General features: G+C 37.8%; 1 protein-coding gene across 3 annotated transcripts; it reads left to right on the top strand.

Annotated features, from left to right (window-relative positions):
• The first annotated feature begins 18537 nt into the window (after positions 1-18537).
• GDAP1 (ganglioside induced differentiation associated protein 1) lies at positions 18538-34763 on the top strand. 3 transcript variants are annotated; one of them, XM_032251039.1, is made up of 6 exons: positions 18538-18831; positions 19533-19725; positions 28030-28203; positions 29475-29569; positions 30498-30612; positions 31856-32463. In XM_032251039.1, exons 1-6 carry the CDS (start codon positions 18715-18717, stop codon positions 32236-32238), a joined length of 1077 nt encoding a protein of 358 aa, XP_032106930.1. In that variant the 5' UTR covers positions 18538-18714; the 3' UTR covers positions 32239-32463. The 3 variants fall into 3 exon arrangements, with proteins under 3 accessions (XP_032106930.1, XP_032106940.1, XP_032106946.1); XM_032251049.1 differs by having other exon boundaries at positions 18554-18831; positions 19533-19580; positions 31856-34763; XM_032251055.1 differs by lacking the exon at positions 18538-18831 and adding an exon at positions 18864-18985 and having other exon boundaries at positions 19533-19580; positions 31856-34763.
• The last annotated feature ends 37326 nt before the right edge of the window (positions 34764-72089 follow it).

The raw sequence follows: 72089 nt of genomic DNA, 5'->3' as shown, positions 1-72089 counted from the left end.
ACTGTCTGCCTGTCTGTGACAGAAGTGGACATTTAGAAGCCTCCAGCTGTATACTGGTGTGTCAGTCCTGCTATATTAGTTGGTCTGAAAATTAAGCTATTTCTAGAAAGAAGTATGCACCATCATTTCCTTCGATGTCACAGCTTTTGCTAAATCATGCCTTGTTTCCACACCTCAGATCCATACTAAATGTTCCTTTAGGGCTGATAACTCCATCAAAGCAAAGGCAATATTTGATGAACATTTTCCAAAGATGCTTGTGTAGGTTCTACTCACCTCTAGCAAAATGTCAGAGTGGCCCCATCTCATACATTCTGAGAACTTTCCTAGCAATCCTAATGTACTTATCTGATGAAGAATCATTATCACAGGGCAATTTTCAAAACTCTGCTGCTGACAGTCACCAAGGAGAATTTATTAAATACAGATGCTCTTTGACGCACTATGGGATTACATCCTGATAAACCCATTATAAGTTGAAAATATTGTAAGTCAAAAGTATACTTAATACACCTAACCTACTGAATATTATAGCAGAGCCTTGCTTACTTAAAAGGGCTCAGAACACTTACATTAACCTAAACGTGGAAAAAATCATTTAACACAAAGCCTATTTTATAATAAAGTATTGAATATCTCATGTGATTTATTGAATACTGCACTGAAAGTGAAAACCAGAATGACTGTATTGGTACTTGAAGTGTGGTTTCCATTGAATGCATAGTGCTTTCACACCATCGTAAAGTCAAAAAAATTCTAAGTTAGGGGCTGTTTATATACATGTGCCCAGGTCTCCCCCTGGATGGATTCTGATTCCATCGGCTTGGCATCGAGGTTCAGAAAGCTGTGTTTTCAAGAAATACGTTGAGTGCTCTTCAGGGAAACATTGCTATAGGGTAATCCTCTCCTGTGGACTACCTTAGATTCTTTAAGGTAGTCAAATGAGTTCAGAGTTGCCTGATGCTAGTGATCCCAACATGACTTTATCTTTTTTTGCATGAATTCTCTCAAAGTGCTTTCATGGTTATAAACACTATCCTTCTCCTTGTCATTTTAAAAGCAAAATTCAAAGGTACTATGTAAGAGCATGTCTTCTAAGGATAAGTGTACAATGGACAGTTGATGTTTACAAAACAAAACCAGCCATTATGAGGTGGCCTTGAAACCAAGACCTTAACAACACTCTGATAACTGTAGGCCATACCAGTGGGTGGACTTGTAAGTTCTCTTCTCTTGCCCAGTATCGAAAGACTGAGCTCAGGAGGTACTGTGTCGAGAGACCACTGGTCTTGGGAAGTCTGATTCTTACATCCACCTTGGAGAAACAGTTGGGCTCTGCACCTGGGTTAAGTAAGCCCCAAAGAGCTCTGCTTTTAGGTGGAGACACAGCAAAGTACTCCCTTCTCCAGCCCTTGTGGTTTCCAGCTACTTTAGAATGGCTGGAACCCTTGATCCAGCTGCTGAGTTTCACATGGCCCTGGACTACTTGGATATTGTGGCAACTGGGCATGTTGCCCTGTCCCTGCTTCTGAGTATCAGCATCTGGATTGGCTGGTTTTTCTGTCCATCACTCCTGGGGGTGAAGAGCAATGTTGAGACAGGAGGAGTGTAGGATTGAGCGTACAGGAAGAGAATATGTCCAAGTGATCCTGGAAGTACCTCTTTCAGATATTTTTCAAGATGCTCTTTATTGTTGGATGAAAAAAAAAACACAAATCTTCCTTTTCTACTACTATAAGCATGTGACTGCTGAATCATATGTATTTCAAGAGCTATTCTGTCCAAGTAGAGGTGGAATTTTGCTTAAAAATACTCCTTTTGAGGTCATTTTCATACTGACTATGGTGTATATTTTGTCTCTGATTAATATCTGAGGAGGCCATCTGCAAGTGCCATTTTAGTTTGATTCTCCCTCTCAAAGGCCACAGATTAATTTCCCTCAAAATGTATTGTTCTTTTAGATTGTTCCATGTTAACATAATCCATTAATTGAAATATTTAAAAATGTTAGAAAAGGTCTTTCTCCCTCTTTATAGTTATTTCAGTGATGTGAATATAAACTTCAAGGTTTCCTTTTGTTCATTTACTCAGTACATATGTAGCAAGTACCTTCTAAATGGAGTATTTTGTAATGGGTATAAGGTCATTAATACCCTGCCCTCAGGGAATTTACAGTCCACTGAAAGGATAGATATTAAATCAATGTATCATTGCCAATTGTTGTGCTACAGAAGAAAAAGTAATGCTATAAAAAAGAATAGCAAGGGATACTTTCAGTTAGATTGCAAGATCAGAGAAGGCCTCCCCATCCATCATATCCATCCATCCATCCATCCATCCAACCATATAGGTACAATCTATTTATCCATCCACCCACCCGACCATCATCCATTTATCCACTATCCACCCACCCATTCATCCACACATCCATCTATCCATCCACCTACCTACCCACTCATCCATCTATCACTCATCCATCCATCTACCATCCACCCACCCATTCATCCATCCATCATCCATTCACCATCCACCCACCCACTCACCCATTCATCCACCCACCATCTGTCCACTCATCCATCCATCCATCCATTCATCTACCAGCTGTTCATTCACCTATTTATCTACCTACCCATTCATCCTTCATCCATCATCCATCCATCCACCATCCACTCATCATCTATCCATCCACCATCCACCCATCTACACACCCATCCATCTGTCTGGTCACCATCCACCTATCCATCCATCGATTCACCCATCCATTCTTCCAATAGATATTGCTCACATACTTCTCTAAGAAAGTGACATTTAAGCCAAGCTCTGGAGGACGAGTAGGAGACAGCTAGAAAAGTAAGTAGATTAGCTGGAGAAAAAGAAATAATTATGAAAAGAGTGTGGCGCAATGGGTGTGGCACATTGAAGGGACTGAGAAGGCTCATTGAGCAAAAGAAAGGATCTTGGTGAGAGATGATGGTGGGGAGGAAGACAGGGACAAGGGCCTGTTTGTGATCTTACTCTAAGAGTTCAGTAAGAAGCAATGACTGTTTAATCACCCCTTCTATAGCTGAGGTGGAGCCGAGAAAGCAAAAGAGGCAGAAGCGTAGTATTAGAAAATACGAAAAGGGTGTTAAATTCTAGCTCCTCCTATTGGTTCTGATGTATATCTTGAAGCAAGATGTGACCCCTCTGCTATAGAACAGTGTTTATTTTTAAATGTGAGAAATCCATGAATAACTTTTGAAGGAAAACAAAAATGTGTTCAGACCTTTCTCCCGTGGTGCATTAAATTTTATTATTTTTATTTAAATTTATAATCATTGTATATGTGTATTTCAATACATAAAACATAAGGTATACCTCTGTATGCTTATAGTTTATTTACAACATAAAGCCAACATAATTGGAAACAAATAATATTCAAGTTAACGACCTGAATTTAATGTGACAGATGATGTTTTGCATTTTAAAATGTTACGGTACTACCCACGGAGCCACGACTCCTAATTTCAGCCCATGCATCCTGCTAGATGCCATTCAGGACTCTGTGATCTGTTAGGAAGGCTTTCTTTGTACAACGTGCTGGCATACCATTTGGCTTTTCCTTGGTGGAGATGCATCAATTATGTATTAGGTCTGCTTTTCTTCTTATTAGTCAGAAACAATTAAAGTAGAAGGACTTAATGTCAAAGTCAGCCTAAACATAAGCATAAAAATCAGCCTCTGAAACCAAGTAACAGCCTACGGAGATGAAAAATCTGGAGAGAATCAGCAGACCCCTTAGGATACATGGGTGAACTCCCATGGGTATGTAGACTTCTGTTTGAAAAGCAATCCTTAGAGTAGATTATTCCTAGAGAAAAAAAAGGGAAACTATTTCTTCTCACATAGATCCAGAGGACAGGATAAATTATACCTTTTAACATCCTAAAAAGGGATCATTAGACCCCAAGGTTTGGTGTGATCAAGATGAAGTGATCATTAAGATCTGAGACTAAGGAGACACCAACCTGGGCGAGATTACATGTCCCTGCAATTCCTGCTTATGGTATCCGGGACAGACAGGATTAGAAAAAGATGACTTAGAGGTCTTTGCCTCCTTGGCCATGTGGCTGAAAAAGGCTTAGAGAACTAGGCTCCAAAGTCAAGTTCACAAACTGATCCATTGGGTTGTGGGAAGAAAATATAAGTGCTCTGGAAAACCTGAGCCTTGTTCTCAGGCATATAAAGAACAGCTTGCAAGGAAGTTTGAGCAGAGGCCCTGTAAAACTGAGAGCTTTAAACATTTTGTATAACTTGCCAGGTGCAAACAGCAGCCAATAAAAGAAATGCACATTTTGTGACACGGCAGAAACTGGTATAGTCTCCCATTTGTAAGCTGATCAGGTTAATATATTTGAAATATCAGCTTAAGCTAGTTTTCACTGTTACAGTTTTCACAAGTCTTCTCATTGTTCAACAGTGGTCATTACTTCAGGAGCAGAGGAAGTCAAATTACAAAGGGTGTAAACTTGAAACTTCCAACTTGAAAACAGATTTTAACTTTAGGAGAAATGATAAGCAAGAGCTCAAGGCTAATAGTTGTAAGATTCAGGTTTTGCTGAGAGGAGAAAAAAATGATTTATGGCGTTCCCAAAAATTATCAGTTGGAGAACAGAATACAGGATTTTGACTGTGAAACATAGATGAGAGAGGATGTAGTACATGATATCAGAGCATTTTGAAGAGGCCTGCGAGAGGGAGTGGGGATAGACATTTCCAGATTTGAGTATCTGAGGGCACAAGTGTCTCAAATGACACTTCCTCCCAGATGTCTTAGGAGAAGGGGTGGCAGCAACCTCAACAAATATTCAGAACCAACTCAGGATAGCCACTGTAGGATAGAGGGGATGGTTTTGGGTATTTAGGCAGAGGCTGAGATAGCCCCGTAGTGGATCCTGTAGTGCTGCACAGACCCACTTCTGGTATCCAGCATTCAATCCCTCAGTTGATGTGAGTGTTGGCAGCTGATGCCTGTGACTGAGTCCTTCTCCAAGAATTGCCTTTAGCCAAAGAGGGCCTCCCAGTGAGAGGTCATGTGAACCCTCTGGGGGCAGCCCACATCCAATAACTGGTATACTGTCAGGGAGATAAAGGTCTGGCTCCCTTGCCTCAATTGGAACAACTCACAAAGGCTGTCCCAGCTCCAGTTCCTGGTACAGTCCCTGTGGCAGCTCTAACTTCTCTCTGCTCAGCCTAGCTCCCCTCACTTTTATGGACGTTATATGAAGAACTCTTGCCAATAAACCTTCTGTAAGCAAATCTCAAAGCCTGTTTCCTATGAAGCTGTGGTTACAACAAGCCTCTGTGGGTCCTCTGGGTCATGAGGTGAAGTCTGAAAGAAACTGGAGATGAGGTCTCCTGGCCTAACCTGTGTAAGAGTTGCAAGCTCATGGGCTGCTGATGGGCTGGTGTGGTGTAGTGAGAGGTGAGGCTTTGGGTGTGCATCACAAAGGCATGAGCTGGTTGGAAGACACGGCTGTATTTTCAGAGGATCAGCTAGAGCCAAGATTGAGTCAGCCTTAGGGAGGAAGAGTGGCCAGCCACACACAGTGCTGGGAGACTTGACCACGAGTGACCCCAGATATGAATCTTTCAGCAGATGCAGCAAGGCTAGAGGTCAAGTTCCGAAGATCTCAGTGGAAAAGACGCGTCAGGGGAGGCCAGTGAGGACCAGAGGATGGTTCTTAAACCAGATGCCCCTCCCTTGAGGCAAGAGGATACCAAGCCACCTGAAAACTGGATCCTTTCTCGACCCTTTCTCCGCCACCAGAGGGACAGAGAAGGGTGACTGAACATTCACCTCCCAAAAGATTATATTATACTAGAGGTAGCTGAGTTTCCCTGAAAGGGACAAAATGAAGAGTTTTTCTACCATCAGCAGAAATGGGCCTTTAGGGTTATTAATTTTGGTCCTAGAGAAAATTTGTACACATCTGTGATGTAATTGTGCAGAAATATGCAGCTGAAGAGAGGGAAGAAAGTAAAAAACGTCAGTGCAGAAAAGCCATATATGTGATGTATAGTTATTGTAAGATTATATATATATATATTTACATGTATATCACTTTATTGACACTAAGAACCAGTTCCTGTTCTAAGGCTTTTATTTAAATAACTATAGTTTATGGGCTTCTCAGGTGAATATTAGCCAAGCTGTCAGCTGATAGTGCGCTTTAAATAATACCCTGAATGTTGAAAAGGTATTTCCCCGGCACACAGCCAGAAACATTGGAATCTGGAGCGCAACTCCTGTGTATTGTCATTTTAAGACTGAACAGACAGGTTGAACATGAACTACAACAGATCCGAAGGAAACTTGCTAGGGGGAGGTTAAACTTCCCTGCACTAAAATGCAAACAATGCTCTTGTTCTCAGCCTTTTAATTTTTCTAATTGCTTTTACAGAGATTTCTTTCATTTAATTCTCACAACAAACCTAGAAGGTGGCTACTCTTATGACCTTAATTTTACAGAGGAAATGGAGTCTTCAAGCAGTTTCTTACCTGGGCTGTGGCCGAGTAGGCTATACCCACAGCCCATGCTCATCACCTCGGCAACCCGCTGCCTCCGCGGTACTCTTCTGCTTCTGTGGACATTTCAAACCAAATTTGCAGAAGAGCGCAAGGAATCTGAACAGTCATTTTAGCAAAGCTAAAATGTCACATGCTATGATGAACTAGGTGCATACAAACATGGAGGGTTTATAAGCTATGGTAGAAGATTTTACCAATTGGTAATGAGTATGGATTAGTGGTTAAGCCAGAATTACTCTCCCTTGTTTTTCTTTCTTTCCTTTTTACAACCTCGAAAGGCAGGAAGAATCTCTCTCATTTGGTGCATCATGTAATGCATGCTGTAATTAGTTATTTATGTATCTAAGTCCTTCATTTAGAAAACCTGTATATAGTTACTTCCCAGGAGCCGTCACCTGTGCCCTACATCATTTTATCCTTAATTGGAGTTTCAGTGGCTTGTCATTTAGTTCCTTTCATGTCACAAAAGAGTAGTGCTTTAGGAAGAGTGGAGAGGCTGAGCTCACACACAGGCAAGTGGAAAATCTTCAAGTGTTCTGACAACACTTGGACACTCCCAACACTCAGCAGTGAAAAAGCCAACATTTGCCAAATTTCTAAACTGTGCTTATCAGTCAGGTTGTTTGCTTTATCCATCTTTTCTTTCCATAGCAAGGTTACCACGAATAGCTCTTTATGGTACTAGTGGGATGCTGACAGTACACGTTTAAAATGTAGGACAACAGATTTTGAAGCTTTTGATGACATACAGCAGATAGATTTGGAAATGCCTAAGAACTTCTCATTTTAACTTTCCTCTTGATAGAATCTATTTGTATCACAAGTTTTAGTCTTGTAGACTTGGAGGGAGTGGTGAAAGATGAACGGGCAGGGCTCAGCCACAAGGGGAGAAAAACGTCATCCACCCCCCAGAATAGCAACAGCAATAAATATGGTCATGTCGCTCTTCTGCTGAGGCTGAAACGACAGGCGGGGATCACATTAACGGCACCCAGCAGGCCCACTGGCTACAAGGGGTGGCTCAGGGCTTTGGATGGAACGTGTACAAAGTTGGTGCTGATTTCAGAGCTATGACTTAGCACAGAAAGAAACAGGGCACAGGGTCTAGATCCCAACTCAGAGCTAGAGGGTGGTTGGCACTCTCTTGGCCACAGGGGAGGACATTCTAAATCAGCTTTCAGGACAGCTGGCTCAGGGCTCTTGAGAACGGAGCTGAGAACTTCCCTGCATGTCTGCCTGAGAACTTGCTGTTACCTGCAGCTGCCACAGCCATCGAGGCACAAGCATAATCAGGAAGGTAAAAAAAGAGGGCTTTCATTGGTCATCAGTTATTTAAAGAGGGCCCATCAGATTTCAGCGACTTCTTTGCACAGAATCAGCACTTTGGCTCTGGGAAGTCTAACAGGAAGGAACATCTCCCTTCCTACAAAAATCATTAAGGCTCTTCTTTCAGACAGAGCCACTAGGTTCCAGCCATTTCAGTGGCTCCAGATGCCTCATCTTCATCTGTCTATTTTCATATATATTCCAATTTCGTATACTGTATGGCTGTATCTCTGGGGAGTTGTGGTTTTACCATCTTGTTATTGCCACTTGAAACTGGCAGGATGAGGCTTATGCATTTTCATAACTTGCATACAGCAGGAGTCTCTTAGGCCTAATAGTTTTCAAGCTAACATATGTAGCTGATTCTTCCCATGTTCTTTGGAAACCAAGGCATTGCCTGAATTTGACTGGTTTTCCTTTTTCTGCTAAATTTCCCTGCTCTAAAATGATGCAGTTTCTTATAAAGCCACGCTTTTCCTCTCTGCCATCTTTGCGGTTCACTGACTTCTCTGGCCTGTCCCCACAGGGAGTCCCTGGAAGCAGGTTCACTTTGGCCGCATCACCCCTTTCTCTCATGGCACTTTAGTGGGTACAGACTCAACTCCATGTGTTCATTTGTTTCAGTTACATGCTGAGGATTTAAATTCACCTTTTCTCTATGGATTGCGATATTGCTTTTATTTGAAAAGCATAGTGAAGTAGAAACACATTTTAAATTCGCAAGAAAGCACTTAACTTTAGGAAATATAACTAATTAAAAGCTGGAATTTCAAACCTAAGCATTAAGTATCCTCTATGCAGCGTGCTTTTCTAAGATTGTGTCTAACGTATCCTACAGGCTTTTATAGTTGCAAACATTGATAAATAGACCTCTTTATTGTTCTTAATAAGAACAATTTTGGTGTCTCTGTAAAATTCAGCACTGTGTTCTATTGTCACTGTTATCTTATGCTTCTTTAGGATCTTATTAAGACCAACAAGATAAATGAAGTACGTTTTTATAGTTCTGTAATTGTGCTCATGTTTGTGCTCTCACTGTCCCTGGTAACGGGTGGTTAAAAAAAATCATGCCAGTGTGTTGAAGCTGGTGCCAAAGGAACATAAATGATTATTGCTGCTCAGGGTCTGCTGCTGCCCAGAACTTTAACTGCCCTATTTAGACAGTCACAAAGCAAAATCTTACTTAGAGAAACTTTTGCAACTGTAGCATTTTCTTTCTTTAAAGCTTATGTCTGAGTTTTTATGCCATGTTTCTCATGTAGCCAGAGACAATGCAGACATAAATTAATTTTTCTGTGCATTATTTAGTGACGAAAAAAACGCAAAAGCAAGGACATTAGAAAAATAAATTTCAATGCCTTCTTACATATTCTAATTTGAATGACAAAGCTATGTTCTAAATGGTCTTAAATCCCTGGAAAGATTCCTTTAAATATGAAAAGAGAATGATAAAATCAGTTGTCCAGGAAGACTACTTGAATCATTTATTGGGAAACAGCAAGAAAAAGGCACTTCCCAGTGAGAGGATAGTTAAAATGTACAGAAACACATTTTAAATTCACAAGAAAGCACTTAACTTTAGGAAATATAACTAATTAAAAGCTGCAATTTCAAACCTAAGCATTAAGTATCCTCTATGCAGCGTGCTTTTCTAAGATTGTGTCTGACGTATCCTACAGGCTTTTATAGTTGCAAGCATTGATAAATAGACCTCTTTATTTTTCTTAATAAGACAAATGTTTGTGATATTAGTTTTATTCAAATGTTAGATGACAGTGAGAAGTGCCTCTTTTTTTCTCCTAGAAGTTTTTAGTTTCATATTATAAGTGATGTTTGCAGAATATTAATGTAACCATTGAGATGTTCTTTTAATGATCTTCAACAGGCATAGCATGAAATCAAGAAATAAATCTGTGTGGAAATATGAGTAGTATCTAATTATTTTTATTCTTTGTTATTTATTTCTTTATAAACTTTAATTTCCAGCTAGTAGTGATTATCTCACGTGTATTTTTGAAGTATAAGCATCTAAAATTCATTGTAAACCATTAGAGAGTTGCCAAAAATGAAGTTAACAAAGTACAGCCAATCTAGCAGGATAGCTCCTCTCTCTAGAGAACATATTAATAGCTGACATTTACCCAGAGTATTAAAAAAACAGTTTTTTAAACCATTCTATCATTATTATTTATTATACTTCTTATGTACCATGTGCTAAAATTGTGTTAAATAATTAACATGTTAAAAAATCACAATCCTCAAAATATCCCAATAAAAGTGGTATAATGACTTTACCTGGATTATAGATGAGGAAGCCATGCCCATGATCACATAGCTGGTAAGCAGTGAAGCCAGGATTGAAATCCGGTTCTGGCTTTAGAATTTGAGCTCTTAATTACAACTGCATGTTCTTGATTGAAGGGTAATGCTAAGTGACAGTGGAGAAGGTACACAGTGAAGTCATTGCACTCATGTGGTGGGAAGATTCCATGACCCAACCAGTATGTCCAAAAACCAAGAAACTGAACTGAAGTCAGGCTGTGAGGCCAGCAGGTAAAGAGAGGGCCCTAGAGTTGGTCCTGCATACCGGCTGAGGTGAGTGTTAGGCCTCACCAAGGCTGTGGGACGTGGTTAGAGCACATAAGCACTGGGTTTTAGTTCCAGCTATACTGATTATCAGTGAGGAGTGAGCTTGACACTTCAGCGCTAATTTCTTATTTCTACCGGAAGGGTTGTTGGAAAAATAAAATGAGTACTGTTTACAAAGGCACATTGTAAACTTTTAGAAGGAAATTAGGTATTGTTAGAGCAACGTTGGGACAAATTTGTAATAAATGTCGGTTTACTTTCAGCGAGATGTTCTCTCTACCCTGTTTCTCCCAGTTTTTTCTATGAACTCAAAACAATCTTCGGCAAAAATTTCCTAAGGTAAAACAATTAGTGACTTAGGGAATAGGTGATATTTATATGTAGGACCAGAGAAATCAAACTGATGACTGTGGTCGTGCCTTATAAAGTAAGGCCAGATCTTGTAGTGGTAAGAACACAATCTCTGGACCAGACTGACAGGTTGAAGTCCCAATTTTGACATGAACAGTGTGAGTTTGGGAAATTTTTTGTTCCTCAGTATTCTCATCAGTAAAACGGGAATGATATTTCTCTCTCCTTTAAGGGATTTTGCAAGTGTTAAGTACAATATACATATAAAGCCCTTAAAACATTTCCTGGCACACAGAAAACACTTCAAGGAATATTAGCAATCAAGCAGTGCAAATGCATCTTTGATTGGTCTATATTCATGTACTTATTCTGAATATGTACACCATTCATCACAGAATGGATGAAAGAGCATAGATAGATATGTCAAATCCTTTTCACAAGAAGCTTCACAAGGAGCTCAGTGCTCCTTGGTCCCCAATGCATATGGATCACAGAGTCCCTTTGACACAGTATAACTTTGTCATGCCACCGAGCCTTGGTCACTGAGCACCTGTCCACAGTGCGCTGTGGTTCTAGTACGTCTTGGCCACACACAGTGTGCTTGCTTTCTTAAGCCTGTGCCTATGTGGGTGAACACCCCCCACCACCTTGCCCTTTATTCTTATGTGTATCTCAATTAAAAATCTTATGTAATTCACATGGATCAGATTACAGGCATGAGTCAAGGCTGAGCAAAGTAGTTTCTGGGTGTTTATTAATGGTTTTAACATTGCTACTGTCAGGAGAAAGTGGAGACAATTCTGTTTTTTCTACAGATATAAAATCTTTTTTAATGGCTGGGTGTAGTGGCTCATGCCTATAATCCCAGCACTTTGGGAGGCTGAGGTGGGTGGATCATGAGGTCGGGAGTTTGAGACCAGCCTGGCCAACATGGTGAAACCCCGTTTCTACTAAAAATACACAAATTAGCCAGGCGTGGCAGCTTCTCCGGAGGCTGAGGCAGGAGAATTGCTTGAACCCAGGAGGTGGAGGTTGCAGTGAGCCGAGACCACACCATTGCACTCCAGCCTGGGCAACAGAGCAAGGTGTTGTCTCAGAAAAAAAACCATGTTTTTTAATTTTGGAAAATTTGGTTTTGAACTAGCTTAATTAGGTGAATATATTCTCTGGAGAATATCACCATTTCTGTTTTCTAACTTGTCAAGAAAGAAAAATAGCAGGGGATTGGTTATTCTTAACAACATAGAGACCTCTTGTGGTCATTCATAAAAGTACTTGAAAAAACAGAAATCTAGAGTATTCTAATTTGTCAGGTTTCTCTAGCTTAGTTGTCATTCATTTTTTTAAAAAAATAGGAATTACCTAATACCTGTCAAAATATATATGATAAGTCAGTAATAGGATATTTACATAATGATAACATATAAATATATATGCACCTCAGCCATTACAGTACTCCAGGATAAAGTAAAACTTTATTGAAGCATAAAACAAAAACATATAAGAAATTGCACAAAGCCTAAGTGTCTAGTTTGAGGAATTTTTCCCAAACTGGGTATATCTGTGTAGCGAGCATATTTAATAGATTTTTATCATGATTTTATAGGTAAGATGGCTCAGGCTCAGAAGTTATGTGATTCATTGTTTTATAACATCAATCAAATCTGTAGGAACTTCATTCACTCAGAGATAGGTAAGATGAAGAAAGAACTTGCAATAAATATTAACATAAAAGTCAGTTTGCAGAGCCACAGTCTACAGTCTACATTTATAAATATGAAAATTTGTCAAATGAAATTACTTTTATGTATAGAATTTCTAGAGCAGTAGACTATTAGGTCACAATTTATTATTATTTTGTTTATTTGCTTTTGGTAGTGGTTACCTGCTATTTTTCTCCATTAATCAGCAGTTTGGGTGCATCTTCCATGTACCAAGCACTGTTCTGGATTCCTGGTGATACCAAAGTGAATAATATTGGATCTTTGCCTTTAAAAGACTCAGAGTCTGATGCACCAGAAAGACATATAGACTGTAGTTTAATAATACAGCAGTTTGACAAGGGCTCTAATGGAACAGTATCCATTTGCATGAACTCATTTTCAATAAGGTGGCTGTATTTCTTTCCGAAGTCCACCTCAGGCTGGCTAAAGCTTGCAAGTCCACAACTTTCTGTCTTTGGTTTAAGGCTGGCACAGTGTAATAGAAGATAATACTTGACTAGTAATCAGAAAATTTGTGTCTGAGATATAGTTCTGTGACTTACCGGCTCCAGTATTTCAGACAGTCTTTCACTTACTAAACTTCATTTCCTTATCTATAACTTAGGGATGGTAGCGACCTTACAGGCTATCATGAAGATCAAAAGAGATTGTAAGGAAGCAATTTGTGATCTTTAGATGCAGACGCTCTACTTTATATCTTTTGTTTAGAAAGTTTTAATGATAAACATCAGTGCAGTAATCAGTTCATTCAGTGTTTACTAGTTCATGGCTTTGCTGCTGAGAAGATGTGCTAGAGAAAGTGCTCAGTGTTTGGTAGTGGGCAGATTGACATGTGCATATCCATGTTCTTCCTAAGGATAGCGAAGAGAATGAAAAGATATTAAATATAGTATGTGTGTCGGAGATGGAGAAGGAAGCAAAACTAAAGCTGAATGGGACAGGAAAAGGTACCGAAAGCAAATTAGTATGCAAACTTACTCATTCACACATTTACCCAGGGTTCTCTTTCTCCTCATCAAAACAATTTATTAAATACTAAATAAGATACATACATTCAATGGTATACCAGTAAATATTTAACAACCAACTTTCTGGGAAAAGGTTAAACATGATAGCATTTACTGAGTACTGTAAATAGTTCTGCCATGGCCAATTTCAAGTGACCTAACATTGACATCACTGAACTGAGAGGAAAAGACATGCAATAACACATCCTTATATACGATTTCCCTTGTGTGGCTGTGATAGACAGATCAACGCAGGAGTATAGATAATACACATAATTAAGAAGTGATGAGTTTAAAATATTTGCTAGCTTTATTTTTGAAATAATTCATTTAAATGCAAGTCAGTTTGATTTAATTTTTAAGAATAGGTGAGTTGAACATCCACTTTGCAAATCCTGAAAATTTAACCATCAGCTATCATGAGCCAGTGGGGGCACCACCATGGATATATGTGTTAGTACAGTACTAGTTATGGTAAAGATTATCATAACTCTTCTGGGGAGCCTATCTGTGTTAGGTGCCCTTCTCTATATTCCTACTATAACTTTCTAGATGTCACAGCAAGTACCACACTGTGTTGAGATCTCATTTCTTTGCCTTCACACTTGATTTCTCTAAGGCCAGTGACTGTAACTGACTTTGAGCTCTGTATGTTCTCTATCTAGCACTGTGCCTGGGACACTAAGGGCTCAAAAAATTTATATTGAAACAAATTTACCTGATCCTGGCTCTTGTCCTCAAGGAGCCCACTATAATGGTATCTACAAAAATGATCTACAAAACTCATAGATAAAGAATACACAGTGTAGTAGAAGCTCTGAAGAAACACATGAATGGACAATAAGGTTTTTATATTACCAACAGTGGCTTTTATTGGGATGGGGAAAATGATTATAGATCATTGAAATTAGATGTAGCAGTTCTATTGTGATAAAACAAGCACATTTTTCCTTGTGTCATCTATTTATTCTTTTAGTGTTCACATCTTTAACAGGTAAGAGCAATACATTCATTATAGAAAAATTAGAATATGCAGAAGCATAAAGAAATAAAAGCTACCTATATTTTACAAGGTTGATGTATTAGTGAGAATAGGTTAAGGCAATAGCATCCAGAAAGCACCAAATAACAGTGCCTTACACAAGATCCTTTATTTCTTCTTCAGGTAAAAATTTGGAGGTTTGCAGACTGAGGTTGGTGTGGGTTCTGCTCCTCGGTGTCTTTAGAAGCTCAATTTCCCCCAAGCTCATGGCCCAGCTGTTCCTAGGGCATGGCCCCATTTTTCATGGTCCAGGTCAGAATGTACCCTCCCTGAAGCAGGATGGAGAATGGGATGAAGAAGAGTCATGGGGCTGATTGTCTCTTTAAGAAAGATTCCCAAGTCTTTGCTATTGTAAACAGTGCTGCAATGAACATTCGTGTGCATGTGTCCTTAGTAGGGACATGGATGAACCTGGAAACCATCATTCTCAGCAAACTGACACAAGAACAGAAAATCAAACACGGCATGTTCTCACTCATAGGCAGGTGTTGAACAATGAGAACACATGGACACAGGGATGGGATCATCACACACTGGGGTCTGTGGGGGGCAGCTAGGGAGGGACAGCGGGAGGTGGGGAGTTGGGGAGGGATAACATTGGGAGAAATGCCAGATATAGGTGATGGGGAGAAAGGCAGCAAACCACATTGCCATGTATGTACCTATGCAACAATCTTGCATGTTCTTCACATGTACCCCAAAACCTAAAACAGAATAAAATATATTAAAAAAAATGCTTAAACTCAAAAAAAAAAAAAAAAAAAAAGAAAGAAAGAAAGAAAGAAAGATTCCCAGAATTTTCCCTGTGGCACATCCGCGATCTTCCCTTTGTTAGAAGATAGTCAGGAGACCATGTTTTGCTGCATTAGAGCCTGGGAAATGCAGTCTGTATTCTCAGCAAGGGGAAAATAGGCAGGATCAACTGTCAGAATTTGTCACAGTTACACTGTTGGTGGGAGTGTAAATTAGTTCAACCATTGTGGAATACAGTGTGGCAATTCCTCAAGGACCTAGAAATAGAAATTCCATTTGACCCAGCAATCCCATTACTGAGTATATATTCAAATGATTATAAATTGTTCTACTATAACACACGAATGTTCATTGCAGCACTGTTTACAATAGCAAAGACCTGGAACCAACCCAAATGCCCACTGATGATAGACTGGACAAGGAAAATGTTGCACATATACACCATGGAATACTATGCAGCCATAAAAAAGATGAGTTTGTGTCCTTTGCAGGGACATGGAGGAACCTGGAAACCATCATTCTCAGCAAACTGACACAAGAACAGAAAATCAAACACCACATGTTCTCACTCATAGATGGGTGTTGAACAATGAGAACACATGGACACAGGAAGGGAGCACCACACACTGGGGTCTGTTGGAGGGAAATAGGGGAGGGACAGTGGGGGGTGGGGAGTTGGGGAGAGATAGCATGGGGAGAAATGCCAGATATAGGTGATGGGGAGGAAGGCAGCAAATCACACTGCCATGTGTGTACCTATGCAACAATCTTGCATGTTCTTCACATGTACCCCAAAACTTAAAATGCAATTAAAAAAAAGAATTTGTCACAGTTATTTCCTTAAATTGGAAATAGAGGAATGGCTAAGCTAGAAGTTATGCCCGTTTTCATGATTCTTGAAGCATATTGACACATTTGCCTTCAGAAGTTCTGTGCATGTTTACACTCACAATGAGATCTATGAGTACTCTGTACGAAACACCAAATAATCAAGCCATTCAGTGTTTCCTCTATGGCTTTGCTGTGGGCAAGAATGTGATGGAGAAAGTGTTCAGTGTTTGATGGACCAGGGCTTTATTGTCAGGCCTTTTTTTGCTGCAAGTGACAGATGGCTTATCAAAAGTATTGGAATTTATTCAAATACTTAGAATGATTTAGTATTAGGATTGGTGCAAAAATAAGTGCGGTTTTTGCCATTGAAAGAAATGGAATAGAAAAATAGGAATCTAAAGGTGGAGAATTAAAAAATCAAGTTCTGGAGAGGAATGGGAGAGAAGGATTATATGTATAGTTGTAAAAATTTTGGGACCTAAAGAAAGAGGATGAAATGTAAGATGATGTCCTCCTAATGTCAGTGGATGGGCTTTTACACATATGTTTTTATCAATGCCTACATTCTAGGCAATACCCTAGGTGCTTTTTATACATCCTTTCTTGAATTTCTATAGCCCTCTGGGTAGGCATATATTTTTATGTATTCATTTTTTACACACAATGACGTCAAAGCTCAAGAAAGTTCAAGTTAGGGTAGAGCTAGAATGTAAACCCCACTCTGTCTGACTTCAGAGTTTGACCCTTACCCCTCTTACTCTTTTTCAAGCCATTCTCCTGCCTCAGCCACCTGAGTAGCTAGGATTATAGGCATGTGCCAACACGCCCAGCCAATTTTTTTGTATTTTTAGTAGAGACGGGGTTTCATTATATTGGCCATACTGGTCTCAAACTCTTGACCTCAGGTAATCCATCTGCCTTGGCCTCCCACAGTACAGGGATTATAGGCATGAGCCACTCAGGCTGGCCTCCCCTCTTAATCTTAAGTGTGAACTGATAAAAACAATTTTGGCAAGGAGTTCACTTTTGCTATAGCACTTGAATTAACTGAAGGACATAAAAAGACATTATCAAATCTTGAAAAATGGAGTACTGTAAAGGCAAGGAAGAACCTCATGAGATTTTCTTTTCCAGGGGCCCTTCTCTGACCTGGGTTGGCCGCCTGCTCCTCCCTTCTCATAGCACTCTGTTTTCACCCTAAGACAGTTCTTATCTTTATTGTGATTGTCTATTTCCTTGATTGTCTCTGCTGCCAGATTATATCTTGAGTGTCAGGTATCAGATCTTACACATCTTAATATTACCAGGAGCCAGCACAATGTCTGGAACATTGTAGGTGCTCAATAAATATTTGCTGAATAAATTGGACAGGGATTTATTCCGTGGTTATATTTATGCATATTACTGAAAGAGATTTTAAAAATAAACTTACTATATGATGCCAAATTTTCAGAGACTTACAATAATGACTAGACTAGTATAAAGTTATGATTCTGACCATGGTTATAAACAGAATGTTTATAACTTGCAAGTACAAGAGCTCTTGCTGAAGAGAGTGAATGCAAGAGGGTAAAAGAACTGATCGCAGATTAAGCAGGTGCACGAAGACGCCTCCTTCTGCCTCTCTCCGAGGCCGAGCAGACAAGGCCTCCAAACCAAAATGGGTTCCACCTTAACCTGTGAATAATACTAAGTGCCTACAACGTGACAGGCTGTTTTGAGTGTTTAACATTTTATTATTAGTTTTTCACAAAAATCTTTTGAGGGAAATAATAAAATTATTATTCTCACTTAGTAAATGGAAAAACCAGGACATGAACTTAGGCAGTACTGTTCTAGAATTTTTGTATTTAGTAACTAGGTTATTTTATATCGCCATTGTTTATTAGCTGTTTATGAGAAAAAACAATCTTTTTGCATGACTCCATAGTGGCATCTTTTTTTTTCTTCTACAAAGCACAGTTTAATTATCAAAATCAAGAACTTACTGTTTATACAGGACTCTATTCTACAGCAGTTAGTTAAATTTCGGAAATTATTCCATTAATGTCATAGTAGCATCTTATAACGAAAACTCATAGATCCTTTTCCTGTTGCTTTGTCTGTCCACCGGAATTTCCTTTCCAACGAAGGAACAAACTCCAAGGCAACCCTAAGTATCTTGGGAAATCGCTGCTTTTATACCTGAGCAACCTCCAAACCAAAGAGTAATTTGGTGTCACCATTTTTCCTTACTGCCCTTCATAACCAGGGACTCGTATTTTTTAAATTTTTTTCTCCTAAAAAAAATAACCGTTCAATTGCACCTCCCAGGTGCACTCTTAGTCTTGCCAGGGGCTTTCCGGGCACAGACCCCGCGTCCTCGCACAGCGGCAGCCGGCGGAACTACACTTCCCAGCGGGCCGCGCGCCCTTTTTCCGACAAGCACCACTCAAAATCCGGAGACGTCTTGCGGGGCAGTGTGGGAGGAAGAAACCCGGGGCGGACAGGCCAGGCCCGCCAGCGGTCTCACATCTCGAGATGGCTGGAAGGCAGGAAGAGCAGAGAGGGAGTGCGCCCTTGAGGGCAGAAGGCGCGGCCGACGCGGAGACTAAGCTCATTCTGTACCACTGGACGCATTCCTTCAGTTCTCAAAAGGTACAGGCCTCGGCGGCAGAAGGCGGCGCGGATCGGGCTTCAGCACCGGGACAGCTCCCACTGGGTCGTGCCCCGAGATGCCTGTCCTCCCAGAAACCCGCCTCCAGCGTCCTGACCCCCGTCAGGCGCTCCCTCCAGGCGGGAATGCGCACCTGTGGGTAGCGGGGAGAATCGGCCTGAGATGATTCTAAGTGGCTATGACCCAGGCATTGCCTATCGCGAAACGCGACCAAAAAAAAAAAAAAGCATCATTTTCAGTATTTGGCCTGGAGGCCTTGTCTGCTGGGCCTCGGAGAGAGGCAGAAGGAGGCGTCTTCGTGCACCTGCTTAATCTGCGATCAGTTCTTTTACCCTCTTGCATTCACTCTCTTCAGCAAGAGCTCTTGTACTTGCATGTCAGGCTCTTGTCAGGGGAGGACCTATAATCAGGTTTAAGACACCAAGAAAGTGGTGGTGATGAGGGTGGCTGTTTAATGAATACAATCGGAATCATTTTCATTACTTATTTTGTTCTCTAAATTATAAGACGGTAGAATATTGTTCTGTGCTTCCTTGTTAATTTCAGGAATAGGAATCTTTAAAACGACTGTTGAAAATGTTAATAACACAGGGAAGCCCAGAAAGGCTGCTTAGCGGTGTCCAGGGAAGTCATTTAATTGAAAGCTTACATGTGTTGTAGTAACCAGTGTGAACTCTTCCAGGTGCGCTTGGTAATTGCTGAAAAGGCATTGAAGTGCGAGGAACATGATGTAAGTCTGCCCTTGAGTGAGCACAATGAGCCTTGGTTTATGCGTTTGAACTCAACTGGAGAAGTGCCTGTCCTTATCCACGGGGAAAACATAATTTGTGAGGCCACTCAGATCATTGATTATCTTGAACAGACTTTCCTGGATGGTAATGTTAAGGCTACTTGTGATTTCTTGGATTTACTTTCAACACTATGTTACCTTTCTCCTTTTCTTTCTTTCCTCTCTCTTTCTCTTGTGTCATGATGGTGGTTTGGGATTAAAAACCTTTTCCATTTCCATAAGCACACAAATATCAAATAGGCCAATAACAAATTTGGTATAAGCTAGTGTAACACTACTTGAAAAAATTTCATGTAAAGTACAAATGTTAATGTTGAAACTTAAAAAAATTCACTTGCAAAAAACTGCAGATGTGTGGTTTGTGTTGGTGATTTCTTAGCCTTAAATTCATAATATTCATTATAAATGTACACTATGACAATCTCATCTAATATACAAAATGGGTTCCACCTTAAAAACGAGAGGGAAAAAAGAGCAATAAATCTTACAGGAGAATAGAATGTTAGTATACCCGAGTTCTTCGCCCCAGTCACTTCTGAATTGCTTGAATTTTGTATTTTTACTAAGGAATTATAGGGCTTAAATTTGTGTAGTGCATTTAAGTAAATCATTTATTGACAGCTTGTTATGTGTCAGACATTTTATAATTTCTATACTATGTGGTCTTCAAAAGAATCTATCTGAGACAGGCATGGTAGACAAGTTATTCCCATTTTGTATGTGAGGAGAAAGCAACAGGGTTGCCCAAAGTAATATAGCTATTGTATGGCAGAGTCTTTGATCTCTAAAGCCTTCCTACTACACTGTCTCCCATAGTCTTAGCCACTTACACATTGTCTTGCTTGTGTCTAATAATAATCCTTTGAAGTGAACTGTAGCTTCAAGGATTTACCCAAGATTACATAGCTGATCACAACAGACGTTGCTGAGAGCAGAACTTGGGGGCTCAGAGCTTCCAGTTGAGGGCTCTTCTAAAAAGACTGTGTATGAGATTCAGTTACTTTTCATCTGCCAGCAGTTATGTTGATGTTAATAGGGTGGGATGAAACCAGAATCTAGCCCCGAACTACAGGAAGCTGACAAAGAAAATTACTAGGACAAAAAAAAAGTGTCAGGTACTTAGAAGGAAAATGGTTATGAGCCCTAGATGATAGGCAGTGGGGCAGGGGGAAGCCCAGGGAATAAGATTAGCAATGGGCTACCCTGATTCTTAATCTAAGTGCTAGTCCCTTAGGATTGTGATTGGAGTTTTTAATTAAAGGTAGCTTTGGCCTCAACCAAAGTATTTCATGATGTGCTTCCCCTTCGTCTTTGTTTGCTATTCTTTGTAAATTTCTGTGCTGGGGACTATACTGAAAGTGATGACTAGTTCATTTAGGACAATTTTTCTCAATCTTGAGCTTTTTGGAAATGGATAAGTCTGTTAATAATTTCTATTTCTTGGGAGATGTGATTATAATTGAACAAAATAATTGTGTTAATAATTCTATTTTAAATGATCAAAAACTTTAACAAGGTATTCTAAATGGAAACTCCTATTTAAATTTTTTGGTAGCATTGCTTGAACTACTTGCCTCTACTATCATCATTCCCCTCCTCCATCCCCTCCTTACACTGTTTTTTCTCTAAGAAATTCAGTGATATAAACTATATTTACAACATAGTAATGTTACTGATTATTAGGTTTTCTTAAAATTTTCCTTAGTCTTTCTTTTTTGCTTTTAGTACAGAATAATAACACAGAAATACATTCTGTGTCCTGCTAAGTTGTATTAAATAACCAAAGGAAATGCTAACTTCTTTTGATTAGTATTCATTGAATTAGAAGAGAAGGCACTGTAGGCTGTGACAGGATGGAAATATGGAAACCACAGACCTTAATTTTGGTTGAGCTATTATTATAAGTCAGCAATCAAGAGTCCTAGCTTTTAGTCTGATGCTGCCACTAACTTGTTGAATATCTTTCAATCAATTAGGAAGGTTTAAAAATATTAAGGGACCTAAAACTTATGGTAGACAGGAAGACAGCAAGAAAACAATGGTTATATAAATGAAGGCTAAGTTATATAAATCAAGGTCAAGAAGAAATTTATCTCGGAGTAATGAAATTTTAAAAACAGTGTTATCACAATTATAATTAAGGTAGACAAACATCGTCCTATTGTCAAAGACGGGAAAGGTAAATTCTACCAACCCTTGCTACTCAATGTATGTTCCATTCATCCGTAGCATTGGCATCACCTGGGAGCTTGTTAGAAATGCAGAATCTTAGACCTCTCTGCAGATCATCAAATTAGACTCTTTAACAAGAGCTCATGTCATTCATATATACATTAAAGTTTGAGAATACTGCTATAAATTAGTGTTTAAGCTTTAAGCACTGGTGTAATTGACTGTCTTTAAATCTGGCAGAAATCTAGAATAGATTGTGAAAAGTTATTTAAATATGTTTTACATTTTTGTATATCTCAGTGAAAGGAACCAGTTTCAGTTTTACACTACTGGAAAATGTCACTAACACTTTTTAAAAAACTGTCTATTGTGTGCCAGGCATGGTTCTAGTTATAGTGTATCTTCGTTGAAGTAGAACATTTGAGATTACTTATACCCTTGTGGAATAAAGGGGCAGATATAGCTAGATGATTATAATGCACATTTGCAGATGAATAAACTACCATGTTAAAGAATATTAATTTATAGATTTCTTATACCAGATTACCTCTTCAACTATATACTTTCATTTTACTTATAATTGTTTTTATCATACTTTATTCTAAATGTTTGAATTGTACAGCACTGTGAGTACCATGAGGTTGGGAACAGTGTATCTTATTAAAAACTATCCCCAATGCCTTATACAGTGAATATTTCTTAATAGGTGCTTAATAAATATTTTGAATGATTAAAATTAATGCATTTTTGAGACAAGGGATCCATGGATAGGGGATCTTATAGGCTTCTGTTCTTGTAGGCTTCTGTTTTGACTTAAACCTAACGAGTCAATGACTTGAATAAAGACAGAAGATATTCTATGATTATATTTGTGAATGACAGAAAAGGTAAATAGTCAAAATGATAACTAACTCATAAAATATTTGTTATGGAAATACAGCAACATGGAAAAATAAAGTTTAACAAAGGTAAATGTAAAATGGGTATGAAGAAAATGGGTATGAGGCTTTTGTTTTAAAAAACCAGCTGCATTCAGAAAGGATGGGGAACCTGGTTGACAGTAAGTTGCCAATGTGAAAACAAATGGCTAGTGTGATTTCAGGTTGTTTGAAAATTATAGATTTGTATTGAGTACAGGGTGAGTTGTAACCCTGTACATTCTGAGCTGTTTGGAATATTTGGCATTTTGTCCAATTATGGATGTAACTTTGAGGAATGTTGATGAGATAGAATGATAATAAGTGGATGGATTTCATGAGGTGCAAAGTCGCCCATGGTCATGATAGGAGACTGAAAGTGTAGCCGTGCCTCTGAAGAACAGAATTTAGTGAACTAGTACGTCCTTCACTGTTACTTGCTGTCCTCTGTTACCGATCCACTGGGGATTATGCCAAAAATGATGACTTGCTGGTCTGGAGACATTTCTCAGCTTTTCTGTGTTTATATTTACATAGTTATATCCTTTTGCTTTTGGGATAGTTCATTAAATAGTTGGTAGTTTGATAGCTGAGGTGATCCTTTTCAAGCCATAGCCTGAAATAGTGAATATCTGTTAGATAATGGCTATGTATGAATTTTTTTTTTTTGGAAAGCAGTCATATGGAAGAATGGTGTAGACATGAATGATGTTCCTGAGGGCAAAAGTTGGGTCAAAGGAGGAATTTCGAAGTATTCAGTTATGGCTGCCAAACTAAGAGCTGGCCAAGAGCTATCTCTTCATTCTTTCAGTAATAATTTATCGGGTATTAATTGGGTGTAGGGTCCTGGGATACTTCAGAGATATTTTAAAGATCCTAAATCATTAGAAGCTTGCTAATCTTCAAAGATAATTTTTTTCTATAAATTTGGTGATAATTCCAAATCTGTCCTTAACATACACAGATGCTATTACTGTTCAGTTTTAGAGTCTTTCGTGTACATGGTACCACTTTTAGTCTGGGCATGTGGTGAAGAATAGTTATTTTACAGCAAGCAATTGATTAAGCTAGATGAGGTATGAGAGTAAGCAAACTAGGTAAACTGAGGAAGAATGGATGTGACAAGGTGAATGTACATACAAATACGGATTTTTCAATCTAGCTATTGTACTCATAACTTCTTTAAATAAAATTTAACTTGGCTACTAATCAAAAATATGTGAAATAACTATAAAATAATAGAATATATGATATTTATTATTAGCAAATAACTCCGGTAACCTGGAATCAAGGATGTCATAAGGTGAATAATGTATTTTTGTAATTTAATATAACAGTTCTCCAAACATCACATACATATCTTATGTCTAAGTATGTAATTTAAAGTATTCTAGGAAATAGAATTTGGTTTGGAAATAAACTATTCTAGCATGATATTAAAATCACATAAATCTTATTAGGATATGTAAATTTATAGATACAGTGTTATCTATAAAATGTAAATAAATGTTATATTTGAATTTCATCAAATATATTTAAAAAAGAACATTAATTCTGATTTCACTGTTAGATTAAAATAGTTATTTAAGGAATTACCAATTAATATTTACATTTATATTCATCAGTAAAAGGCTCTTATGTATAGTTGAATATAGGCCTTTTAGCACATATACTGAAATTGTAGATTACCACAAAGTATGGAGAAAATACACCATATGACATGGAAAAGAAGATCAGTCTTTAATAATTGTGTCAGTAAAAGTTGCTTTAAAAGTAACTTTTTTATACTCTTTGTGATTTGTCCAATTTTAGCAGACAGGTGGGGGTATTAAAATTCAGAAGTCCTCTTTCTATATCGTGTGCATCAAACAATTGGAACAAACTGTCTGATAAAGGAGTTTTTGCTTCCTTCATTATGAATGTTTCTGTTAAGTCTTAACTATAATACCAGTTAAAAATAGTTAAACATTTAATGTATAATACATACAATTTATTAAAAACAATGCTATAAATTTGTCTCAAAATCCTGGATGCATACACTGAACTGATATAATTTGACACCAGGTTATTATTATTTTTTCTCATCTGTATTTAGATTTGCTCTTTCTAGTTCCAGAGTTACGACAGCATTGAATTGTAATCAGTTACTAACTGTGTCTTTTGCCTCAGGTCATAATTTAATTGTTTAACATCATTATTATATATTTTTAATAGCCTAGTGTGTGACTAATTGAAGGGTACAATATTGTCCGGCTGCGTTATGCATATTATCTTATATACTGATGCAATCACTATACAGTCTAAGCAAAATAAACAGCAAAAGGCTAGAGTGAGGAATGAAACCTAATCGGTTTCCATTGAGCTAGTAAGGGAGACTTGAAAGTTGTACAAGTAGACCTAGGGGAGTCTTTCTTGAAAACAAGGCATAATAATGCCTCCTTTATCTGCCTTTACTAGGAAACATGGGTAACCAGAGTAGTGAATTTAGTAAAATAATGAAAGCTTATGCCTTTAAGCCCTTAATTTCTTTTTATTTTTTACTCTTGGGAAAACCCAATGTAATTTTAAAAAATGGCTCAGAGCCATTGTTATTTTACTCAGCATTACAAGGACTTGAGAATGTACAGGCCCATTTATCTCCATTACATGGCTACAGAATGCTTTTATTGTTTCTTTCTGATTTTTTTTTTTTTTTTTGCTTCTTTTGGTTTCTTCTGCTATTTGTCAAATCTTTCTGCTTTATGTCTATCTGCCGGTTTATAATTTGCTGCCTAAATTTGTGTATAAGATAAAACTTGTCTCCTACTCAGTTCTTCTAGGAGGTCAGGTCTTGTGCCAGCTTATTTGTTCTTCCAGCTTAATCACCAAGCCTTAATCCATTATTGCAACCCCACTCCCCAGTGCTGGGACCTCCTCTCATTGCCTGCTTCTTAAAACTCTCTAATTCCCTATCCTGCCCCAGTATGTCTTAACGTTGTTTTTCCACTCCTGATTGAGGTTGATTACTGAGAAAAAAATTCTTGCCTTTAGTATTTTGATAAAAGTGCTCTATGGAAGGACTGGAAAATAAAATAGGATTGAGGGGGAAGATCTCTATAATTGAAAGGAAATTCCCAGTTGTCTTTTGAAAAGCTGTTTTCAGAAGCAGCAGACACTGTTGTGCTCTGGTGTGAGGAGGAGGATGGCAGCGCAGTGCCCACGTGATACTGAACAAGGCATCCTTGACGTGCCTGAGGAGGCAGGGAGATGGAGAGATAAGTTGGGTTCAGTGTGTATCTTATGCTCTGACAGAGTGCTTCAGGAAGTAGTTAGATAGTAATGGCACACTGAGTAGAAGAAAATTATTTTCATGGATTTAAACATTTGTCCTCCTTGAAGAATTTGGGTTTGGCCAGATGGAACTTCACCAGAAAGCAATTAGACATTGTTTTTCCTGCTCTCATTCACTTTCCTAGGAAGGAAATGATATGCTCTTCTGGAGAGAAGCCCCAGAGACTGGCACCAGAAAGCAGTCAGAGCCACTAGCCATTACTTTGACCATATGGGAAGCATTTGAAAATGTACCATTTATGGTTATTAGCCTGAGGTTCTTGGGCCCCTAAAGCATTAATTCTTAAACTTTTTGGTCTCTAGAGCCTGTTGTCTCTGAGGACACCAGAGAGCATTTGTTTATGTGGATCATAACTATCAATATTTACCATTTAGAAAGCGAAACTGAGAAAGCTTAAAATATTAGCATACTTAAGCACAATCCCACTAGCTGTCAGAGTGATGGAGTCATCTTTCCTGTAGCCCCTGGGAACTTCTGCTGTACACTTGAGAGAGAGTAAGAGTGAAAAGCAATTAACATCTTAGTATTTTGGTAAAAATAGCTTTGACTTTGTAGATTCCCCCACAAATGTTTTAGGAAAAGCCAGGGATCCTTAGACCACAATGTGAGAACTGTTGCCCTTAGTGGTTTATGAATAGAATTCAGGAGATTTGAGATCTTGGATGGGGAATAATTGTATCTCTATTTAAAGGAATCATTTCCTTCCATTTGCAATGTAGGCACAATCCATGGCAATATCAGGAGTGCCTGTAGCTTTGATAACCAGTAGAAATCACGGATATGTTCATAGTTAAGTTATTGCAGATATCTTAATACTTTGAAATTGTGGTAGTTATTAGACCTGACATTTTTTAGGGGCAGTTTGAGAGCCAGAGGTAGGAAAAGATTCTGAAGGGACATAGCCCTGACCTTTGGGTTGCATCCTTCACTTTCATTCTTTTTGGATAGTCTCTGAAATGAAAATCCTTTGAAGATGTTATGATGGTATAATCAAAGAGAGCTTTACATTAGGAATCAGATGACTTTAGTTCTAGCTCTGCCTCTGATTAGCTGTGAGATCTTGGGAGAGGTTTTCAGCCCTTGCATCTCAGTGTACTTTTTAACTACTGCAATACTTCTCCAGCTCAAGTAATCTATAATAATTGGAAATTTTGGAATGTATTTATTATAATTTATTAAACATCTACTACATGTCAGACATTATATTAGGCACTGGGGATTTAACAGAGAGCAGTACATGGTCCCTACCCTCAAGGACTCTACAGTCTGGATTTTCACTAGCAAATAAGGATATATATAGAACCCACTTGCCAGAGATAATTGTTAGAAATTCCTGGGGAAAGTGCACCTGATATATTTGAGCAAGTGCCTTTCCTGTTCCATGTGGATTGTCACTTCACGCTCCCATGTGTCAGCAGGGTCACTCTTGATGTTGGTTGGCACCTAGAAAAGAGTAGCCCCTGATTATCTTCCCATAGTGAGTCCTCATTCAATTAACTAAACTTCATTGAGTGCCTAAAGTGTGTGAACTGTGCTAGACTCTGGATTGCAGGTTCCTTTCCCTGAAGACAATCATGGGGCAAAAAGATGCAATGAATTACAGTGTGGTAAGGGCTGTAACAGAGTGTTTGTAATGTATTATGGATGTATAGAAGAAGGCACACGTGAGCCAGTCAAATATTGGCAGTTGTAGGAGTAAGGGAATGTTTTCTGAAATAAATGGCATAAATAACTGGGCCTTGAGGGCTGAATGCAGTTTGCAAGGTGGATAAATGAGAGAACACCAATGTGATTATAATTTGGGATCTTGTCTGGTGCATCAGGCCATTTCAAACTTTGAATGTCTGGGGAGACAACATTTTTTGAATATACAGATATGTTGAAAATGATTGGTTAGTGTTTTTGTTTTGCTTTTGAGTGTAACAACTCATTTGTAACTTTTTCTTCAATGTTTGTGTGTGCATTTTAGAAAGAACACCCAGGTTAATGCCTGATAAAGGAAGCATGTATTACCCACGGGTACAGCATTACCGAGAGCTGCTTGACTCCTTGCCAATGGATGCCTATACACATGGCTGCATTTTACATCCTGAGTTAACTGTGGACTCCATGATTCCGGCTTATGCAACTACAAGAATCCGTAGTATGTAAACATTTTAAAGATCTGGAATTCTGTCTCACACTTTCTTTTAACTCATTTTGAGACCTAGCATGTTTCATGGTCACTAAAAAAAGATTGGGAATAGGGTTGTTGAGTTTGCTTTATGGATGTGCATATTATGGATCAATCCATGAACCAGTCAGATTAATCTGTGCTTAACTTGCTCAGTTGGACATATATTGTCTATAGGACCTGATATAGCTTCTGGCTTTGAGGGCCAAGCTTGGATAAAACTCAGAAGAGCGGGTTATGGAAAAGTAAGGAATATAACATGTTCTCATGAACAGATGGACTAGGAATCTGAAGATCTGGGATGTGCCTAGAATTATGGGCAGTTGAGTTCACGTTTCTAGTCCTTAATTGTCGTTTCATTATGTGAGGAAACTGGACTAGAGGGTGTCGAACTATTACTCTGGCTCTATGTTCAGTGATAGGAGATTTATTGGGATTGATTTGTGACATCCAGCTTTCTGCCTTCTTCTTGTCACGAGGATAGTCAGTGCATGATCTGTGGAACAGGAGGTGTGCTTTATAGCACAGGTGATTGGGGATAAGAAGGGAAAGGATGGTGGCAGGGGTCACACTTTGGGAATGCTGATCAGAAACACTCAAACTCAGATCTCCTAAATCCAGAAACCATTTTTTCCCCATTGTATGATACTCACCTTTATTATTCTTAGACTATTTTTTTCCTTTTTGATACATCCCCTTTTCCTCTCCTCTTCTCTGCCCTCCTTCCTTTTCACCGCTTCCTTTTTCTCTCTTCTCTTCCATTCTCTTCTCCACTGCCTCTCTTCCTGCTTCTCTTTCCTCTTATTCCTCCTCCTCCTCTTCATAAATACCCTTTATATGATTTGAAACAAGAGTTCTGACTATAATTCTATCACCTATAGTTAATATTTTAAAAAAGTAAGGCTTTTTCCTCTCTTCATACAGGAGTTCATTATAGAAAGCTTGAAGGGTAGAGGAAGGCAGAGCAGCAAGCCTGCACTGAGCACTCTGAAGTGCTGGGCCTTGGCTCTAAGTGCTTCCCACGAAGCTTCTCATTTAGCCTTTATCCTGCTTGGCAGATATTCTTATAGTTCCATTTGAAACATGAGGAAACTGAGGCATAGACAGGGTAAGCCCAAGTCAGAGAAGCAGGACATGAGCCCCAGAGCTCATGCTCTTGTCATTGAGTTTCTCTGCTTCTCCTTGTTTCTGGTGTAGAAGGGAGAAAATAATTTTCTGTTTCCAAAATGTTTTATTATTAGGCCAGATTGGAAACACAGAGTCTGAGCTGAAGAAACTTGCTGAAGAAAACCCAGATTTACAAGAAGCATACATTGCAAAACAGAAACGACTTAAAGTAAGTCAGTCAGCTGTCTTCAGTTGACACACCCTGCATGTAGTAAATGTTCTACTTATTGTAAAGCACCACTATTTCTAGAACATCTCTTAAATATTGCAGTTCACTAGTGCACATGTTACCTTTGGCTTATGTTCTCCTTTTAGAAAGAATATTTTATTAGATTTGATATTGAAACATGATGACAAGTATGTAACAAGCAGATATTGAGCATGCTGGTTGCCAAAACAAGTTATGAAATGCAAAGGAAGTTTATAACATATTCTAGAATCTGTCATTTCAGGTATTCCACCACTGTAAGGCCTCACTAGACCTACATCCCTCCAGGTGTCACACTGACTTGCTTTGCCCCCCGACGAGTGTGTGTTATGGTCAGCCTTTCTCCTGTTGATTCCTTCCTCGGGCCCAGCAACACATGCAAACTTCTCTCATATTAAAATTGTAGAAAATAGCAGCACTCCCAACCCTCCCCAGCCTCCCACCTTCCTTTATCTTATCTTAGCTAAATGAGCTCCCCAGAAGAAATACTTGCACTCACAGTTACTTGACTGATTCTCCACCAGCCCTTTAACTCCTTGCACTCAGACTTTTCCTCGTCTCTGACCCTTCAGCTACTCTTTCAATTACAGCTGCTGGAACTCTTCTTCTGAGTTGCGCTTGGCAGATGCCTCTTCATGTCCCTTCCATTCTTTGCCTTCTCTGGTTATCTGGCCTCATAGGAGCTGCCAGTGAGTGGTGGCATTTTCACAGTTGGAATATTTCCCTTCAACTTTGCTTTTTTTTTCTTTTTTTTTGGCTGAGTTTTTCTATTTCTTCCCATTGTCTAAAATAAACAGGCTCAACTCTGTAAGAATTTATATCTGCTTTGGTTTACCTAGGTTTTTTTTTTTACAGGTATAAATAATCTTTTTTTTTTGTGGTTAATTAGTCAAAGCTGCTCGACCATGACAATGTCAAGTATTTGAAGAAAATTCTTGATGAGTTGGAGAAAGTCTTGGATCAGGTTGAAACTGAATTGCAAAGAAGAAATGAAGAAACCCCAGGTAGGTTCCCATATATGTTCTTTTTCTCTTTTCAACATCAGTATTACTCATGGGAACATTCTTTTTGAGACGGAGTTTCGTGCTCGTTACCCAGGCTGGAGTGCAATGGCGCGATCTCGGCTCACCGCAGCCTCCGCCTCCTGGGTTCAGGCAATTCTCCTGCCTCAGCCTCCTGAGTAGCTGGGATTACAGGCATGCGCCACAATGCCCAGCCGAGTTTTTGTATTTTTAGTAGAGACAGGGTTTCACCATGTTGACCAGGATGGTCTCGACCTCTTGACCTTGTGATCCACCCGCCTCGGCCTCCCAAAGTGCTGGGATTACAGGCTTGAGCCACCGCGCCCGGCCCAGGAACATTCTTAAGTCTCACCAAAAACATTCAGTAATCTGCTTTTCATTGTTGTTATTTATGGGCAGTTTTAATTATGATAACAACAATCATATTGCACCCAGAAAAACCCAGGTGTCTAATTGTAACTCAATCTGTATCTATGTGAAGGATTTTTCTGCACAATTTAAACTACACTTGGGAGAGTTTTACCTAACTGTTTTACAAATTTATAATTACAGTAGTTTGGTTGAATAACTTGAATAATTGCTTGAACATTCCCTCTAGTTTTTTCCTTAGGCAGGGAGACAGCCTCCAGTCCAAAGTGTACTAAGGGGCCAGCACTGGGCATCTGTAGACTGGCTGGTGAGCATGCATGTGCCAGTGAACGGACTTCAGGGTTAAGCCACAGGTGGATACACATGGGCCATTTGTGCTACTCTGACTAGAGTTAAAGACCATGTTACCTGTCACAAATGCTCTTGTACTTTAAATGACTAAGAACATAGCCACCAAGTCTTGTTTCAGACTCAGCTTTATGGATTTTTCTAAAACAGAACTGTTTTTTTTAAACCATTACGAAGTATCTTTTAACTGGCTTAGAGGCTCCCAACCCCTTAGTATCCTTTACAAAGTGATAGGTTCAAGTGGCTGCAATTTTACATAGGGACCTGGATGGCTGACAGATGCCAAGCAAGTCTCCTTTAGCTTCAGATACATTTGCTTGGACTTTTTTTTTTTTTTTTTAAAGCATGAAATTACTCTCTGAGTGTGGTGGTCAAGAAAATAAATATATCATGGCCTTCATCTTTTGCTATACTCATGCTCACCTGTAAGGATGAGACCACTGATGCCAGCTGGAGTCTGTCTGTAGAGTGCTTGCTTCTAATTCTCTATGTCCCTTTCTCTAATTAGAAGAGGGCCACCAACCTTGGCTCTGCGGTGAGTCCTTCACCTTGGCAGACGTCTCACTCGCTGTCACATTGCATCGACTGAAGTTCCTGGGGTTTGCGAGGAGAAACTGGGGAAACGGAAAGCGACCAAACTTGGAAACCTATTACGAGCGTGTCTTGAAGAGAAAAACATTTAATAAGGTTTTAGGACATGTCAACAATATATTAATCTCTGCAGTGCTGCCAACAGCATTCCGGGTGGCCAAGAAAAGGGCCCCAAAAGTTCTTGGCACGACCCTTGTGGTTGGTTTGCTTGCAGGAGTGGGATATTTTGCTTTTATGCTTTTCAGAAAGAGGCTTGGCAGCATGATATTAGCATTTAGACCCAGACCAAATTATTTCTAGGCTTGTTGGGATCTTGTGGTGGCAGCTCATCCAAGCATTTAGCTAGACCTTATGATTGCCCATAGCTCTCTGAGTCTGTCTTATTGAGTAGTTAGCATTATTTTTTCCTAAAATTCAGGTCATCTTTGTTATACAACACAGGAGTTTAGATTGCAATAGGACACAAAATTGCTTCATTCTACAACTGCCAGTTCCAGGCAGAAATAGCAAGGCAAAGAGATAAAAGTAGGAAAAATGAGAGAATGAAGTCGGTGTAGGGTAGAGCAATAGAAAATAATCTTCGGGAGCCTCCAGCATTCATGGCTGCCTGTCCCATTGCTAACCATCACATTTAGCTACCTGTGGCCACTGCCCACACATATACTTCTGTAATTGAGAACGCTTAGGAGAGAACTAGGGAATCACTGGGTGTAGTGGGCTGGAGAGAACCTCAGGCTTTATATGTATGGCACCTCATTTGACCTCAGTGTTAATTTTACATGCTTATGAAACACACGCATTGCTTTAGTAAGACTAAATGCTTATATACTTGGGAATGCGATACTCATCGGAGCACATCTGCCTAACATTTACTTAAAAGTTGTAAGTGATGTTAAGATGATTCCTTCCCATTTCATATGGTTCCCAATTTGAATTACCAAATGGTAATGGTTCCTTACTGTTTTAGATGGTGCCTGTGAGATATCATTTCTCTGGATGATCATGTCCAGTCAGTGGAGTTAGGAAGGGTGGCCTCTATAGCCCTCTTTATGCATGTAAGTGGCATTTAGATGAATGTCCCAGCTAATCACTAGCATGTCATATGGCTGGGTAGTGGGTATTTTGATGATCTGGGAGTACCAAATATGATCATTCTTCATTTGGGGAGGCTGGTGTGTTAACACAAAAATTGTTGTCCAGATCTTTTATCTGTTTGTGATCATCAACAAGGACTTGTTAGAAAGATCTAGTCTTAGCACTTGGCAGTTAATCTAGGGAAGATGAATTAAATGGACAGATTGTGATGCATACTTGAATTCACTCATGTATGTTTAAGGGATTCGGGTGGGGGGGATACCTCAGTTCATCTGGAAGGGACAGTTCATGTGTCCCATGAATAACCATGGAACTGCAGCAAATGGTTCGTGCTCAGAAAAAGTCTTTCATGGTGACAGAAAGGCAGTTTCCCTGGAGCTGGCCATGAAGGCCTTAGGAGCCATTTCCAGTGTCTGGTGGGTAGCATGCATAGAGATGATGTGCTTAGGTCCCAGCGAACAACAAAAAAGCTTACTTGGACTGTCTTAGATGGGCTGCACGAAATAGCCAAAGAATGTACTAACTTTATCATTAATAAGAAAGTCATATCTGGGAAACGATTCTTTGCTGGTAAAATGATTCTCTGATTCTATTTTGATGCTGTAATTCCATTTCATGAACCAGTTGTATTAGAAAATCTTGATGAACTATATGTTCCCAGTTTACAAAAAATTAATAAAACCTCCAGAGCAAACTCAGTCTAATAATAATTGAGTAGCAGCTTTTATAATATTTTAAATTTGCACATTAGTGTGTCGTCATATGGAGTGTCTGAACCTGTTAATGGGACATACCAATCCATGTATTCATAAGAGCCATAGAATTTATTATTCATTAATTTATAGTGTTTGAGTTCTTTATGTACTCTGTTAGAAACAAGAACCAAGACGTGAAGAAATAAAAATTGGATTTTTGTAAAAACCTTTGAAGGATAGTTACCGGTGAAACGGTTGTTGGTTAAGAATAGAAGTCCAGGGTTAACTTTTCCTTCAATTTATTTTATTCCTGAATCATAGGGAATCTTTTTAGAGTGTGTTTCTAATTTCTTTGTACAGTTTCTTTGGAAATACATTAAAAGATAGTGGCAATTTCATGTGTTTCATGGATACTCTTGAGTTTATGTGTTTTTGTTTAGGGACACAATGACCACTAGATGTCGCTGTTCATCCAGGTGCCTGAGATTGGTGTTTTTGTTCAGCAACCCTTCCAATATGTTTCAAGCAAAGATAGTAATGACCTCAGTTTCTGAAATAAGGGCATCTTCATCGATTATTTATCTGTTTTTTTTAAAAAAGCTGAGGCAAATGTGACTGATTCATAATGCTTTGAAAGGGATTACAGTACCACACAATGTCAAGCTAGAGTTAAACATACACTATTAGCTAAATAGACATTTTTATGTATTTTGTTTTTCATGATCATTGGTGACTGGTCAGTGTATTCCTCAATTTCCAAAATTTGTATAAATATCACAATTAGAAAAATGCCTGAGGTACTAAAGTTAGGTTGGCTATTTGTGTCTTAACACACATAAATACTATTGTTATTGCAACAAATGCCTTTTGAATCCATTTTTCATAATTGCAGATAGTTGTAAATTGCTTGCTTAATTTTTAGTAATTATTGCTGTTGACACCAGAGTTGTAGATTTTTGGTGTTGTTGAATGCAATAGAGAGATCTGTAAGATCAATAAAAGTAATTGGAAAATAAATATGAACCCTAAAACAAAGTACTCATTTTGTAATCTTTTTTGGAAAACAGATGTACTTTTTAAAATTTAAAATCAAAGCATCATGTGGTAATTAAAAGGGCAAAATAAGCAGAGGTTAGATATTCAAGATATTTAGCTATAGGATGCCATATTTTCTTTATAATAAAATTGCTGACTCATGCTTCATTTAAATATGCACACTTAAAATGAATGGCAGTCTAAAAACTAACATTGATCCTTCTCATTAAAATAGCTCTTTTGCAGCTAGCCACCAACCAGGGGAGAGCAAGAAAATGATGAACACTGAGTATTTATCTTTGCAAAATAGTTTTCTTACATGTTTACTGAATTTCAAATATTACTCATATTTATGTATATTTTTGACATAGCTAATTCTCTTTTATTGAATATGGATTATGAATATTCAAATTACCTTTCACATTTCTAGCTTGGTAAGCCTAGCCATTCAATCAAGTAGAAATTACGTACTTTCATTTTGCACTGAACAAAGCAAATTAAATGCGAGTCTAATTGGCATTGTTTTCCTTGAGTTTACAGACAAGAACAAAGGGCAACAATACTGAATACTCGTGGAAAGACATCAGAATATGTAACTTTGTAGTCTGCTCAGAAAAGAAAAACAGTATGGTAAAGACATGAAGGTCAAATTAATGCAATATTCAGACATAACTATCATATTGTTTATGCCAACCATTGGTCCATTTACTTGATCTCTGCTTACCCATATCAGAATGTCTTGATTTTATAATACTCTAGAACAGTTGTTTCACTAGGAGGGTAGCAGATTCCAAACCAAGTGAGGACGCATAATTTCTAGTGTGAGGATAGTAGTTTTAATTATGTAATACATTATGAAAATGAAGAGAAGGAGTGAAATAACTCAGTTTGTGGATTGGAAAGACAGTGCACGGATGACAGCAATATCCTTTATTGATTGCACCTAAGTTGGGGCCTGACTGTGTTAGGGAGGGAGGAAAGATTGGCATTGATGAGAAGTCAGTGGAGTAGAGCAGCTCTGCAATGCTTGAGACAAAACGTGCCTGCAATGGGCCTTGATATACTCTTTGATTCAGGTAGGGTGGTTTATCTATCTCATTCACATTACCTTATCTTAAAACTCCTTTGGGAAAGTTGTAAGTTTTTGTCTTCAGCCTTTTTATTGCTTATGCATTGATTCCTTAATTGCAATGTGCTGTCATTAAAATCGCTAGTAGGAGAGTCAATAGTATGGGTAAAAATATAAAGATCTTAGCAAAACATAATGCAAAGGGTCAGGTTTCCATGCCAAAAACAGTATTAAAATCCATATATGTAAGTTAATTTTTAACAAAGTAAAATTTCAGGTATATGGTCAGCATGTATAAGTATAGTTTTTTTGTATCTTCAGATCAAACTATCTTGTGAATTTAAGAATCTGATACTCAACAAAACTACTTGTAAACATTGCCAAATACATGTCATAAAAATATGAGGACATGTTTTTAGAGAGCCTGCATTTACTAAGTTCAGTGCTGGAAAGAAAATGAAGGTTTGCATTAGAAAAATGATATGAACTAAAAATGATTTGCACTAAAAGCAGAAGTGGATACATTGTAAAAATTCTTATTGCTCTACTTATTCCCTTGCAATGTGATATTATAAAGTTTCCCATCTAGTAATAGCATCTGCAGAAGAAGACTACATGAGGCCTATCAGAAAGCAGTTTATTAGAGATACTAGACATTAAGCAGTCCTGAAAATCACTGGAGGTTCATTTCAGGTAGAGTGGAGGGCCTCATCATCACCTTGTTAATCCCCTAGTCAAGATTAAGGACCATGGCCTGGAGTAAGGCTTACCAGCATTTTTCAATCTTTGCCCTACTGCTACTGTGAACCAGATAATTCTTTGTTGTGTGGAACTGTCTTGTGTGTTGTAGTATGTTTACCAGCTTCCTTGGCCTCTACCCCCTAAATGCCTGTAGTGCCTCCCACCCCAATTGTGACAACTCAAAATGTCTTAAGATATTGCCAAATGTCACTTGGGGAGAAAAATCATCTCCAGTTGACGACCACTGCTCTGCACTCACCCTTAAAAAGCCTGAAACCAAGTCATGACAAGATCTGTAGGCGAGACATATTCTGGAGGTTGATTTCTGCGAAGTCAGAGGTGCTTGGGAAACATCTTGGGCTTCTACGAGCTCTCCATAGCAAAGCACAGGATGAAACGTACACAATTTAAAGGTGTCGAGTCAGTAACTGGACTGACTACTAGAACAAGAATCAACATGCTTCAGAAAGAAGGTAACAGAATCCAGAGTCTCTATAAGGTATCGCTAACAATGTCCAGGACACAGTAAAAAATTACTAGACAAGCAAATTTACATGACTATAGTTGAAAAAGGTATTAAATAGATACCTAAATGTTGGATTTAGCAAATACTTTAAAGCAACTAACAGACAATATGTTTATAGAATTGAAAGAAAATGTCTGATTGAATTGACAGATAGGAAATCATGGGAGAGAAATGAAAACCATTGAAAGAAACCAAATGGAAATTTTAGAAAAATAATTAAGTGAAAAATTCATTGGATGGGCTTCACAGCAGATGGAAGATGGCAAAAGAAAGATAAAGAAACAGAACCTCAGGAACATGTGGAAAATATCAACTGGTCTAATATATGTGTTATGGGAGTTCTAAAAAGAGAACAAAGAATGAGGGAGGAAATAAATGTATATATATATGTGTATATATATATATGTGTATATATATATGTGTGTATATATATATGTGTATATATATATGTGTATATATATGTGTATATATATATATATATATTTAAATAATGCTGTGTTTTCCCAAATTTGATGAAAAAACATTGACTTACTCATCCAAGAAAATCATCAAACTCAATAAAAGATAAATACTACGAAAGCCTCGCCTAGGCACATCACTGTTGGACTGCTGAAAACAAAATCTTGAAAGCAGTCAGAAGGAAAAAAAAAGGGACATACACAGAGAATGATGATAAGAATGTGGGCTGACTTACCAGAAATCATGGAATGCAGATGACAATGAAAATGTCATTACAGTGCTGGTGGGTGGAAAGGGGTGGTGAGGGAATCCTGCCAATTCAAAATGTTATATCCAGAGAAAATGCCCCTTGCAAACTTGGGCTTTTAATATACTTTATTTCAGATAAATTGAAGGCGAGAGAAATTGGATTCAGCAGGCCCCTGCAAAACAAAAAAAATGCTAAAGGCTGATGGAGAATGATAGAAAATGGAAAACAAATCCACAGAGAGGGGAAAGAAAAGCACTGTCAGGAATGACAAATAATGGGTGCACATAAAGACTTTTATTGCCTCATAGTTTCCTTAAAAGGTAATTGTTTAGAACAAGAATAATAGCATTATTATGTAAAATATAAATTTCTGGGCTCTATAATATATGTAGAAGTTAATATATGAGAAAAAGCACAAAGGTTGGGGGTGGTGGATGAACAGAATTATACTATTGTAAATCCATTAGGTTAGTGACATAAAGAATGAAGTGTGAGGACAAATGTGCCAAGGGTTTGAAAATGCAAAGGACCTATTAATGGATAGCTATGACTATTTTGAGACACATCAGAGTTAGAGGGACTTTCATTTTGAGACTTAACAATAGTCTGGTCTGAGGGCAGTGGTGTTTACAACTAATTGATCACAATCAGTTACAATTTTATTTTTTTTGTTTCTTCTCCATTTCCACTGCTTAACTTGACTAACCTTAAAAGAAAAAAGGAAAGACAAGAAATTTATAGCATTCAACTTAGTATGGTATTGGCATAAAGGTTGACGTACAGATCAATGGCACGGTATAGAGAATCCAGAATAGACCTTCCATGTATGGTCAACTTTTTTTCTTTTTGAAGCATGGGAGTCAATTCTGTTTTATTGGGAAAAGAGAGTCTTCAAAAGATGACACTGGAATTAGTATATATCCACATTAAAAACATATACCTCAAGATTAATCTTAAACTGTACACAAAAATTACTTTGAAATATGTAATGGACCTAAACAGAATAGCTAAAATGATAAAACTTCCAGAAGCAGATAACAGTTTTCTATGTTGGGACTGGAAAAGATTGCTAGAAAGGACATAGAAAAGTATTCACCATGTAAAATGACAAATTAGACATTATCAAAGTTATAACTGCTTGTTTTCTAAAAGACACCATTAAGAAAATGAAAAGGCAAACCACAGGTAGGTAAGAATATTCACGATATACATACCTAACAAAGGACTTATAGTCAAGATATATAAAGTATATGTCCAATTCATTAATTACACAACAAACAACTCAAAAATGGGCAAAAGCTTGAATAGATGCTTCACAAAGAGGATATGTGAATGGCTAATAAGCATACACAAAGACGCTCAACATTGTTATTTATTAAATCTCAAGTAACAATTGGATTTAGTTGGAAATCAAATGTGCCAATCATTATATCAACATAGAAACTATTAATATACAGCCTAAGCCAAATGCAAATGAAAACCACAATAAGGTACTACTTTGTATCTAATAGACTGGATAAAATTAGAAGGACTGACAATACTATTTATTGACAAGGATATAGAGGAACTGGAACTTTTATAAATTACTTTAAAAAAGATAAAATTCACATCTGCTTTGGAAAACAGTTTGGCAGTTCCTTATAAATTAAAAATTCAGATGATATATGATCTCACAATCCCACTGTCAGGTATTTATCCCCAAGAAAAGACAACCACTATCCACATGTATATACAGGCTTTAACATAACTGTTTATAGCTGCTTTATTACCAATAGCCAATAACTGGAAACTATCCAAAGGTACATTGTGGATGAATGAATAAAAAAACTGCTCTGTTCGAACAGTGGAATACAATTCATAGGTTAAAAAAAGGACATCATTAATATGTACACTAATATAGATGAATTTCAAAAAACATGCTGTATGAGGCAGTAATGGGCTCACACATCTTACTCAAACCCAAGGATGACCATCAGTGGCCCAGAGCCCTAAACTTGTCCTGTGTCTGACATGAGTGAGAGTTCCCCAAAATCAGTGTATCAGTGCCATTTTGGCAAACTAATCTCATGTGAGCATGTGAAAGAAAAACTGTGCTGGTCAGTGGGAATGATTTGCCTACTAGGCCACTCTCCTGGAATTGCACCTGACCGTGGGACTCCAGGTTAGGCTCCTAGGAGCACATGCAAGTGTTTCTCAGGGCATCTGGTGACCCCACATATAGGTTAGATGGAGAGTATCCAAAATGGGAGAAATGGGGCTAGGTTCCCTGCAGCTTCTAGTTTGAGCTCAGGGTTCTTTACCTGGAGGACATTGCTGGCCCCAGCCAGTCCCACACACCTAGGATGGATTGAGAAAATATTGGGAAACACTCTAAAGTGGTGCCCTCCCTGGGGTGTGGAACCCACACTTCTTGCTTGTCTTTAAGGGCAGTACTGGGAGGGGAATGTTCGATTGGTTCAGTGGGCTACCCTTGATTGATGAGGGTTGACAGAAGATACTGCCATCAAACTAGCATCAATATTCTCAACTTAGTATCACTGCCAAAGGATTCTGAGCTAGCAGAGGCCAGGTGGCAGCACGTAACCAACAGAGGAAAGGTGTACATAATTACCAAATGAGGAGGACCTCAGGCAAGTATAATACAAATAGGAGCCCTTGGCCCATACATAGCTATCCCATTTCTGTTTCCACCTGGGGGGGTCTCACTCACACATATGTATATATCCCAATATGCACGTTTCATACTGAACAACTACACAACCCACTTCCTCTGGGCCACCTCTGGGGTTTACAGGAATTCATACGAGGAGCATGATCTACTCTTGACAGGAAAGAGTTAGGGAAGTGTTGCATGTAGGTTCTAGACATGGGCTCAGGGCTAATTGGGCAGGGAATTTTGTAGTCCCTGGTCCTCAGAGTATTGCTTTGAAGTGGTGATGTGAGCCCTGGGAGGCCCTGTCCTCTTGGCCCTGTGGACTCTTACAGGGAGGGTTTTGGCTGGAGCCTGGAGCAGTCTTCCATTAAATGTGGGTCACAAAAGAGATCCAAGGCAGGGGTCATGTTTGTCCGACTTTCAGGGTGATAGTGTACATTGAGGAAAGGGTGCTACTCAGGCTTTTTGAGGGCAATTGGAACCCTCATATGAATTTCCTGGCATGTGGAGTAAGGGCCACTGTGTAGGAAGGGCCAAGTGAGGCCAATGATGTTGCAAGAGGGTCCTGCAACACCACAGACCAAAATGGCAATCTAGGAACCAGGTTACATCCTCAGGAATTTCAGAGATGAGTGTTGCCATCAAAAACTTAAAGGATACGAGTGTAGTGGTTCCCTCTTCACACCTGTTCCCTGTTCATCTGTTTAGACCTTGCAAAACTCAATGGTTCATGGTGGATTGTATTGTTACAATAAATTTAACCAAGTAGGAGCCCTAATTGTAGCTGCTTTGCCAGCTGTGGTATCTTTATTGAGACATGAAAACTTCTTCTGGCATTTGAAATGCAGCTGTTAACTTGCAATTCCCATATTAAAAATGCTAGAAAGCAGTGTCTTTTATGTGGAAAAGACAAGAATATACCTTTCCTGTCTTGCTCCAGGGCTATGTTAATGCTCTTATTCTGCATCTTAACATAACAGGGATCTGGATCAGTTCAACAGTCTGTTTAATGTCAAGCTGGTCCTCTTCTGTGGTGACAAGTTATTTTGACTTGGATAGAGGTTAGTAGCAAGTACTCTATTTGCCCAAGAATGACATGTGTCAGAGGAGTAAAACATCCTAAACAGGCACAGAGATCGGCCTCAATGGTAAAGATTTTGGGGGCCAAGTGATCTGGGAGCATGCAGGGACTTCCAACATAAAAGGCCAATTGTGCCTTAAACCCTCTACTCCTAAGAAAGAGGCATAACACTTGGGTGGCTGATTTTGAATTTTGAAAGCAGGATACGCTGCACTTGGAATACTGCTCTGATTCACTTGTGGATTGACGGCAGTTTTGAGTGGGGTCAGAGCATGGGTGGATCTGTAGCAGGATCAGGCTATGGTGTAGACGGCCTTGCTTCTTGGGTTTTGTGAGCCCCGCTCTTGATGCTTGTGAGGTGAAAATATTTTTCTTCTTTTACAAAGAAGTTGTAGTCATCAGAGACAAAAGCCCACAAAGACACTAGCAATTAGGATGAATATTGTGTGAGATTCATGGTATAAAAATGCATTGAAATGATTAGTGACTAGTCTTTCATCTACTATTCTTAGTTTACAGATGAGTAATCTGAGATATAGGAAAAGTAACTTGCCCCCAAACACAGGCTTTTCTAATTGATGAATAATTCTAGAAGTCAAGTCTCCTAAATCCTTGATAACACTGTGCAGCAAAATTTGCCTAGAATGAGTTTTAAAAATTTATGCTTGCACATTTAAAGACATAGGTCACCTTACAGTCTTTTATTTTTCACCAAAGGGGCATGTTCAGTGTATTTCTCCACTTTAAAATTCCTTTATATATGCAAATAAATTTGTATTTAGAGAGAGATTTAAAAGAAATTCTAGGGATAAAATATTTAGAATTCTTTGTGAAATAAAATAATCATTCTATGAGTTTTTTTGGTAGTTTAAGCATGTAAGTATAAAGACATTGGACATCATTTAAAAGATAAAATAAAAATAATTTTTATTTAACCATCTTCCAGTTTAAATCTATGGAACCGACAATATTGCAGTTAAGGTCCAGGTGTATAATTTTGTCTAATCAACATAAAATACCATGATTTTTCTCTGGGGCTTTTCCACTAGCTCAACCCAGTGCTTAAAAATGCTCCTGAATTTTATTTCAGTGGAGTTAAATTCAATCTCTTCCCTATTGATAGTCTTAAATAAAGTATTCCTAATCCTGTTTAACTAATTCCAGTGCAATTTTCTTTGGCAAGTGACAGCATATCAGTGATTGCCTAGGGATTGGAATAGGTGAGGGAGAGAGGGATTACAAAGAGGGATGAAGTAATGTGGGGGTGATGGATGTTATTTGAGTGTGCGTGTGTGGTGATGATAAATGAGTGCATTCACAGTCAAAATTTATCAGATTGTTTATTTATATCCATTATACCTCAACAAAGCTGTTTATATTATCTGATCCAATAATTTGAGTTTTAAGACTTTTGTTAAAATCATTACAAATGTGTACAGAGATATATGAATAAAGATGTATGTGGTAGCAGAGTTTGTAACAAAAAAACTGGAAACAATCTTATCAGTAAGAAAATTATTAAACTAGTTATGGCAATCCATATATTATGCAGTTATTGCGACTGAGTGGAAAGATCATCAAAAGCAGACTGAAGATTCGTAGATATGTATATTATGTGTGATTTCATTTATGTAAAAAAAGCAAGTAGGGCCAGGCGTGGTGGCTTGCGCCTGTAATCCCAGTACTTTGGAAGGCTGGGGCGGGCAGATAACTTGAGGCCAGGAGTTTGAGACCAGCCTGGCCAACATGTTGAAACCTCGTCTCTACTAAAAATACAAAAGTTAGCTGGGAATGGTGGCAGGTGCCTGTAATCCCAGCTAGTGAGGAGGCTGAGGAGGGAGAATCGCTTTAACCTGGAAGGCGGAAGTTTCAGTGAGCTGAGATCGCGCCATTGCACTCCAGCCTGGGCGACAGAGTGAGACTCTATCTTAAACAAAAAAAGTAAGTATATATGAAAAAATTTAACACTGAAACTCCTAATAGTGGCTGATTCTGGAGAGATTATTGGAATTGTGCAGGGATATGTGTGAGAGAGGTCTTAAACTTTTTACTTTAAAGTCCATGTTTTGTATCAGTAGTTTGCTTATCTTTGAGAGGCCAATCCTCTGCTTTCTCTTTCATTTCCTCTAATATTGGCCACTATGCTGTGGTACATTATCAATTAAAACTTTGTTTTGTTTTGTTTTTTACTGTTTTCTAGCTTTCAAAATAATGAGTTGGTTCCCTAATATGCTTCAAAGATGACCAATGAGGGTTTTCTTGGTACTATTGTGTACTCAGGGATTTAAACTTATTTTACATAGTTCAATCTATTGCCTTTATTATTTTACAGTTACTCAAATTGTCCTATCTTTGGCCACTCAAAGCTATTCAGACTGGCTCTTGAGTTCTTTTCTTGTGCTCTTAATATAATTGGATAGCTTCCTTGATTTCTGGTATGATGAGGCACTTCAAGCTCGTGTTTCACATTTTTTTGCCGCAGATTGGAATCAGCTCTTTTTCTAAAGAGCCCTAGTTTCTGTTAGTGGGAAATTATAGGAAGTTTCTTCGTTGCTATTGGTTTGATTTTTTTTTTCTAGACCTTTTCAGTGGTTAGAACTTGGTATGTTCTAAATATTTAAAAGCATGAAGTCATAATATGATTCTATTCTCTAGCTAACATATTGCTAGATAACTTGGGTATTAAAAAAGAACATAGAAAATGCTATCACTGATTGTTCTAACTGATCATCATATACTAGTTTAATTATAGTTTACTAATTTTGTCTAATAACAAAAAAAGTTGAGTAACATGCTTTGAATTAGTCCTGAATTTTTCATCCTTTTTTTCATTGGCAAATACCACTTCTAAATTCTCATCTGTGTTAAATGATTATACTGAATACATGACTTGGATCTTAAAATAGTATCTAGAAGAATAATTAATGCAAAACAAATGGAAGGCTGGAGCTTTTGTTTTCATCTAAAATTCGGATGAAATTGTAACATTTTTTTTCTGTTTAGAATTTTTACTTTTTGTTTCCTGAGTATGTATCAGCTTGGAAGTTTGAACTATTCAGGTGCATAATTTTTGGATTATTAATTTTGCCTATCTTATAATTTAGTTCAATTACTCTCTGTTTGGAATCTCTTCCTGTCAGGAGTTCTACGCTTTTTACTCTTATTTGTTAAATAAAAATTTTAGAATTCATGGCATTTGAATACAATTTAAGCTAAAAACAAAACATAACAGACTTCTTCCTCAAGTTGCTTACAAATCCATCAGCTTACAAAATGTTCATAAAACTTTTCAACACTTTTTATAGAACTGGGTTAAGTCTGGGTATTTTCAAGATATATCATTCAAATTAACCAAAGTTCCATGAAACATGACATTTTGTTGCCCTGAGTGTTTGCATACAAACTTATTTAAACACGTCCAAATCCAGAATGACCTTTCAGTACCTTAGTTAGCTCCTCCAAAATTGGGTTGGGGGAAATCTTAAACTCAATTCAAACTAGCTTGCTTTGCAAAATTTCACCTGTTTTCAGGTTTCTGATGGCTTTCAGCCCAATGTTTAACTCAGTTCAGGTTTATTTAAAAACCAGATGGTATTGGCTTTAAATTGACCTGGAGTTGTTCCAAATGCATTCCACTGAAATTGCAGCCTGGGTTAGTTAAAAGCTCATCTCTAGAAATCCCATTTCTTCTCTTGAGAGAGAAGAATCTGGCTGCATTTTGAGTAGTAGAACTGATTTCAAAAGTTTTAGACTTAATAATCTGTTTTTCAATTTCTACAAATATTTCCATCCTTAATTTAAAAATGTGTTTCTCTAGCAAAAGAGAATCCAATACTCTATATAAGCCATGACAGAAATCTCATTTCCAAATCTTTCTTTTCATCTTCCTCTGATCAGAGGCTTAATCTCCTCTTTATCTACATCCTCTGACATTAATGAGCCATACCTCTTCTCCACATTCTCTCCATATGGTTGGAAGAAGTTATTTTTCTCTTAGTTTGCTGGTTTACCAGGTTTGGTTTTTAGCTGCACCTCTTGCCGATTCACTTCTTCCATGAAGCCTTCCAATCAAAATCTATGAAATGCCAGAAAGGAAATGCATAAACTCACAAATATAACAGACTTTTTTCCAACCTGTGAATCAACCCTGCATCTTGGTGGTTGTAGGTGTCTGAGCAGTAAGGTTGTTTAAGTCTCCTGTTGTCACATAACACACATGAATCCAACCCTTAACTCCAAGGCGTGTGAAATGATGAGAATAACCATTTTATTATTTACCTCACAGGAACTTCTTATTTGGAATTCAGACAATGCACTGATAACTGCTTGCTTTTTAAAACATTCTGTTTATTTAAAAAATAATTTGTTGAATTTAGTCCATTAATAGATAATGTAAGTTAACACTTTCTTCCCTGAGAAGATTGTGTGTTCACACCTCTTGTAGCTCCTGGTAATTCACTTCAATGGGGTAAATAACAACTGGCAATAACAAATTGTATTACACAATTTAAAAAATCATTCTCAGGCAACCTCTTTTCAACCATTGTTTTGCTTCCAGAGCCCACACATGAACAATTTTTATATTTTTCCAAAGTAAAAATTGTTTTCTTCAAGTCTTTTCTTTCCACTAGGAAGTCATGTTTTCCCTGTGAATGGAACTTAAACCCCAATTGTTCAACTCTAAATTCAAAACCCACAGAATTTGGCCTAAAGTAAACAAAACACATTCATTCTCTTGTTTCTAATTGCTTGAAATTCTATCCAGGTTTTCCAAAAGTTGATTGAGTCTTACCAACATTTTCTATGAACCACACATGGATTTTGAGTTTACAGAGAAACCCCAAACCTCTAGAAATAAACCCCACATCAAGAAGGTTTCATTTGGTTTCAGGTTTAACTTCATTAAAAAAGCACTAAGCAACATTGGAAGAAATTGATCTCTGTCACCAATGAAATGCCATGCTTATGTATCATTGTGTAGCTTCACCGACTTACATCTTTATGTCTTGAGTAAAATCCACTCTATATTTTGCAGTTATCACAACTCTGCCCATTTTATTTATGGCTAAAGTCGCAATACTGACTTTACATGTTGAAATTACACTAAAGAGTATACTAAGGAAGAATATTATAGGGATATGGATCTATTCCAAACCACAGTTGAATGCTTTGCTAGCAAAGCAAATGATATGGTTGTTAATTAGCTAAAACACTAATCTATTAACTTTTAAAATCTCTAGAATCACAGAACTGGAGGGGACTTTAAGAAATTAAAAAAAAAAATCATGGTACATCTTCTGTGGTAGGAATTAGATATTACCAAACCCAAGTATCTTATTTTATAGATAAAGAGTTAACTGGTATATACACCTTTTCTTCTTCTTTTTTAAAAAAATTATACTTTAAGTTTTGGGATACATGTGCAGAATGTGTAGGTTTTTTACATAGGTATACACATGTCATGGTGGTTTGCTGCACCCATCAACCCATCATCTACATTAGGTGTTTCTCCTAATGCTATTCCTCCCTAATCCCCCCACCCCTGACAGGCACTGATGTGTGATGTTTCTCTCCTTGTGTTTATATGTTCTCATTATTCAGCTCCCACTTATGAGTGAGAACATGGGGTGTTTTGTTTTCTGTTCCTGTGTTAGTTTGCTGAGAATGATGCTTTCCAGCTTCATTTATATCCCTGCAAAGAACATGAACTCATCCTTTTTTATGGCTGCATAGTATTCCATGGTGTATATGTGCCACATTTTCTTTATCCAATCTATCATCAATGGGCATTTGGGTTGGTTCCCAGTCTTTGCTATTGTGAATAGACCACAATAAACATACATGTGCATGTGTCTTTATAGTAGAATAATTTACAATCCTTTGGGTATATACCCAGAAATGGGATTACTGGGTGAAGGATCTGGTTCTAGATCCTTGAGGAACTACCACACTTTCTTCTACAAGCATTGAACTAATTTACACTCCCACCAACAGTGTAACAGCATTCCTATTTCTCCACATCCTCTCCAGCATTTGTTGTTTCCTGACTTTTTAATGATTGCCATTTCTAACTGGCATGAGATGGTATCTCATTGCAGTTTTGATTTGCCCTTCTCTAATGACCAGTGGATGATGAGCTGTTTTTCATATGTTTGTTGGTTGCATAAAAGTTTTCTTTTGAGAAGTGTCTGTTCATATCCTTCACCCACTTTTTGATAGAGTTGTTTTTTTTCTTATAAATTTATTTAAGTTCCTTGTACATTTTGGATATTAGCCCTTTGTCAGATGGATAGACTGTAAAAATTTTCTCCCATTATGTAGGTTGCCTGTTCACTCTGATGATAGTTTCTTTTGCTGTGCAGAAGCTCTTTAGTTTAATTAGATCCCATTTGTCAATTTTGGCTTTTGTTGCCATTGCTTTTGGTATTTTAGTCATGAAGTCTTTGCCCATGCCTATGTACTGAATGGTACTATGTAGCCTTTCTTGCAGGGTTTTTATAGTTTTAGGTTTTATGTTTAAGTCTTTAATGGCCCCTTTTTTTGGTTTCATATGAAATTAAGTAGTTTTTCTAATTCTGTGAAGAAAGTCAATGGTAGCTTGATGGAGATAGCACTGAATCTATAAATTACTTTGGCAATATTGCCATTTTCATGATATTGATTCTTCCTATCCATGAGCATGGAATGTTTTTCCATCTGTTTGTGTCCTCTCTTATTTTCTTGAGCAGTGGTTTGAAGTTCTCCTTGAAGAGGTCCTTCACATCCCTTGTAAGTTGTATTCCTAGGCATTTAATTCTCTTTGTAGCAATTGTGAATGGGAGTTCACTCATGATTTGGCTCTCTGTGTATTATTGGTGTAGGAATGCTTGTGATTTTTGCACATTGATTTTGTATCCTTAGACTTTGCTGAAGTTGCTTATCAGCTTAAGGAGATTTTGGGCTGAAACAATGGGGTTTTCTAAATATACAGTCATGTCATCTACATACAGAGAAATTTGACTTTCTCCTGCCTATTTGAATACCCTTTATTTCTTTCTCTTGCCTGATTGCCCTGGCCTGAACTTCCAATACTATGTTGAATAGGAGTGGTGAGTCCTTGTCTTGTGCCAGTTTTCAAATAAAATGCTTCCAGCTTTTGCCCATTTGGTATGATATTGGCTGTGAGTTTGTCATAAATAACTCTTATTATTTTGGGATACATTCTATCAATACCTAGTTTGTTGAGTTTTTAGCATGAATAGGTGTTGACATTTATCAAAGGCCTTTCCTGCATCTATTGAGACTAATTTATTTGTTATTGGTTCTGTTTATGTGATGGATTACATTTATTGATTTGCATATGTTGAACCAGCCTTGCATCCCAGGGATGAAGCTTGACTTGATCGTGGTGGATAATCTTTTTCATGTGCTGATGTATTTGGTTTGCCAGTATTTTATTGAGGATTTTTGCATTGATGGTCATCAGGGATATTGGCCTGAAATTTTCTTTTGCTGTTGTGTCTCTTCCAGGTTTTGGTATCAGGATGACGCTGGCCTCATAAAATGAGTTAAGGAGGATTCCTTCTTTTAGTTTCAGAAAGAATGGTACCAGCTCCTCTTGGTACCTCTGGTAGAATTTGGCTGTTAATCTGTCTGGTCCTGGGCCTTTTTTGGTTGGTAGGCTATTAATTGCTGCCTCAATTTTAGAACTTGTTATTCGTCTATTCAGGGGTTCGACTTCCTCCTGGTTTAGTCTTTGTAGGGTGTAAGTGTCCAGGAATTTATTCATTTCCTCTAGATTTCCTAGTTTATTTGCATAGAGGTGGTTATAGTATTCTCTGATGGTAGTTTGAATTTCTGTGGGATCAGTGGTGATAATCTTCTTTATCATTTTTTATTGTGTCTATTTGATTCTTCTCTCTTTTCTTGTGTATTAGTCTGGCTAGTGGTCTATCTGTTTTGTTAATCTTTTCAAAAAAACCAACTCCTGGACTCATTGATGTTTTGAAGGGTTTTTCATGTCTCTATTTCCTTCAGTTCTGCTCTGATCTTAGTTATTTCTTGTTTCTGCTAGCTTTTGAATTTGCTCTTGCTTCTCTAGTTATTTTAATTGTGATGTTAGGGTGTCAATTTTAGACTTTTCCTGGTTTTTCCTGTGGGCAGTTAGTGCTATAAATTTCCATCTAACCACTGCTTTAGCTGTGTCTCAGAGATTCTGGTACATTGTGTCTTTGTTCTCATTGGTTTCAAAGAACTTATTTATTCCTGCTTTAATTTCATTATTTATCTATTAGTCATTCAGGAGCAGGTTGTTCAGTTTCCATATAGTTGTGTGGTTTTGAGTGAGTTTCTTAATCCTGAGTTCTACTTTGGTTGCACTGTCGTCTGAGAGACTGTTAGGATTTCTGTTCTTTTGCATTTGCTGAGGAGTGTTTTACTTCCAATTATGTGTTCAGTTTTAGAATAAGCACAATGTGGTGTTGAGAAGAATGTATATTCTGTTGGTTTGGGCTGAAGAGTTCTGTAGATGTCTATTAGGTCTGCTTGGTCCAGAGCTGAGTTCAAGTCCTGAATATTCTTGTTAATTTTCTGTCTTGTTGATCTGTCTAATGTTGACAGTGGGGTGTTAAAGTCTCCCACTATATTGTGTGGGAGTCTAAATCTCTTTGTAGGCCTCTAAGAACTTGCTTAATGAATCTAGGTGCTCCTGTATTGGGTGTATATATATTTAGGATAGTTAGCTCTTCTTGTTGCATTGATCCCTTTACCATTATGTAATGCCCTTCTTTGTCTTTTTTTGATCTTTGTTGGTTTAAAGACTTTTATTAGAGACTAGGATTGCAACCCCTACTTTTTTTGCTTTCCATTTGTTTGTTAAATCTTTCTCCATTCCTTTATTTTGAGTCTATATGTGTCTTTGCATGTGAGATGGGTCTCCTGAGTACAGCACAACGATGGGTCTTGACTCTTAATTCAATTTGCTAGCCTGTGTCTTCTAATTGGGGCATTTGGCCCATTTACATTTGAGGTTAATATTGTTATGTGTGAATTTGATCCTGTCATTATGATGCTAGTTGGTTATTTTGCCTGTTAGTTGATGCAGTTTCTTCATAGTATCGAAGGTCTTTACAATTTGGTATATTTTTGCAGTGGCTGGTACTGGTTGTTCCTTTCCATGTTTAGTGCTTCCTTCAGGAGTTCTTGCAAGACAGGCTTGGTGGTGACAAAATCTGTCAGCAGTTACTTGTCTGTAATGGTTTGTAATTCTCCTTTGTTTATGAAGCTTAGTTTGGCTGGATATGAAATTCTGGGTTGAAAATTCTTTCCTTTAAGGATGTTGAATATTGGCCCCCACTCTCTTCTGGCTTGTAGGGTTTCTGCAGAGTGATCCACTGTTAGTCTGATGTGCTTCCCTTTGTGGATAACCCGATCTTTCTCTCCGGCTTCCCTTAACGTATTTTCTTCATTTCCACCTTGGTGAATCTGACGATTATGTCTTGAGGTTGCTCTTCTCGAGGAGTATCTTAGTGGCATTCTCTATATTTTCTGAATTTGAATGTTGGCCTGTCTTGCTAGGTTGGAGAAGTTCTCCTGGATAATACCCTGAAGAGTGTTTTTCAACTTGGTTTCATTCTCCCCATCACTTTCAGGTGCATCAATCATATATAGATTTGGTCTTTTCACATAGTCTTATATTTCTTGGAGGTTTTGTTCATTTCTTTGCACTCTTTTGTCTCTAATCTTGTCTTCATGCTTTATTGTATTAAGTTGGTCTTCAATCTCTGATATGGTTTCTTCTGCTTGATAAATTTGGCTATTGATATTTGTGTATGCTTCACAAAGTTCTAGTGTTGTGTTTTTCAGCTCCATCAGGTCATTTATGTCTCTAAACTGGTTATTCTAGTTAGCAATTCCTTTAACCTTTCTTCAAGGTTCTTAGCTTCCTTGCACTGGGTTAGAACATTCTCCTTTAGCTCAGAGGAGTTTGTTATTATCCACTTTCTGAAGTCTACTTCTGTCAATTCGTCAAACTCATTCTTTGTCCAGTTTTGTTCCCTTGCTGTTGAAGAGTTGTGATCATTTGGAGGAGAAGAGGCATTCTGGTTTTTGGAATTTTCAGCCTTTTTGTGCTGGTTTTTCCTCATCTTCATGGATATATCTACCTTTGGTCTTTGATGTTGGTGACCTTTGGATGGGGTTTCTGTGTGGCTGTACTTTTTGTTGATGCTGATGCTATTCCTTTCTGTTTGTAAGTTTTCCTTCTAACAGTCAGGACCCTCTGCTGCAGGTCTGCTGGAGTTTGCTGGACATTCACTCCATACCCTATTTGCCTGAGTATATCACCAGCTGAGGCTTCAGAACAATATAGATTGCTGCCTGTTCCTTCTTCTGGAAGCTTTGTCCCAGAGGGGCACCCGCCAGATGCCAGCCAGAGCTGTCCTATATGAGGTGTCTGTTGATTCCTGCTGGGTGGTTTCTCCTAGTCAGGAGGCATGGGGGTCAGGAACCCACTTGAGGAGGCAGTCTGTTCCTTAGCAGATCTCTAGCACTGTGCTGGGAGATCCTGTGCTCTCTTCAGAGCTGGCAGCCAGGAACATTTAAGTCTGCTGAAATTGTGCTCACAGCTGCCACTACTCTCAGGTGCCCTGTCCCAGGAAGATGCGAGTTTTATCTATAAGCCACTGACTGAGGCTGCTGCCTTTCTTTCAGAGTTGCCCTACTCAGAGAGGAGGAATCTAGAGAGGCAGTGTGGCTACGAGAGCTTTGCCAAGTATGGTAGGCCCCTCTGAGTTTGGTCTTCCTGGAAGCTTTATTTACACTGTGAGGGGAAAACCACTGACTGATGCCTCAGTGATGGTGGATGCCCCTCCTCCCACCAAGCTCGAATGTCCCAGGTTGACTTCAGACTGCTGTGCTGGCAGCAAGAATTTTAAGCCAGTGGATCTTAGCTTGCTGGGCTCCATGGGCATGGGATCCACTGCACTAGATCACTTGGCACCCTGACTTCAACTCCCTTTCCAGGGGAGTGAATAGTTCTGACTTGCTGGATTTCCAGACACTACTGGGTATGAAAAGAAACTCCTGTACCTAGCTTGGGATAAGGAATGATGATATAAAATAAAAAGCCCTCAGAGAATTTTAGATGGAAAAACTTGGCCCCAAATTTTTGTTTAATGTGCATAAACTATGTGAGGTATCCTGGATTGAAATGTTCTGAATAGCCTAGAAAAATGATAATGAATACTTTGAGTCTTTTTATTGTGACCAAGGAAAGAAAACATCAGTGGCAGAAATTTAAAAAGAAGCTTCTGTGGACTTGGACTATCCAAGTGTTTAGTGTTGATCTGGGAGAATAACAAAATATATGTTTAATTTAAAGAATGAAACTTCTGCCAACAAAAAGTAGATCATTGAATATTGCTATAACTAATTATGAAAAGAACTATTGTAAACCTTTAAGTTTTGCAACACTCAAGTCTAATTAAATGAGGGCAACTGCCTTTCAGTAGGACACATGTATCTGTGAATACTTTTTTTTTTTTTGAGACAGAGTCTCACTCCATCACCAGGTGTCAGGCTGGAGTGCAGTGGTGCGACCTTGGCTCACTGCAACCTCTGCCTCCCGGGTTCAAGCAATTCTCCTGCCTCAGCCTCCCAAGTAGCTGGGACCACAGGTGCACACCACCATGCCCAGCTAATTTTTTTGTATTTTTAGTAGAGACGGGGTTTCACCATGTAGGCCAGGATGGTCTTGATCTCCTGACCTCGTGATCTGCCCGCCTTGGCCTCCCAAAGTGCTGGGATTACAGGCATGAGCCACTGCGCCTGGCCTCTGTGAATACTTTTAAGAGTTAAGTAACTCTAGCTTCTGAGAGATAACTAGAATCCAGAAGGTGGAAGACACTGTTTGGATGTTTTGTGAGACTTCTATTATCCCCTATCTTATGTCTTTCTTCCCCCTTATTCTTATATAATTCTGCTTATATAACTCCATTCTTATATGACTTTCTATGGATAAATGTATTAGTCCACTTTCATGCTACTGATAAAGACATCCCTGAGACTGGAAAATTTACAAAAGAAATATGTTTAATGGACTTACAGTTCCACATGGCTAGGGAGGCCTCACAATCATGGCAGAAGGCAAGGAGGAGCAAGTCATATCTTACATGGATGGCAGCAGGCAAAGAGAGAGAGCTTGTGCAAGGAAACTCCCATTTTTATTTTATTTTATTTTTTTGCTTTCTTTTACACTTAAAAAATTATATATATATATATATATATATATATATATATATATATATATTTTATTATACTTTAAGTTCTGGGGTACATGTGCAGATCTTGCAGTATTGTTATATAGGTATACACATACCATGATGGTTTGCTACCTCCATCTCCCCTTTTTAAAACCATCAGATCTCATATTCACTATCATGAGAAAGTGAGAAAGCCCAGCCCCCATGATTCAGTTACCTTCCACTGGGTTCCTCCCATGACGTGTGTGAATTGTGGGAGTTACAATTCAAGATGAGATTTGGGTGGGGACACAGCCAAACCATATCACAAAGTCTGATAAATTCTCAGGTGAGGCCGGGCGTGGTGGCTCACACCTATAATCCCAGCACTTTGGGAGGCAGAGGTGGGTGGATCACAAGGTCAAGAGATAGAGACCACCCTGGTCAACATGGTGAAACCCCGTCTCTACTAAAAATACAAAAATTAGCTGGGCATGGTGACGCAGCCTGTAGTCTCAGCTACTCAGGAGGCTGAGGCCGGAGAATTGCTTGAACCTGGGAGGCAGAAGTTACAGTGAGCTGAGATAGCGCCATTGCACTCCAGCCTGGGTAACAAGAGTAAAACTCAGTCTCAAAAAAAAAAAAATTCTCAGGTGATTGTTTGCCTCAAAATAGGAGAAGCAATTAGTCACTTCGGGTAGAACCTTCTAGTAGTTGTCACTCCAGTCATCAGTTGTCACTCCAGTCATCAGATGGGTTCCTGAAGGAGACACATACTCACATCTCTGTGCTTTTCTCTTGCTACCCTCTCTCTAGAATACCTTTCTCTTCTTTTTAGCTTAAGTGGTCACTCTAATGTCCTCAGGCAGAGTTAGTCATTTCTCTGTTTATAAAACATTTGATTCATACCTTGGCTCTACATACCCATTCACACTGTATATATCAGTATTGACCAGAGGACTGAACACAAGGCATGATGAGATGGTGACTCAGAGAGGGCGCTGCATTAAGTAGGCAGTGTTAAGCTAAGCTGGGGATGAGAAATGATACTGCTGCTTACAGAAGGAACCAAGAAACAGGAAACTGGAAGTAGAAGCCCAAAGAAGACTCATACCTGGAGAGGGCCATGATGGGAACCAGGTCATGTCAGGAAGTAAAATTGTGAAACCCAAAGTGGAGCAAATATCTGAAGTTGCGTCAATTGCAAATAAAATGCATGCCAGAGGCCCAGAAATTGCAGCTTTAACTGGACTTTTTATCTTTTTTCATCCCTTTGGAGTGTCTTTTGACCATATCTGTCTTCTTTGCTGGCCTATAAACTTGTTCTGGGCAGTTTCTATATTTTATTCATTTGAATCCACGGTGCATATTTTAGTTTCTGCCCAATCAGTGAGTGTTAAATGAATGAACAAATTGTTGAAGACATTATTCACCTTGTTTTATAGATGACAAATCTGAGGTTTGATCAGAATTTGTAAGCATGTTAGTCAGTATGGACACCACTTAAATAATATATTATTTCGAATGTGGTGCAATTTAGTGCCTACCAATCTTAGTTTTAAGTTCAGGGACCTGTCCTGTCCAAGTACTGTAACTGACTTACATGCAAAGTTTTCAGTATCTGTCAGGGATGGATATTAAACACCTAGATATTAAACCATCTGGGTATTAAACATACCCAGAATACAGGAATCTTAATTTCATATTCTTTCTCTTCTTGAACAACAATAATAAATTGGTTGAAGAGAAATAATCCCTTTTGTATAAAAGACAGCTTCACTTTATAACTATCCTAAGCTATGTTGCATGTAGTACTGTATTTTGAGGTTAAACATAGGGTCACACAATCCTGCTTTCATATGAATGACACTAGCACATTGCCTTTTAGTAATTTCCTGATGCCCACATGTATGTGGGCATGTCTGCAATGCTGTTGACAACTCTAACATGGGAGTGGGTTTGTTGCATCTTCAGTCAAATCTAAATAAAGCCAATCATCAACACACCTGTATCTGTATCTGTAGTCATTTGGCTTTAGGCTTAATGGAAGTTTGTTAGAATCCCACCCCTTACTCACATTTATTTTAGCCTCGAATAGATGTACCATGTTGTTTTAGGCTTTATAGTAAGATGGAAAAGTGGCTTAAAAGAACTAACAGATACAGTCAAGATGTAAGGCAGGGTTTACAAGCTCGTGGTAACAACACATTAATGTATGGTGAAGTTACAAAGGAAAATGATAGAATAAGAGAGTAAATGTCAGGGTGTCTCACATGTAGTAAGGAGAAATATTACTGGATGGAAACATTGTTTTCCCATATATATGTATACAAATTCCTTACTGTGTATCACAATCAAAAGAGTTTGAGGACCACTGCTTTAAGGAGTTCTACTATAGAAACACTGGAATTTACATTATAATTTTTTGGGAACTAGAAATGTCTCCTCCCTTATACAGTTGGTTTTGAAATGTCTAAAAAAGAGATTTTTTTTTTTTAAACATCAGAGAAATGTTTTTAAAAACCCATGAAATTTATTGGTTTCCACAATTCCAATGTCACATTATTTTATAAAAATAAAAAACTTTTAATTTTTTGCATTAAAAGCAAAGAATACTTTTACTTTAAATGTAAACAAATGACTTTTTTTGCATATACAAAAATCTTAAAGTTAACCTGTAAAATTTCCAACTTAATGGAAATTACTCCTCCATAAACTTACTTGTCAAGATAGATCTGAACAGTTATTTAATTAGTTATTCTTATTCTTTTTTTGTTGTTGAGTTGTTATAAGTAAAGACAATTCGTGTTTCAATATATGATGTTTTTTAAAAGTTAATGAGAAAAAAGTTAACACATGTGTAGGAATTTATAATACCCAGATAGGAATACTTCTATAATGTAAAAATGAACATTTTCATTACAAAGAGACATGACAATAGTGACCAAAGAATCTGATGTTAAGTTAATTTTATACCTTGAAGTGATATGAGAGTCATTCACTGGGTGTATTTGGCCTATTGAAAACATTTAAATATTTCATTTAGTTTGATTACACTGAATTTTTTTTTTAAAATGATATACATGCTTTAGCTTAATTGTTTAAAGCTTATTTGTTTTGGATTCTCCATCCTACCAATTTCATTACAGTATTGACTCATTTTATTACTTTATTCAAATAAAATCTAAAAGGAAGAAATATGAGAAGAGGGGATTGCAAACCAATTTAAAAGTTTAATTCTTAATTTTTTTTTTCCATCCAGCCAGAGAAAAGCACAGGACATGTTTACATGTTTTATTTGGGTGAATATCTTAGTTTACCCATTCTACATAGGAGATGGCTAGAATTGCAAATGAACCCAGATGGTGAAATTTTCCTTTCTAAACAAGCTGGCCAAATATTTATAAGTTTTACACGCTAACATTTTAGTTTTTTGCTGGTGAAGCATATCTACCGAAGTTCACCAGAAGTTCCAGTAAAAGTATATGAATTATTCTCAGCAGCATTTGGCTAGGACATTTGGGCAGATTTCTGACCTTGCTGGATCTCTGTAGTATTTGCGTCAGTAACTTTTACAGATCACTTGATAGAACAGTGAGGATGAAGTGTAATCATTCGAAGGGTACTGCCTATTTGCCTATGTTTAAACGTGAAAATTGATGGAGCTGCTTTTTTGTTTAGACTCAGTTGAGATTTAAAAACTCAATACTCAGACTAAGTTGGTGTTATGTATGAGGCTATGACAGTCCATATCTGCAAAGTTTTGTTTTTTATTCTCTTTATTTGAGCAAACTGTATGATGACCAGTCTTTAAATATAAACCTGTAAAAAAGAAAGATCATAGGATAGTGTTTTGAGATTATCCAGTACAAATAATTGAGAATGTTAGAAATCTCTATGATAATAAAAACATCATGATACAAATTAGTTTGTGATTAATAAAAATAATGATAATGACTATTTCTTGAGTATTTACAATGTACTAGAAGTATATTAAGTAATATCTGCATACACTCATTTTATTACTAAGTGAGAATTATTTACTTTGTGTGTTAACTTAAAAAAACCCTGTCTTAGGCTTACTAATCACATCACTATAACAATAGTATTAGGTTGGTGCAAAAGTAATTGCAGTTTGACCATTACTTTTGAATGGAAAAACCATAATTCCTTTTGCTCCAACCTATAGTAGCTATTATTTAGTAATATCATTGCTAGTAATAGTAATATCATTTTCCAGATAATTTCTATGTGCTGGGTCATTTATATGAATTAACAGAATCAATCATGACAAAACTGTCCAAGGTATGTATTATACAAATATAAATATTATATAAGTTATATAAATATTATATAAATATATTTAATATGTGTTATTAAGTTATTTTCATTTTAAGAAGTGAATATACTGAGATGTAGAAAAGCAGAGTCACTCACTCACTTAAGGTCACATGGCTCTCAGTATGAAGTGAAGACTCCACAAGCAAGTCTGTCTGGCCTCAGAGATTGCATTCTTAACCACAACTCTGTAATACCTCTCAAAGCTCTGTTCCTTGACAGTCCATGCTTATTGATATTGTCAATTAATCTCTAGAGAGACCGTTCTCTTTCTTCCATGACTTTTGAACCTATATAAGGCTTATCTCTCCTCCCCATTCTTTTCTCTCACCCTTTGAGGATATTCTTGAGACACAGGGTGCAGAGTAAGTAGAGTTATATTTTAGTGGGTAATTGTTTCCAAGACCCTCCCCTCCACCACAATACCATAATTCAAAGATGCTCAAGTTTCTTATATAAAATGGTGTAGTATTTGCTTAAAACCTATGCACATCCTCCTGTATACTTTAAATTCCTTCTAGATTACTTATAATACCGAATACAATGTAAATTATATTATGTGTATTAGTCTGTTCTCATGCTGCTAATAAAGATATACCTGAGGCTGGATAATTTATAAAGAAAAGATATTTAATGGACTCACAGTTCCACATGGCTACGGAGGCCTCACAATCATGGCAGAAGAGAAAGGAAGAGCAAAGGGATGTTGTACATGGTGGCAGACAAGAGAGCTTGTGCCAGGGAACTCCCATTTATAAAACCATCAGATATCATGAGAGTTATCACTACTGCAAAAATAGTATGGGGGAAACCAGCCCCATGATTCAATTATTTCCACCTGGCCCAGCCCTTGACAAGTGGGGATTATTACAATTCAAGGTGAGATTTGAGTGGAGACACAGCCAAACCGCATCACTATGTAAATCGTATTAAACTGTATTGTTTAGGGAATAATGACAAGGAAAATGTCTACATGTTCAGCATAGACAAAATTCATTTTTCAAACATTTTTTATCTGAAGTTGTTTGTGTCAGTGGTTGAAGAACCCACAGATAGGGAAGGTCAGCTGTTTGTTAAACTGAAGCAAACTAAAGTTTACCATTGCCCAGGCTGGGCTAAGGACCCTCTTTCACGCTTTGCTAGTATCTTCTTCATATTTTCATTATTGCACTTACTGAAACTTTGCTATTGAATGTATGTGGACTTAATTTTTTTCTTGAATTTAAAAATAATATTTTGAGTGAACAGTCATGTTATTTTCAAAATTGTTAAACCCATCTTAAATAGCAGAGTTGAAGCATCACAGTAACTCCTGACATTGAGCAAGGGGAGATATGGAGGAACTAAAACATGAGTGAACACTTAGAGGACAAAAATCTGTCCAAAGGAATAGAATTTCAATATTTCAGCACTGGAGGCCAGTCATTAATATGACATTGAGACCATGAAGGGGAGCTGTTGGGGTATGGAATGGTGTGTTCTGGTAGAGAACAGATATCTGAGGAGACCTTCTGAATTGTGAAAATTTCCACTTAGGATACTTTCCAAGGAGTCAAAAATATATTGGAATCAATACATGTCAGTAGCTTGCATTGGCTTTTAAACCATTTTAATGTAGGAATCTGAAGACGTTGGCATAAACAAGAGCTAACTGTTCAGCCAGATCCACATGCCTTGGATCATCTAAGATACCTGACCTTGTCTTAGTTTAAATCCTGTTTTTAATCACTGCTCAGCTGCAATTCTTAGATGCTGAAAGGCAGATGAGGTAAAAATGTGTGGTACACATGTCTTTTCAACAGCATGGCAATACGTTGGGAATATTTATGGTTTAAAGTTTAAGACAGTCAGTGCCATTTAATGAATTCTAGGCTAGCAATGATAAACAAACATTGACTCAGCAACACTGTTTGTTTTTTGTGCTTGAGACTTTACTTTGGACTGAGCCCTATAAACACACATGCACTTCTAACAGGACTGGCATTAACATAATACTCTGTGATACCAAGAAAATCTGGTCTGAAATATCAGCTCTACTTGGATGAACAGCTCCCTTAACTTATTACAAGAAACCATGGAAAATTGCATTTACAGCAGCAGTCTTATTTAATGAGCTTCTATACTGGGTACAATTTTAAGGTCACGTAAGAAATTCTGCAATTATTATTGCTTTATTTGAGACCAATGGATAGAGGATATCATGTTGTCTCCCACCTACTTGTTTTTCTACATGGCGACATTTATAAATGGTGAAGTTTGCATAGTATTAATAATTCAGCCCCACTTCATTCTTTACATCTACCATGGATTTCCATAGTGGACTGTGGCTTTTGACAAATAATTGTTCAAGTTGGTACTAGGGAAGTCCCAGAAATTAACTTAGCATGAGATAATTCACCTTCCAAAGCTAGAGGATGGCTTCCATAGAATACATATTGGTGGCTGAGTGCAATTAACTCACAAGGGAAGGTTTACTTAGAATGGCTGTTAATCAGGCCCACCAAGTGTTTCTTAGCTGCTTATTCTTAGAATCACCAGAATATAATTTTGTCTGCTGACATAATTCTTCATTGCAGTTGGCATACTTGAAAAAATTGTATCATCAATAAATCTTGTGTCATGTAATCTTTAGGGCTTGATTAACAGGAAGTACAAAAGAAAAGTACATATGTTCCATTAATCAGAAAAATTGTGAGCTGGTTGCAGTGGCTCACCTGTGTGATCCCAGTGACTTGGGTGGCTCAGACAGGGGGATCTTTTGAGACCAGGAGTTTGAGAGCAGCCTGGACAATTTAATGAGAACCCTGTTGTGATAGTTAAAATTAAGTGTCAACTGGATTGGATTGAAGTATTGTTTCTGGGTATGTCTGTGAGACTGTTGCTGGAGGAAATTAACATTTGAGTCGGTTGACTGGGAGAGGCAGACCCAGCCTCAATCTGAGTGGGTACCATCTAACTGGCTGCCAGCATGGCTAGCAAAAGCAGATGGAAGAAGATGAAATGAGCTGACTTGCTGAGTCTTCTGGCCTCCATCTTTCTCCCATGGTGAATGCTTCCTTGAACATCAGACTCCTAGTTTTGGGACTCAGACTGAGTTACTACCTTCTTCCTTGCTCCTCAGCTTGCTGACAGCCTATCATGAGACCTTGCCTTGTGATCATGGGAGTCAGTTCTCCTTACTAAACTTCCATTCATATATCCATATATCCTGTTAGTTCTGTCCCTCTAGAAAATCCTGACTAATATACATGCCTTTGTAAATTAATGAATGAATGCAAGAAATTGTGGCTCTTAGGGCACAGTATTAACTTTGAGGGCAAGTGCTCTGGCAACACTTGGACAATTGCAGGCCACATTCCTGGTCAGAAATGCTGCCCCTACTCTCTGCTGGCAAACTGACTTAGACAACAGGAAAATAACCTAGATATTTATTTCTTCTCTTAAAATTTATTTTTAAGAAAAAAACCCTCTTAAAACACCAGATTGCAAGTCTAAAATTTTCTGTTTCCTTCTTCAACTTTTCATAGTCAAATGAACTACCCCAAATGAAAATACCTGTAGCCCAAATTACAATAGGTATCCTTCAGGTTTTACAATTCTTTTATAATCCTGAGCCACCAAAATCTCTCAGGCAAAAATTTCACACTTCAGGCCTGCATGTTCCAAAATAAGAGAAGAGGAAGAGTAGAAAGTATGTCTGTTTCATTGTCTTCTCTGAGGACAGGCTTAAAAATCTTCCTCCCTGCAGCTGTTTTGTATTTCTATGATGGTTTGAATGCATTCTCCACTGGAGATTGTCAAATTCTCCCAGGGTATCTCCAAGTGGAGGTGGCTTGCTGTGGTCTGAATATTTGTGTCCCTCTAAAATTCGTATATTGAAAACTAATCCTCAGTGTGATGGCATTAGGAAGTGGGCCTTTTGGAGGTGATTAGGTCAAAAGGATGAAGCCCTTATGAATGGGATTAGTGTCCTTATTCTTTCAGAGAACTGCCTTTCCCTTTCCATCAAGTCTTTCAGGTCTTAGTGAGAAGGCATCATCTATGAGCCAGGAAACAGATCCTCACCAGATATTAGATTTGTTGGTACCTTGATCTAGGACTTGTCAGCCTCTCGAACTGTGAGAAATAAATTTCTGCTGTTTATCAGCAACTCTGTCTATGGTATTTTTGTAGCAGCCCAAATGGACTAAGACATAGGTGAAAGAGTAGAATGTGGCACCATTCCCTCAATTATCTGCCCGAGCTCCTGGATTGATTTCTGGACTTATTGGGTTAATGATGTTTCTAAGATGAGGGCCAGATTGGACCCCCAAATCCTTGAATCCTTCTAATGTGGCAGTGAGTACTCCCCACAGGAATCCTGAGGAAGACATAGCCCAGGCTCTAAACAAAGGTAGCCTTTGTTATTGGCTGGAAATTCCATCACCAATCCCTTTCTGATCCCATTTCCAGGTGAACTGAGATGGGTCTTTACTGTAGAGTTTCAAAGGCTATGTTTCTTGCAGTGTAGTCCCAGACTACCTGCATCAGAATCATTTGGGGTGCATGTAAAAATAAAGATTTATGGCCCCTATTCTTCAAAAATATAAATTTATAAATGTGCCCCATAGGTGTTTCTGATGTGCAATTTGAATTTCAAAACTTTTATGGAAGCCCCAAACTGGAAGAGATATGATTAGTTAATTTTGTTTAATGTTCTCTTTCCCTTTGGCTTATGAGTTGATGTACCTAATATATTGACAGTACTGAAACTGACCCAATTGTCCCATAAAGCTGATGTTTATGGTGTCTTTTGAATAAACATAGAAATCAGCCCATCTGGTCTTGAAACTTGAGAAAGTTACATTTTTCTCATCTGAGTTCTGTTCTTTCTTTCTTTCTTTCTTTTTTTTTTTTTTTTTTTTTGATTTTGAGTCAAAGTCTCACTCTGTCGCCCAGACTGGAGTGCAGTGGTGCGATCTTGGCTCACTTCAACCTCTGCCTCCCAGGCTCTCAAGTGATTCTCCTGCCTCAGCCTCCTGAGTAGCTGGGATTACAAGCATGCACCACTACTGTCCAGCCTATTTTTGTGTTTTTAGTAGAGACGGGGTTTCACCATGTTGGCCAGGCTGGTCTTAAACTCCTGACTTCAAATGATCCACCTGCTTCAGCCTCTCAAAGTTCTAGGATTACAGGCATGAGCCACTGCACCTGGCCCTGAGTTCCTTTCTCAGGAAACCAACCATGAGGCCTTCCAGAGAGTATCAAGTAGGAGAATCACTTGAACCTGAGTGGTCAAGGCTGTTGTGTGCTGTGATTGCACTACTGCCCTCCAGTCTGGGCAACAGAGCAAGACCTTGTCTCAAAAAAAGACAAAAACAAGGCAAAACAAAACAAACAAAAAAACTTATGAGGTTATAACTTATGGGAATTAAGTTTGCAAATTCTTGATAATTCCTGGGAATTCCAATTTTTCATTCTTCAGTCCCAAACATAAATATTTGTCAGAAATTTGGAAACATTAAGGGTAATCTTTTTTTTGAAAGTGTCTTTAAAAATTTGAGATAAAAGTTGGGACATTTTCTTAGCTACATCATTCAAGATTCCTACAGACAAAGCCCTAAAAAACAAGTTCACAATCCTAATTATATACTAAAGCAATAAACTATATGTGAGAGCCAGACTCACTGGATGAATTAAAAAGCAAAATTGTGTCTATCTTGCTTGGGGTTCATTGAGTTTTTTGAACCCATGACTTTGTGTTTCACCAAATTTGGGAGGTTTTCGATCATTTTGTTTTTCAAATCATTTTCTCTTTAGACAAAGAGAAAACGATTAATGGAAAATATATTTGAAGAATTTTGTAAGTGTAGCACAAAGATACATAGAGATGATAATTATTAAAGAGATATGAAAGAGGGAATACAAAAGTTCAACTTAGAAAAGTCAAGCTGAAGTTCCAGAAAGAGAGCAAAAAGAGAATGATAGATAGACAATATTTGAAAAGATAATGCCTCAGAATTTCCAGAAATGGCGAAAGCCACAAATTCTCAGATTTAGGAAGCACAGCAAGTGTTAATCTATGACAGAATATGATTTTAGAAGCATCAAAAGAAAAAATCTTGTTACTTATAAGGAAAATTACAATTAAACTGATAGCAGATTTGTTGACAAAAAGAAATAGAAGTTACTGAAAGATAGATGCAAAGTATTAAGAGAATATTACTGTCAATCTAGAATTTAATAAAAAAGGCAAAGCAAAATTTTACTCACAAAAATACTAAGAAAAACTGAGAGCAATTTAATAAGTAATTTCATCTGAATAACTGGAAAAATAAATCCCACCCCAAACTCATTGGCTGAGCTTCTTAGCAGAATAGAGATAATAGAGGAAAGAGTCACTGAACTTGAAGATAAATCAATAGAAATTATCCAATTTGAACAAGAGAGAAAAACATTAAAAGAAGAATTAAAAAAAAAGAACAGAGCCTCAGGGACTTGTCAGACAATACAAAAAGATCTAACACTCAAGTCATCAGATTCTCAGGAATAGGATAAAGAATGCAAAACTGAGTGGACATTTGAAAAACAAAATGATCGAAAACCTCCCAAATTTGGTGAAACACAAAGTCATGGGTTCAAAAAAACTCAATGAACCCCAAGCAAGATAAACACAAAAAAATACATGTCCAGACGCATAATAATCAACATTCGTGAAAACTAAAGACAAAAAAGTATTCAAAGCAAATAGAAAAAAATGTGTTACTTGTAAGGAAGATAACTCCAGTGATGGTTGATTCTAATTAAAAACCAGGGAGGACAGGAAAAAGTAGTATGCCTTTAGATTGCTCAATGAAAAGAACTCTCAATCCAAAATTTATGTCTAGCAAAGATATCCTTCCAGAGTGAAAGAGTAATGAAAAGAGTCTCAGATGAAGCAAAGCTGCTTTAAAAGAATTGCTTAAAGAGAGTTAGATAGAACAGAAATGATACCAGAAGAAAACTTGATATATCAGAAATTATAGAAGAACAGCAATAATGTATATAACTGGGTAAACAGATGATGAGGTCTTCTAAGTAAGTTTGAAAATTGAAAGCAGAAACTTTAATATCATTTTAAAACAATTTATTTCAAAATAATAGAAGAAAAGCATGAAGTTGGCAGATTGGAGGCATTGTTAGTATGCCTCTGCTACTTGGAAAGACAAAATATTAATAGTGTATAGAGATTAACGCTGAACTTTTTCCAAGAAGCAATACAGGAGCTTAACAGGACAACTGAAAGAAACGACAGACCCTTTGAAACATGTGGTAGGCTGCCACCTATACTGTGAGCTGGGCAGAAAACTTTAAGTCCCGAGTGTGAGTGGGAGATAAAGTGCTTCTTGGATAAACACACCTACTGGGCAACCTGGCAGTCCAGGCCGCTGGAAAATGTCTTAACCCTGCCCAGAGCTGGGGCTGATTTGGTGAGTGATGGGAAGCTGAGAGGTAGAGGCATTGGGGTGTGCTCTGCATGCACTCCCAGTTTCCAGTGGGCATAGGGGGAAGCCAGTTCTGACCCCACTTCACAGCAGACTTCACAGAAGTCTGCCAGCTAACTCAGGTGGCAGTCACAGGTTGAGAGAATTCCCCAAATGTGAGAGAGGTTTCGGCCATGGGGTTCATCCCTACTTGAGATTCTGAATATAATCTTGAGTGGGGAGGATCCCCCTTGGCCAGAACCAAGGTGTCATGAACCAGGAGGGTCATGGCTAGAAAGCTGTGGTTTCTGTCTCTGCAGGGAGGCTTATGGCCTGGGGCAGTTTTCAGATCTGAGCTCAGACTACCTGGATCCTAACTAGCTGCTGCTAGCTCATCATTGCGAGCAGAGGCAGCTCTGCTCTTCTCTGGAACATTTTTACCCCAGTGGCCCGAGAACTGCCCTCTGATCCCCACTGCTGCTGTTTATTGTGCCACACGTGGAGAGCCAGAGTGTGGACCTGCCCGTCCCAGCCCCAACCTGGCTTTGCCCCTTCACCTTCCCTGGTAGCTTAACACAAAGGACAGAAACTTTTGGGAGCTCTATGGCTCTGCTCATTGCCTGAGACACCAGAGTGCCTCCCCTGGATTACATGAGGCACTGGGTAACATGATGCAAGCACGAATCTCACCAATACCACAATAGCTGGGAACAAGGAAACAGCTGCTATTCAACATTGTACTATACTTCTCAACTAGTGTAATATGGCAAGAAAAAAATTAAAAGATATATAGATTGGATAGAGAAAAAATAAAAGTGTCCCAATTCACAGATGACGTGATTGTTAGTGTAGAAAATCCCAAGATCAAGTGAGTTTATCAAGGTGAAAGAATGTGGGAAAGACACATGAATATTGATCCTACTTTTATATACTAGGAGTAAACAATTGCAACCAAAAAAGTTTGAAAACCACCAATTCAATAGCTTTGAAATACTTAGGTATGAATTCAGCAAAACAAGCACTGGATATATATACAGAAAATGACAAATTGCTGATGAAAGAAATCTAAGAAGGCCTAAATAAATGGAGAGACAAACTGTTTTCATGGATTGGGAATCTCAATGTAGAAAATATTTTAATTCTTCTAAATTGATCTGTACACTTAATGCCATTCCAATCAAAATCCCGGCAGATGTTTTTGTAGATATAGATAAGCTTGTTCTGAAATTTGTATAGAAAGGCAAAGGAGGTAGAATAGCCAAAAGAACTGGCTAAAGTGAAGACCAAGTTGGGGAAATTATGCTACCCAATTTTAAGGGTTACTACAAAGTTACTGTATTCAAGATGATGTGGCATCGGTGAAGGGATAAGCACATGGGTGAATGGAACAAAATAGAGAGTCTAGGAAATAAACTTACACAAATATGGCCAATTGATTTTTGACAAAGACGAAAAGGCAATTTAGTGGAGATAATATAATGTTTTCAGCAAATGGTGTAGGAACAAATAGATATCAATATCAAAACCTCAACCTAAATCTAATACTCTGTGAAAAATTAACTCAAATTGCTTCACATATCTAGATTAACAACAACAAATAACTATGAAAATTTTATGACAGGACAAGAGACTGTTGTTCTGCCCTGGATTGGGCAAAGAAATCTTAGACCTGACACTAAAATCATGATGCATAAAAGGAAATCTTGATAGAATGGACTTCATCTAAAATAAAACTTTTACTCTGTGTTAAGGGCTCTGTGTTAAGTCTTAAGGAAAAGACAAAATAGAGACTGGTAGAAAATACTCGAAATCTAAGCAAAGGTTGTGTATCTAAAACATAAATAACTGTCAAATGCAACAATTATAACAAACTATTCAATTATAAAATGGGCAAAAGACTTGAACAGACATTTCAACAAAGAGGATATACAAATAGCAAATAACCACATCATAGTTATTTAGCATCATTAATTGTTAAAGAAATTCAAATTAGAAGCATGGAGAAATACTGCAAAACATTTATTGGAATGGCTAAAATTAAACATACTGGCAATACTAAGTGTGGGAGAATGCAGATCAAGTGAAAGTCTCATGCATTGCTCCTGGGAATGCAAGATGGTATGGGGACCCTAAAACATTCTTTGTCAGCTTCTTACAGTTAAACCTGCATTTATAATATAACTCAAAATTCCACTTCTAGGTGTCTACTGTGGAGATATATAAATTGTGTTCACACAAAAATACTCATATAAATGTTTATGGTGGTTTTCTTCATAATTGCCTCCAAGTAGAAACCATCCAAATATCCTCCAACAAGCAAATGATATACTGTGGGATAGTAATATAATGGAATAGTTCTCAACTATGAAAAAGAATGTCCTATTGATACATGCAACAACTTGGAGGAACCTCAAAGGCATTCAGAGTAAGAGAAGCCAGCCTCAACAGGTTATATTCCATTTATACTACATTCTTGGAAGGAAAAAAACTGTAGCAATGGAGAACATTTTGGGGGTTAGGGATTTGCCCATTTTAAAATTGGGATGCTTGCTCTTCTTGTCATTGAGTTATAAGAGTTTCTTGTGTATTCTGTACACTAGACCCTTATCAGAGCTATTATTTAAAAATACTTTCCTACACTCTGTAGACTGCCTTTTCACTTTCTTGATAATGTCTTTTAATACAAAACATTTCAAAATTTGATGATGTTATATTTATTTTTTCTTTCCTTGCTCATGCTTTTGGTGCCATATCCAAGAATCCATTGTCAAATCCAAGATTATTAAGCATTATCTCTGTTTTCTTCTAGGGGTTCTCTAGTTTTAGCTTCTATATTTATGGCATTGATCTATTTTCAGTTAAGTTTTATATATGGTGTGATGTAGCCGGTCCACCTTCATTCTTTTGCATGTGGGATATCCAGTTTTCTTAGCACCATTTGTTAAAGAGACCATTTTCCCCATTGAAATGTTTCTGGGACTGTTGATGACAAAAAATTGGCCATGTATGGATTTATTTCTGAATTCACAGTTATATTCCATTGGTCTATATGTTTATCCTTCTGTCAGTGTCACACTGTTTTAATTACTGTAGTTTTGCGGTAAGTTTTGAGATTTGGAAATGTGAGGGCTCCAACTTTGTTCTTTTTCCAGATTGTTTTGGCTGTTTGGGATCCCTTGCAATAAATTTGAAGATTAGCTTTTTTATTTCTGCAAGAAAAGACCATTGAAATTTTGATGGAAACTTGATTTTTAACAATATAGTGGAATGTCACAAAAAATGGAAGTGGTCAGTCCTTTATGCTCAGGCCCTGGTTGAGTATCAACATAATGAAGTAGAAAAAGCCTAGCATTTGTAATTTGTAGATCCAGATTCGTGTTTCTGGGTCAGTTACTTAATTTTCAGGGCCTTACTTTCTACACATATTAAATGAAGGTGTCAAAGAGAACTCTAAGCTACTTATGATTGATTGTCGATTAGCATAGAATAAAGCCAAATAAAATATTGGAGAGAAATTTCAGAGGATAAAGGGTTCTAATGGTTTACTCTTCTATAACAACACAAATTATAACAACAGCAACAGTAACAACACCTGCAGCTACCGTCTCTTTAACGTGTCAGATATTGTGCTGAGTGCTTTGCATTACCAACTTCATTTCTTCCTTAAAGTGACTCTCTGAGGTAGTTATTATTATCACCATTTTACAGATAAAGACAATGAAACTCAGTTTGTCTTCTGTGTTCAAGGTTATGCAGACAGTACATAGCGGAAATGGGACCAAAGTGTGTTCATTGTAAATTACACTGTGGTATACTGATTCCTCTGTGTGCGTGTGTGTGTGTGTGTGTGTGTGTGTGTGTGTGTTTTAACGTTCCAGCAATCTAGTGATTGATGCTTTTTATTTTAAGTTCTGGGGTACATGTGCAGTGGTGGGGTCTGGTTAGTACTTGAATGGGAGCCTGAGTCTTTTCTATGACTGTAAATATTTTTCTTTTCCATCCTGAAACTCATCTCTTTCCTCATCTTTATTGCTTTCACTTTTGTCAAAGCTCTGGGATAATCAGAATAGATAGATAGATAGATAGATAGATAGATAGAAGATAGGCAGATGTTGCTATTTTTGACTTAGAAGGATTGCATTTACAATCCCTTGGAGAAGAACTCCAATTGCTCTTCTCATGTGGATAGAAACATTGACCAAGCTTCTGATCTGTGCAGAGGCAAGGAAGCAGTAATAAACCTTGGCCTAAAATATAGTTCTACTTCCCAGGTTAAATAGTTAAAAACATTTGAAATAACTTAAAGCTCCAGGTTGTCAGCACTCAATATAACAAAATATTTTTTCTTTTTGTTTGCTCTTTTTCTTTTTTTTCCCCCTATAGGGTTTACGACATGTGCTTTTTTTCTGAACTGAAATTAAGCAAACTGGAAAAATAAAAATAAAAAGGAAGCAGTCGGAAAACTTAGTATTGGCTCCCACACAAGTGTTTGGGGTGAAGAGTACTTGTCATTATTGTCATGAATAATAAGAATGTCATATTTTCCCATTTCTAAAACCCAAAGTCTACAACCTAAGAGCTAAGATTCTTGCCTGGAAGTGAGTAGGTGAAAGTGATGGTAACCATATTGAACAAATTTCACTTAGAGCAAGCTGCACAGTTCAACCTTAGTCTTCAGAGATAGTAATTTGTAACAGGGCGCTGTGTGAAATCCAGTGAGTGGTGTCATTCCTCAAGGGAAAATGATGTTGTCTCTTAGCTCTTGCTGGTACATTACAGCAGGGCGGTTGGTCCTACCTTTGCCAGTAGGTCTGGCTGTGAGATACGACAATTGAAATGCAGTTTGGCAACTGGTAAAAGCTGTTTGCTTTTTACCAGACCAGGCACTGTTATTTTATTTTCATTAAACGTGGCATTTTTGGATACATATGACTCATGATATTAGATCACATAATTTTTGTTTTTATTGTTAATATATTGCCTTAGAACTACATCACTAAACCTGTGAAGTTCAAGCATGTTGCCACAGCTTAGTTAGCTTTGAGAGGGAAACAGTAGAATCCAAATAAGGAGACAGGTTATAAAAAGGATATATTTAAATATATATGCAGTGGTAACACGTGATGACCAAAACATAATTAGCCTTTTCTTTCTTGCTTCATCATTTTGTTTTCTTTCTTCCCTCCCCCCTCCCCTTCCCTTCCCTCCCCCCTCCCCTTTCCTTCCCTCCCCTTTCTTCTCAAACAGCTCTGAGCTTAATTCAAATAAATACAAAATCTTTTCTGTGTTAGGGTCTTTGCACCATTTTGCTGAAGCACTTTCCCCCAAGGTCTTATATGAGTGACTCATTCACCTTCATGAAATTGAAGAAAAGAGGTCGTCATGACTATCTGGGCATGATTTTGCTCTAACCCCTTTGTTCTTTATTTTATTTGGTAAGATTATTTCTCTTCAATACAGCCTCATATTGGTTACAGAGGAAGGTACAAAAAGTATGTGGAAGAAAAATAAATAATACTGTGTCAACCCCATGGTGCCTTCCACAAAAAGAATGCATCCTCACAGGAAGACTAGAACTCAGAGATCACATTTCACAGCCTTCAGAATGAATTGGGTAAATTCCAGATTCTATCAAAAAAACTGTTTGCATGAATGATAACAAAGATAGGAGGAATCCTCATACAGCACATTTTTTATGGAGTTTGGAAATATGCTGCCCTTACACTGAATGGCACCTGGTGGAAGTCATGTCAGAGCAAGTTCATCCTAGGGGAGCAGCTCCCTGGCTGCAGTGGGTTGGGGGGACTCACCTTCAGCACAGCTAATATATAGATAGGGAGAGTAAAACCCTACTGTTGTTACGTGTGACTGGATCTTAACAGAGTTCTCTGATTAATGCTAGAGAAGGAGATATATGGGGTCAAAGTGATACTTTCTTTATGAGTTTATTAATGTAGATGATAAAAGGATAGACAGTATCAGCTTCCGCCTATTGCACAGGAAGCCCTAGGTTAATTAGAAACTTGCCAATATAGAACGAAGATGAGAGTACAATACTTACCTGTAAGAAAAGATGGTCTATTCTGAATAGAAAAATAGTGAGACATTAAACATGACAAAAGAAAAAAGTCACTAAACCAGCACAGCCTTCTGCAGGGCAATTTGAAAGTTTATTTCAAAAGGCTCAGTGCCCTCAAACACAGCTTCATTTCCAGGAATGTGTTCAAAAGAAAATAATCATGTATCCACTTATCAATGCAGCCATATGGATGTTCATCTCAGCATTGTTTATGACAAAAAATAAAAACAGCTAAATGTTAGCAAAAGAAAAAAAAATAAAAGAAATTGGCACCATTTCTCTTTTAGGAACCTACTATGTTTTTAAAAGTTTACTTTTTGTTTCCCATTTTCTTCTCACGTCTCACTTCCTGGGCTCACCAAGCTTACAAGTGTCACAAAAGACGGGGACAAGAGTTGTTTTATTCAGGCATATATGTCTAGAAATATATACATGTATATGTGTAATGAAATTCGTCCTCACTAATCATA

This window comes from Sapajus apella, unplaced genomic scaffold (genome assembly GCF_009761245.1).
Source record: "Sapajus apella isolate SASKATOON/1434 unplaced genomic scaffold, GSC_monkey_1.0 scaffold3, whole genome shotgun sequence".
Lineage (NCBI taxonomy): Eukaryota > Metazoa > Chordata > Mammalia > Primates > Cebidae > Sapajus > Sapajus apella.
The sequence above is the reverse complement of the archived record's forward strand: the minus strand, read 5'-3'. Positions and strand labels throughout refer to the sequence as shown.

Excerpts from the sequence above, each read along its gene's own strand:
- GDAP1 (XM_032251039.1), top strand. The coding sequence starts at position 18,715 with ATGGCTGGAAGGCAGGAAGAGCAGAGAGGGAGTGCGCCCTTGAGGGCA. Across the intron at positions 18,832-19,532 it reads ATTCCTTCAGTTCTCAAAAG|GTGCGCTTGGTAATTGCTGA; the intron begins GTACAGGCCTCG and ends GAACTCTTCCAG. Across the intron at positions 28,204-29,474 it reads TGCAACTACAAGAATCCGTA|GCCAGATTGGAAACACAGAG; the intron begins GTATGTAAACAT and ends TTTTATTATTAG.